The following is a 67,473-nucleotide window of genomic DNA, read 5'->3' on the forward strand; positions in this document are numbered from 1 at the left end:
GTCTCTGATATTGTACGTGAGTGTGGGATTCATTCTGTATCTGTCAGTCTCTGATACTGTGTGTGAGTGTGGGATTCATTCTGTATCTGTCAATCTCAGATACTGCATGTGAGTGTGGGATTCATTCTGCGTCTGTCAGTCTCTGGTACTGTGTATGTGTGGGATTCATTCTGTATCTGTCAGTCTCTGATACTGTGTGTGAGTGTGGCATTCATTCTGTATCTGTCAGTCTCTGGTACTGTGTGCATGTGGGATTCATTTTTTTGTGTCAATCTCTGATACTGTGTGTGAGTTTGGGATTCATTCTGCATCTGTCAGTCTCTGATACTGTGTGTGAGTTTGGGATTCCTTCTGTATCTGTCAGTCTCTGGTACTGTGTGTGAGTGTGGGATTCATTCTGTATCTGTCAGTCTCTGGTACTGTGTGTGAGTGTGGGATTCATTCTGTATCTGTCAGTCTCTGATACTGTGTGTGAGTGTGGGATTCATTCTGCATCTGTCAGTCTCTGGTACAGTGTGTGTGTGGGATTCATTCTGTATCTGTCAGTCTCTGATTCTGTGTGTGAGTGTGGGATTTATTCTGTATCTGTCAGTCTCTGATACTGTATGTGAATGTGGGATTCATTCTGTATCTGTCAGTCTCTGATACTGTATGTGAGTGTGGGATTCATTCTGCATCTGTCACTTTCTGATAATGTATGTGAGTGTGGGATTTATTCTGTATCTGTCAGTCTCTGATACTGTATGTGAATGTGGGATTCATTCTGTATATGTCAGTCTCTGGCACTGTATGTGAGTGTGGGATTCATTCTGCATCAGTCAGTCTCTGGTACTGTGTGTGAGTGTGGGATTAATTCTGTATCTGTCAGTCTCTGGTACTGTGTGTGAGTTTGGGATTCATTCTGCATCTGTCAGTCTCCGATACAGTGTGTGAGTGTGGGATTCATTCAATATCTGTCAGTCTCTGGTACTGTGTGTGAGTGTGGGATTCATTCTGTGTCTGTAAGTCTCTGATACTGCATGTGAGTGTGGGATTCATTTAATATCTGTCAGTCTCTATGAATGTGTGTGAGTGTGGGATTCATTCTGTATCTGTCAGTCTGAGGTACAGTGTGTGAGTGTGGGATTCATTCTGCATCTGACAGTCTCTGATACTGCGTGTGAGTGTGGGATTCATTCTGTATCTGTCAGTCTCTGGTACTGTGTGTGAGTGTGGGATTCATTCTGCATCTGTCAGTCTATGATACAGTGTGTGAGTGTGGGATTCTTTCTGTATCTGTCAGTCTCTGGTACTGCATGTGAGTGTGGGATTCATTCTGTATTTGTCAGTCTCTGGTACTGTGTGTGACTGTGGGATTCATTCTGTATCTGTCAATCTCTGGTACTGTGTGAGCGTGCAATTCATTCTGTTTCTGTCAGTCTCTGATACTGTGTGAGAGTGTGGGATTCATTCTGCATCTGTCAGTCTCTGATACTGTATGTGAGTGTGGGATTCATTCTGTATCTGTCAGTCTCTGGTACTGTGTGTGAGTGTGGGATTCATTCAGTATCTGTCAGTCTCTGATACTGTATGTGAGTGTGGGATTCATTCTGCATCTGTCAGTCTCTGATACTGTATGTGAATGTGGGATTCATTCTGCATCTGTCACTTTCTGATAATGTATGTGAGTGTGGGATTCATTCTGTATCTGTCAGTCTCTGGCACTGTATGTGAGTGTGGGATTAATTCTGTATCTGTCAGTCTCTGGTACTGTGTGTGAGTGTGGGATTAATTCTGTATCTGTCAGTCTCTGAAACTGTGTGTGAGTGTGGGATTCATTCTGTATCTGTCAGTCTCTGGCACTGTATGTGAGTGTGGGATTCATTCTGTATCTGTCAGTCTCTGGTACTGTGTGTGAGTGTGGGATTAATTCTGTATCTGTCAGTCTCTGGCACTGTATGTGAGTGTGGGATTCATTCTGTAGCTGTCAGTCTCTGGTACTGTGTGTGAGTGTGGGATTAATTCTGTATCTGTCTGTCTCTGATACTGTGTGTGAGTGTGGGATTCATTCTGTATCTGTCAGTCTCTGATTATGTATGTGAGTGTGGGATTCATTCTGTATCTGTCAGTCTCTGATACTGCATGTGAGTGTGGGATTCATCCTGCATCTGTCAGTCTCTGATACTGTGTGTGAGGGTGGGATTCATTCTGTATATGTCAGTCTCTGGTATTGTGTGTGAGTGTGGGATTCATTCTGTCTCTGTCAGTCTCTGATACTGTGTGTGAGTGTGGGATTCATTCTGTATTTGTCAGTCTCTGATACTGTGTGTGAGTGTGGGATTCCATCTGTATCTGTCAGTCTCTGGTACTGTGTGTGAGTGTGGGATTCATTCTGCATCTGTCAGTCTCTGATAATGTATGTGAGTGTGGGATTCATTCTGTATCTGTCAGTCTCTGGTACTGTACGTGAGTGTGGGATTCATTCAGTGTCTGTCACTGGTATTGTGTGTGAGTGTGGGATTCATTCTGTACCTGTCAGTCTCTGGTACTGTACGTGAGTGTGGGATTCATTCAGTGTCTGTCAGTCTCTGGTACTGTGTGTGAGTGTGGGATTCATTCTGTACCTGTCAGTCTCTGGTACTGTGTGTGAGTGTGGGATTCATTCTGTATCTGTCAGTCTCTGATACTGTGTGTGAGTGTGGGATTCATTCTGCATCTGTCAGTCTCAGATACTGTATGTGAGTGTGGGATTCATTCTGCATCTGTCAGTCTCTGGTACTGTGTGTGAGTGTGCTTCATTCTGTATCTGTCAGTCTCTGATACTGTGTGTGAGTGTGGGATTCAATCTGTATCTGTCAGTCTCTGATACTGTGTGTGAGTTTGGGATTCATTCTGTATCTGTCAGTCTCTGGTACTGTATGTGAGTGTGGGATTCATTCTGTATCTGTCAGTCTCTGATACTGTGTGTGAGTGTGGGATTCATTCTGTATCTGTCAGTCTCTGGTACTGTGTGCACGTGGGATTCATTCTTCATGTGTCAATCTCTGATACTGTGTGTGAGTGTGCAATTCATTCTGTTTCTGTCAGTCTCTGGCACAGTGTGAAAGTTTGGGATTCATTCTGCATCTGTCAGTCTCTGATACTGTGTGTGAGTGTGGGATTCATTCTGTATCTGTCAGTCTCTGGTACTGTGTGTGAGTTTGGGATTCATTCTGTGTCTGTCAGTCGCTGGTACTGTGTGTGAGTGTGGGATACATTCCGTATCTGTCAGACTCTGACATTGCCTGTGAGTGTGGGATTCATTCTGCATCTGTCAGTCTCTGGTACTGTATGTGAGTGTGGGATTCATTCTGTGTCTGTCAGTCTCTGGTACTGTGTGTGAGTGTGGGATTCATTCTGTATCTGTCAGTCTCTGATACTGTGTGTGAGTGTGGGATTCATTCTGTATCTGTCAGTCTCTGATTATGTATGTGAGTGTGGGATTCATTCTGTATCTGTCAGTCTCTGGTACTGTGTGTGAGTGTGGGATTCATTCTGCATCTGTCAGTCTCTGGTATTGTGTGTGAGTGTGGGATTCATTCTGTATCTGTCAGTCTCTGATACTGTGTGTGAGTGTGGGATTCATTCTGTATCTGTCAGTCTCTGGTACTGTCTGTGAGTGTGGGATTCATTCTGTATCTGTCAGTGTCCGGTACTGTGTGTGAGTGTGGGATTCATTCTGTATCTGTCAGTCTCTGATACTGCATGTGAGTGTGGGATTCATTCTGTATCTGTCAGTCTCTGGTACTGTGTGTGAGTGTGGGATTAATTCTGCATCTGTCAGTCTCTGATACTGTGTGTGAGTGTGGGATTCATTCTGTATCTGTCAGTCTCTGGTACTCTGTGTGAGTGTGGGATTCATTCTGCATCTGTCAGTCTCAGATACTGTATGTGAGTGTGGGATTCATTCTGCTTCTATCAGTCTCTGGTACTGTGTGTGAGTGTGGGATTCATTCTGTATCTGTCAGTCTCCGATACTGTGTGTGAGTGTGGGATTCATTCTGTATCTGTCAGTCTCTGGTACTGTGTGTGAGTGTGGGATTCATTCTGTATCTGTCAGTCTCTGGTACTCTGTGTGAGTGTGGGATTCATTCTGCATCTGTCAGTCTCAGATACTGTATGTGAGTGTGGGATTCATTCTGCTTCTGTCAGTCTCTGGTACTGTGTGTGAGTGTGGGATTCATTCTGTATCTGTCAGTCTCTGATATTGTACGTGAGTGTGGGATTCATTCTGTATCTGTCAATCTCAGATACTGCATGTGAGTGTGGGATTCATTCTGCGTCTGTCAGTCTCTCGTACTGTGTGTGCGTGGGATTCATTCTGTATCTGTCAGTCTCTGATTCTGTGTGTGAGTTTGGGATTCATTCTGTATCTGTCAGTCTCTGATACTGTGTGTGAGTTTGGGATTCCTTCTGTATCTGTCAGTCTCTGGTACTGTGTGTGAGTGTGGGATTCATTCTGTATCTGTCAGTCTCTGGTACTGTATGTGAGTGTGGGATTCATTCTGTATCTGTCAGTCTCTGATACTGTGTGTGAGTGTGGGATTTATTCTGTATCTGTCAGTCTCTGGTACTGTGTGCATGTGGGATTCATTTTTTTGTGTCAATCTCTGATACTGTGTGTGAGTGTGCAATTCATTCTGTGTCTGTCAGTCTCTGATTTTGTACGTGAGTGTGGGATTCATTCTGCATCTGTGAATCTCAGATACTGGATGTGAGTGTGGGGTTCATTCTGCGTCTGTCAGTCTCTGGTACTGTGTGTGTGTGGGATTCATTCTGTGTCTGTCAGTCTCTGTTACTGTGTGTGAGTGTGGGATTTATTCTGTAGCTGTCAGTCTCTGGTACTGTGTGTGAGTGTGGGATACATTCCCGATCTGTCAGTCTCTGACATTGTCTGTGAGTGTGGGATTCATTCTGCATCTGTCAGTCTCTGATACTGTGTGTGAGTGTGGGATTCATTCTGTATCTGTCAGTTTCTGATAATGTATGTGAGTGTGGGATTCATTCTGTATCTGTCAGTCTCTGACATTGTCTGTGTGTGTGGGATTCATTCTGTGTCTGTCAGTCTCTGGTACTGTCTGTGAGTGTGGGATTCATTCTGTATCTGTCAGTCTCCGGTACCGTGTGTGAGTGTGGGATTCATTCTGTGTCGGTCAGTCTCTGATACTGCATGTGAGTGTGGGATTCATTCTGCATCTGTCAGTCTCTGGTATTGTGTGTGAGTGTGGGATTCATTCTGTATCTGTCAGTCTCTGATTCTGTATTTGAAGTGTGGGATTCATTCTGTATCTGTCAGTCTCTGGTACTGTGTGTGAGTTTGGGATTCATTCTGTATCTGTCAGTCTCTGATACTGTGTGTGAGTGTGGGATTCATTCTGCATCTGTCAGTCTCTGGTACTGTGTGTGAGTGTGGGATTCATTCTGCATCTGTCAGTCTCTGATACAGTGTGTGAGTGTGGGATTCATTCTGTATCTGTCAGTCTCTGATACTATGTGTGAGTGTGGGATTCATTCTGTATCTGTCAGTCTCTGCTACTGCATGTGAGTGTGGGATTCATTCTGCATCTGTCAGTCTCTGGTATTGTGTGTGAGTGTGGGATTCATTCTGTATCTGTCAGTCTCTGATTCTGTATGTGAGTGTGGGATTCATTCTGTATCTGTCAGTCTCTGGTACTGTGTGTGAGTGTGGGATTCATTCTGTATCTGTCAGTCTCTGCTTCTGTGTGTGAGTGTGGGATTCATTCTGTATCTGTCAGTCTCTGATAATGTGTGTGAGTGTGGGATTCATCCTGTATCTGTCAGTCTCTGATAATGTGTGTGAGTGTGGGATTCCATCTGTGTCTGTCAGTCTCTGGTCCTGTGTGTGAGTGTGGGATTAATTCTGTATCTGTCAGTCTCTGATACTGTGTGTGAGTGTGCGATTCATTCTGTATCTGTCAGTCTCTGATGATGTATGTGAGTGTGGGATTCATTCTGTATCTGTCAGTCTCTGGTACTGTGTGTGAGTGTGGGATTCATTCTGCATCTGTCAGTCTCTGATACTGTGTGTGAGTGTGGGATTCATTCTGTATATGTCAGTCTCTGGTATTGTGTGTGAGTGTGGGATTCATTCTGTATCTGTCAGTCTCCGATACTGTGTGTGAGTGTGGGATTCATTCTGTATCTGTCAGTCTCTGGTACTGTGTGTGAGTGTGGGATTCATTCTGTATCTGTCAGTCTCTGATACTGTGTGTGAGTGTGCGATTCATTCTGTATCTGTCAGTCTCAGATACTGTGTGTGAGAGTGGGATTCATTCTGTATCTGTCAGTCTCTGATACTGTGTGTGAGTGTGGGATTCATTCTGCATCTGTCAGTCTCAGATACTGTATGTGAGTGTGGGACTCATTCTGCATCTGTCAGTCTCTGGTACTGGGTGTGAGTGTGGGATTCATTCTGTATCTGTCAGTCTCTGATATTGTACGTGAGTGTGGGATTCATTCTGTATCTGTCAGTCTCTGATACTGTGTGTGAGTGTGGGATTCATTCTGTATCTGTCAATCTCAGATACTGCATGTGAGTGTGGGATTCATTCTGCGTCTGTCAGTCTCTGGTACTGTGTATGTGTGGGATTCATTCTGTATCTGTCAGTCTCTGATACTGTGTGTGAGTGTGGCATTCATTCTGTATCTGTCAGTCTCTGGTACTGTGTGCATGTGGGATTCATTTTTTTGTGTCAATCTCTGATACTGTGTGTGAGTGTGGGATTCATCCTGTATCTGTCAGTCTCTGATACTGTGTGCATGTGGGATTCATTTTTTTGTGTCAATCTCTGATACTGTGTGTGAGTGTGCAATTCATTCTGTGTCTGTCAGTCTCTGATATTGTACGTGAGTGTGGGATTCATTCTGCATCTGTCAATCTCAGATCCTGGATGTGAGTGTGGGGTTCATTCTGCGTCTGTCAGTCTCTGGTACTGTGTGTGTGTGGGATTCATTCTGTATCTGTCAGTCTCTGTTACTGTGTGTGAGTGTGGGATTTATTCTGTATCTGTCAGTCTCTGGTACTGTGTGTGAGTGTGGGATACATTCCCTATCTGTCAGTCTCTGACATTGTCTGTGAGTGTGGGATTCATTCTGTATCTGTCAGTCTCCGGTACTGTGTGTGAGTGTGGGATTCATTCTGTGTCTGTCAGTCTCTGATACTGCATGTGAGTGTGGGATTCATTCTGTATCTGTCAGTCTCTGGTATTGTGTGTGAGTGTGGGATTCATTCTGTATCTGTCAGTCTCTGTTACTGTGTGCATGTGGGATTCATTTTTTTGTGTCAATCTCTGATACTGTGTGTGAGTGTGGGATTCATCCTGTATCTGTCAGTCTCTGATACTGTGTGCATGTGGGATTCATTTCTTTGTGTCAATCTCTGATACTGTGTGTGAGTGTGGGATTCATTCTGTATCTGTCAGTCTCTGGTACTGTGTGCATGTGGGATTCATTTTTTTGTGTCAATCTCTGATACTGTGTGTGAGTGTGCAATTCATTCTGTGTCTGTCAGTCTCTGATATTGTACGTGAGTGTGGGATTCATTCTGCATCTGTCAATCTCAGATCCTGGATGTGAGTGTGGGGTTCATTCTGCGTCTGTCAGTCTCTGGTACTGTGTGTGTGTGGGATTCATTCTGCATCTGTCAGTCTCTGTTACTGTGTGTGAGTGTGGGATTTATTCGGTATCTGTCAGTCTCTGGTACTGTGTGTGAGTGTGGGATACATTCCCTATCTGTCAGTCTCTGACATTGTCTGTGAGTGTGGGATTCATTCTGTATCTGTCAGTCTCCGGTACTGTGTGTGAGTGTGGGATTCATTCTGTATCTGTCAGTCTCTGATACTGTGTGTGAGTGTGGGATTCATTCTGTATCTGTCAGTCTCGGATTATGTATGTGAGTGTGGGATTCATTCTGTATCTGTCAGTCTCTGGTACTGTGTGTGAGTGTGGGATTCATTCTGCATCTGTCAGTCTCTGGTATTGTGTGTGAGTGTGGGATTCATTCTGTATCTGTCAGTCTCTGGTATTGTGTGTGAGTTTGGGATTCATTCTGTATCTGTCAGTCTCTGATACTGTGTGTGAGTGTGGGATTCATTCTGCATCTGTCAGTCTCTGGGACTGTGTGTGAGTGTGGGATTCATTCTGTATCTGTCAGTCTCTGATACTATGTGTGAGTGTGGGATTCATTCTGCATCTGTCAGTCTCTGATGCTGTGTGTGAGTGTGGGATTCATTCTGTATCTGTCAGTCTCTGATAATGTATGTGAGTGTGGGATTCCATCTGTGTCTGTCAGTCTCTGGTACTGTGTGTGAGTGTGGGATTCATTCTGTATCTGTCAGTCTCTGGTACTGTATGTGAGTGTGGGATTCATACAGTGTCTGTCAGTCTCTGGTACTGTGTGTGAGTGTGGGATTCATTCTGTATCTGTCAGTCTCTGGCACTGTGTGTGAGTGTGGGATTCATTCTGTATCTGTCAGTCTCTGATACTGTGTGTGAGTTTGGGATTCATTCTGCATCTGTCAGTCTCAGATACTGCATGTGAGTGTGGGATTCATTCTGCATCTGTCAGTGTCTGGTACTGTGTGTGAGTGTGGGATTCATTCTGTATCTGTCAGTCTCTGATATTGTACGTGAGTGTGGGATTCATTCTGTATCTGTCAATCTCAGATACCGTATGTGAGTGTGGGATTCATTCTGCGTCTGTCAGTCTCTGATATTGTACGTGAGTGTGGGATTCATTCTGTATCTGTCAATCTCAGATACTGGATGTGAGTGTGGGATTCATTCTGCGTCTGTCAGTCTCTGGTACTGTGTGTGTGTAGGATTCATTCTGTAACTGTCAGTCTCTGGTACTCTGTGTGAGTGTGGGATTCATTCTGCATCTGTCAGTCTCTGGTACAGTGTGTGTGTGGGATTCATTCTGTATCTGTCAGTCTCTGATTCTGTGTGTGAGTGTGGGATTCAATCTGTATCTGTCAGTCTCTGATACTGTGTGTGAGTTTGGGATTCCTTCTGTATCTGTCAGTCTCTGGTACTGTGTGTGAGTGTGGGATTCATTCTGTATCTGTCAGTCTCTGGTACTGTATGTGAGTGTGGGATTCATTCTCTATCTGTCAGTCTCTGATACTGTGTGTGAGTGTGGGATTCATTCTGTATCTGTCAGTCTCTGGTACTGTGTGCATGTGGGATTCATTTTTTTGTGTCAATCTCTGATACTGTGTGAATGTGGGATTCATTCTGTATCTGTCAGTCTCTGATACTGTGTGCATGTGGGATTCATTTTTTTGTGTCAATCTCTGATACTGTGTGTGAGTGTGGGATTCATTCTGTATCTGTCAGTCTCTGGTACTGTGTGTGAGTGTGGGATTCATTTTTTTGTGTCAATCTCTGATACTGTGTGTGAGTGTGCAATTCATTCTGTATCTGTCAGTCTCTGGCGCAGTGTGAAAGTTTGGGATTCATTCTGTATCTGTCAGTCTCTGATACTGTGTGCATGTGGGATTCATTCTGCATGTGTCAATCTCTGATCCTGTGTGTGAGTGTGCAATTCATTCTGTGTCTGTCAGTCTCTGATATTGTACGTGAGTGTGGGATTCATTCTGCATCTGTCAATCTCAGATACTGGATGTGAGTGTGGGGTTCATTCTGCGTCTGTCAGTCTCTGGTACTGTGTGTGTGTGGGATTCATTCTGTATCTGTCAGTCTCTGTTACTGTGTGTGAGTGTGGGATTTATTCTGTATCTGTCAGTCTCTGGTACTTTGTGTGAGTGTGGGATACATTCCCTATCTGTCAGTCTCTGACATTGTCTGTGAGTGTGGGATTCATTCTGCATCTGTCAGTCTCTGATACTGTGTGTGAGTGTGGGATTCATTCTGTATCTGTCAGTCTCTGATACTGTGTGTGAGTGTGGGATTCATTCTGTATCTGTCAGTCTCTGATACTGTGTGTGAGTGTGGGATTCATTCTGTATCTGTCAGTCTCGGATTATGTATGTGAGTGTGGGATTCATTCTGTATCTGTCAGTCTCTGGTACTGTGTGTGAGTGTGGGATTCATTCTGCATCTGTCAGTCTCTGGTATTGTGTGTGAGTGTGGGATTCATTCTGTATCTGTCAGTCTCTGGTATTGTGTGTGAGTTTGGGATTCATTCTGTATCTGTCAGTCTCTGATACTGTGTGTGAGTGTGGGATTCATTCTGCATCTGTCAGTCTCTGGGACTGTGTGTGAGTGTGGGATTCATTCTGTATCTGTCAGTCTCTGATACTATGTGTGAGTGTGGGATTCATTCTGCGTCTGTCAGTCTCTGGTACTGTGTATGTGTGGGATTCATTCTGTATCTGTCAGTCTCTGATACTGTGTGTGAGTGTGGCATTCATTCTGTATCTGTCAGTCTCTGGTACTGTGTGCATGTGGGATTCATTTTTTTGTGTCAATCTCTGATACTGTGTGTGAGTGTGGGATTCATCCTGTATCTGTCAGTCTCTGATACTGTGTGCATGTGGGATTCATTTTTTTGTGTCAATCTCTGATACTGTGTGTGAGTGTGGGATTCATTCTGTATCTGTCAGTCTCTGGTACTGTGTGCATGTGGGATTCATTTTTTTGTGTCAATCTCTGATACTGTGTGTGAGTGTGCAATTCATTCTGTGTCTGTCAGTCTCTGATATTGTACGTGAGTGTGGGATTCATTCTGCATCTGTCAATCTCAGATCCTGGATGTGAGTGTGGGGTTCATTCTGCGTCTGTCAGTCTCTGGTACTGTGTGTGTGTGGGATTCATTCTGTATCTGTCAGTCTCTGTTACTGTGTGTGAGTGTGGGATTTATTCTGTATCTGTCAGTCTCTGGTACTGTGTGTGAGTGTGGGATACATTCCCTATCTGTCAGTCTCTGACATTGTCTGTGAGTGTGGGATTCATTCTGTATCTGTCAGTCTCCGGTACTGTGTGTGAGTGTGGGATTCATTCTGTGTCTGTCAGTCTCTGATACTGCATGTGAGTGTGGGATTCATTCTGTATCTGTCAGTCTCTGGTATTGTGTGTGAGTGTGGGATTCATTCTGTATCTGTCAGTCTCTGTTACTGTGTGCATGTGGGATTCATTTTTTTGTGTCAATCTCTGATACTGTGTGTGAGTGTGGGATTCATCCTGTATCTGTCAGTCTCTGATACTGTGTGCATGTGGGATTCATTTCTTTGTGTCAATCTCTGATACTGTGTGTGAGTGTGGGATTCATTCTGTATCTGTCAGTCTCTGGTACTGTGTGCATGTGGGATTCATTTTTTTGTGTCAATCTCTGATACTGTGTGTGAGTGTGCAATTCATTCTGTGTCTGTCAGTCTCTGATATTGTACGTGAGTGTGGGATTCATTCTGCATCTGTCAATCTCAGATCCTGGATGTGAGTGTGGGGTTCATTCTGCGTCTGTCAGTCTCTGGTACTGTGTGTGTGTGGGATTCATTCTGCATCTGTCAGTCTCTGTTACTGTGTGTGAGTGTGGGATTTATTCGGTATCTGTCAGTCTCTGGTACTGTGTGTGAGTGTGGGATACATTCCCTATCTGTCAGTCTCTGACATTGTCTGTGAGTGTGGGATTCATTCTGTATCTGTCAGTCTCCGGTAGTGTGTGTGAGTGTGGGATTCATTCTGTATCTGTCAGTCTCTGATACTGTGTGTGAGTGTGGGATTCATTCTGTATCTGTCAGTCTCGGATTATGTATGTGAGTGTGGGATTCATTCTGTATCTGTCAGTCTCTGGTACTGTGTGTGAGTGTGGGATTCATTCTGCATCTGTCAGTCTCTGGTATTGTGTGTGAGTGTGGGATTCATTCTGTATCTGTCAGTCTCTGGTATTGTGTGTGAGTTTGGGATTCATTCTGTATCTGTCAGTCTCTGATACTGTGTGTGAGTGTGGGATTCATTCTGCATCTGTCAGTCTCTGGTACTGTGTGTGAGTGTGGGATTCATTCTGTATCTGTCAGTCTCTGGTACTGTATGTGAGTGTGGGATTCATACAGTGTCTGTCAGTCTCTGGTACTGTGTGTGAGTGTGGGATTCATTCTGTATCTGTCAGTCTCTGGCACTGTGTGTGAGTGTGGGATTCATTCTGTATCTGTCAGTCTCTGATACTGTGTGTGAGTTTGGGATTCATTCTGCATCTGTCAGTCTCAGATACTGCATGTGAGTGTGGGATTCATTCTGCATCTGTCAGTGTCTGGTACTGTGTGTGAGTGTGGGATTCATTCTGTATCTGTCAGTCTCTGATATTGTACGTGAGTGTGGGATTCATTCTGTATCTGTCAATCTCAGATACCGTATGTGAGTGTGGGATTCATTCTGCGTCTGTCAGTCTCTGATATTGTACGTGAGTGTGGGATTCATTCTGTATCTGTCAATCTCAGATACTGGATGTGAGTGTGGGATTCATTCTGCGTCTGTCAGTCTCTGGTACTGTGTGTGTGTAGGATTCATTCTGTAACTGTCAGTCTCTGGTACTCTGTGTGAGTGTGGGATTCATTCTGCATCTGTCAGTCTCTGGTACAGTGTGTGTGTGGGATTCATTCTGTATCTGTCAGTCTCTGATTCTGTGTGTGAGTGTGGGATTCAATCTGTATCTGTCAGTCTCTGATACTGTGTGTGAGTTTGGGATTCCTTCTGTATCTGTCAGTCTCTGGTACTGTGTGTGAGTGTGGGATTCATTCTGTATCTGTCAGTCTCTGGTACTGTATGTGAGTGTGGGATTCATTCTCTATCTGTCAGTCTCTGATACTGTGTGTGAGTGTGGGATTCATTCTGTATCTGTCAGTCTCTGGTACTGTGTGCATGTGGGATTCATTTTTTTGTGTCAATCTCTGATACTGTGTGAATGTGGGATTCATTCTGTATCTGTCAGTCTCTGATACTGTGTGCATGTGGGATTCATTTTTTTGTGTCAATCTCTGATACTGTGTGTGAGTGTGGGATTCATTCTGTATCTGTCAGTCTCTGGTACTGTGTGTGAGTGTGGGATTCATTTTTTTGTGTCAATCTCTGATACTGTGTGTGAGTGTGCAATTCATTCTGTATCTGTCAGTCTCTGGCGCAGTGTGAAAGTTTGGGATTCATTCTGTATCTGTCAGTCTCTGATACTGTGTGCATGTGGGATTCATTCTGCATGTGTCAATCTCTGATCCTGTGTGTGAGTGTGCAATTCATTCTGTGTCTGTCAGTCTCTGATATTGTACGTGAGTGTGGGATTCATTCTGCATCTGTCAATCTCAGATACTGGATGTGAGTGTGGGGTTCATTCTGCGTCTGTCAGTCTCTGGTACTGTGTGTGTGTGGGATTCATTCTGTATCTGTCAGTCTCTGTTACTGTGTGTGAGTGTGGGATTTATTCTGTATCTGTCAGTCTCTGGTACTTTGTGTGAGTGTGGGATACATTCCCTATCTGTCAGTCTCTGACATTGTCTGTGAGTGTGGGATTCATTCTGCATCTGTCAGTCTCTGATACTGTGTGTGAGTGTGGGATTCATTCTGTATCTGTCAGTCTCTGATACTGTGTGTGAGTGTGGGATTCATTCTGTATCTGTCAGTCTCTGATACTGTGTGTGAGTGTGGGATTCATTCTGTATCTGTCAGTCTCGGATTATGTATGTGAGTGTGGGATTCATTCTGTATCTGTCAGTCTCTGGTACTGTGTGTGAGTGTGGGATTCATTCTGCATCTGTCAGTCTCTGGTATTGTGTGTGAGTGTGGGATTCATTCTGTATCTGTCAGTCTCTGGTATTGTGTGTGAGTTTGGGATTCATTCTGTATCTGTCAGTCTCTGATACTGTGTGTGAGTGTGGGATTCATTCTGCATCTGTCAGTCTCTGGGACTGTGTGTGAGTGTGGGATTCATTCTGTATCTGTCAGTCTCTGATACTATGTGTGAGTGTGGGATTCATTCTGCATCTGTCAGTCTCTGATGCTGTGTGTGAGTGTGGGATTCATTCTGTATCTGTCAGTCTCTGATAATGTATGTGAGTGTGGGATTCCATCTGTGTCTGTCAGTCTCTGGTACTGTGTGTGAGTGTGGGATTCATTCTGTATCTGTCAGTCTCTGGTACTGTATGTGAGTGTGGGATTCATACAGTGTCTGTCAGTCTCTGGTACTGTGTGTGAGTGTGGGATTCATTCTGTATCTGTCAGTCTCTGGCACTGTGTGTGAGTGTGGGATTCATTCTGTATCTGTCAGTCTCTGATACTGTGTGTGAGTTTGGGATTCATTCTGCATCTGTCAGTCTCAGATACTGCATGTGAGTGTGGGATTCATTCTGCATCTGTCAGTGTCTGGTACTGTGTGTGAGTGTGGGATTCATTCTGTATCTGTCAGTCTCTGATATTGTACGTGAGTGTGGGATTCATTCTGTATCTGTCAATCTCAGATACCGTATGTGAGTGTGGGATTCATTCTGCGTCTGTCAGTCTCTGATATTGTACGTGAGTGTGGGATTCATTCTGTATCTGTCAATCTCAGATACTGGATGTGAGTGTGGGATTCATTCTGCGTCTGTCAGTCTCTGGTACTGTGTGTGTGTAGGATTCATTCTGTAACTGTCAGTCTCTGGTACTCTGTGTGAGTGTGGGATTCATTCTGCATCTGTCAGTCTCTGGTACAGTGTGTGTGTGGGATTCATTCTGTATCTGTCAGTCTCTGATTCTGTGTGTGAGTGTGGGATTCAATCTGTATCTGTCAGTCTCTGATACTGTGTGTGAGTTTGGGATTCCTTCTGTATCTGTCAGTCTCTGGTACTGTGTGTGAGTGTGGGATTCATTCTGTATCTGTCAGTCTCTGGTACTGTATGTGAGTGTGGGATTCATTCTCTATCTGTCAGTCTCTGATACTGTGTGTGAGTGTGGGATTCATTCTGTATCTGTCAGTCTCTGGTACTGTGTGCATGTGGGATTCATTTTTTTGTGTCAATCTCTGATACTGTGTGAATGTGGGATTCATTCTGTATCTGTCAGTCTCTGATACTGTGTGCATGTGGGATTCATTTTTTTGTGTCAATCTCTGATACTGTGTGTGAGTGTGGGATTCATTCTGTATCTGTCAGTCTCTGGTACTGTGTGTGAGTGTGGGATTCATTTTTTTGTGTCAATCTCTGATACTGTGTGTGAGTGTGCAATTCATTCTGTATCTGTCAGTCTCTGGCGCAGTGTGAAAGTTTGGGATTCATTCTGTATCTGTCAGTCTCTGATACTGTGTGCATGTGGGATTCATTCTGCATGTGTCAATCTCTGATCCTGTGTGTGAGTGTGCAATTCATTCTGTGTCTGTCAGTCTCTGATATTGTACGTGAGTGTGGGATTCATTCTGCATCTGTCAATCTCAGATACTGGATGTGAGTGTGGGGTTCATTCTGCGTCTGTCAGTCTCTGGTACTGTGTGTGTGTGGGATTCATTCTGTATCTGTCAGTCTCTGTTACTGTGTGTGAGTGTGGGATTTATTCTGTATCTGTCAGTCTCTGGTACTTTGTGTGAGTGTGGGATACATTCCCTATCTGTCAGTCTCTGACATTGTCTGTGAGTGTGGGATTCATTCTGCATCTGTCAGTCTCTGATACTGTGTGTGAGTGTGGGATTCATTCTGTATCTGTCAGTCTCTGATACTGTGTGTGAGTGTGGGATTCATTCTGTATCTGTCAGTCTCTGACATTGTCTGTGAGTGTGGGATTCATTCTGTATCTGTCAGTCTCCGGTACTGTGTGTGAGTGTGGGATTCATTCTGTGTCTGTCAGTCTCTGATACTGCATGTGAGTGTGGGATTCATTCTGTATCTGTCAGTCTCTGGTATTGTGTGTGAGTGTGGGATTCATTCTGTATCTGTCAGTCTCCGGTAGTGTGTGTGAGTGTGGGATTAATTCTGTATCTGTCAGTCTCTGATACTGTGTGTGAGTGTGGGATTAATTCTGTATCTGTCAGTCTCTGATACTGTGTGTGAGTTTGGGATTCATTCTGTATCTGTCAGTCTCTGACATTGTCTGTGAGTGTGGGATTCATTCTGTATCTGTCAGTCTCCGGTACTGTGTGTGAGTGTGGGATTCATTCTGTGTCTGTCAGTCTCTGATACTGCATGTGAGTGTGGGATTCATTCTGTATCTGTCAGTCTCTGGTATTGTGTGTGAGTGTGGGATTCATTCAATATCTGTCAGTCTCTGGTACTGTGTGTGAGTGTGGGATTCATTCTGTATCTGTCAGTCACTGGTGCTGTGTGTGAGTGTGGGATTCATTCTGTATCTGTCAGTCTCTGGTACTGTGTGTGAGTGTGGGATTCATTCTGCATCTGTCAGTCTCTGGTATTGTGTGAGTGTGGGATTCATTCTATATTTGTCAGTCTCTGGTATTGTGTGTGAGTTTGGGATTCATTCTGTATCTGTCAGTCTCTGATACTGTGTGTGAGTGTGGGATTCATTCTGTATCTGTCAGTCTCTGGTACTGTGTGTGAGTGTGGGATTCATTCTGTATCTGTCAGTCTCTGATACTATGTGTGAGTGTGGGATTCATTCTGTATCTGTCAGTCTCTGATACTGTGTGTGAGAGTGCGATTCATTCTGTATCTGTCAGTCTCTGATAATGTATGTGAGTGTGGGATTCATTCTGGATCTGTCAGTCTCTGGTGCTGTGTGTGAGTGTGGGATTCATTCTGTCTCTGTCAGTCTTTGGTACTGTGTGTGAGTGTGGGATTCATTCTGTTGCTGTCAGTCTTTGGGACTGTGTGTGAGTGTGGGATTCATTCTGTATCTGTCAGTCTATGGTGCTGTGTGTGAGTGTGGGATTCATTCTGCACCTGTCAGTCTCTGGTACTGTACGTGAGAGTGGGATTCATTCTGTTTCTGTCAGTATCTGGTACTTTGTGTGAGTGTGGGATTCATTCTGTATCTGTCAGTCTATGGTACTGTGTATGAGTGTGGGATTCATTCTGTATCTGTCAGTCTCTGATACTGTGTGTGAGTGTGGGATTCATTCTGTTGCTGTCAGTCTTTGGGACTGTGTGTGAGTGTGGGATTCATTCTGTATCTGTCAGTCTATGGTGCTGTGTGTGAGTGTGGGATTCATTCTGCACCTGTCAGTCTCTGGTACTGTACGTGAGAGTGGGATTCATTCTGTTTCTGTCAGTATCTGGTACTGTGTGTGAGTGTGGGATTCATTCTGTATCTGTCATTCTCTGGTACTGTGTGTGAGTGTGGGATTCATTCCATGTGTGAGTATGCGATTCTTTCTTTACCTCTCAGTCTCTAGTGCTTTATGAGAGTGTGGGATGAACTAGGTATCAGTCAGTCCTTGGTGCTGTATGCCTGTGTGGGATTCATTCTCGATCTATCATCTCTGGTACCATACTTGTGTGTGGGATTCATTCTCTGTCTGGCAACCTCTCATGCTGGATGTGAGTTTGGGATTCCTTCTGCTTCTGTCAGTCTCTGGTGTGGTATTTGAGTGTGGGATTCATTCTGTGTCTGTGTGTCTCTGTACTGTATCTGTGTGTGAGATTCATTCTGTATCTGTATATAATTATTCGCTCAGATTACGTTATGGTGTTCAATACTGTAACTTTAATACCTTAATGTTGAAATATTTTTTTCTCATTTTGCAGTTGGTAAATATGGATACACTTTAGGATTTGATGCTGGAGGTTTTAGTCAGATAATTTGTGTGCTTTTTGGACTCCTATTAAATCTGTATCTCTGTGAGTAATATTGTGAATGATAATGTATCTTTAAAACTGATATTTTTGAATTGGTATATAATGTGTGGATGAGTCTGTACTAAATTAATTGATACTGCATCTTTAAATTTATTTTATAACATTTTTCGACTCATGTGTAATGTGTATATCAGTCTGTGCAAATAGAATTGATGCTGTATCTTTAAATCTCATACAATGAGTGTATTATAAACTGGTTTCTAATTTGTTTCTCAGGTTACACTGTCACAGCATTTCTCAATCTGATACTGTACATGAGTTTTGGACTTGCAATTTGTATCTCTTCATATGCTATTCGAATGGATACTGCATGAATTAAACTCAAGTGTGTGTGAGAGTTCTGGGCGAGTATTCAATTTGAATCTCGGGGTATCTGGTATTTAATTCATGGCCAATGTTGCCCTTTTGTGAAATGGACAACCTGAAAGCGTGACTTTGGACTGGGATTTTTGTATCTTCCTGTCAGCGGGACTGAGTTCGGGGGAAATGGAAACAGCGTCTGCCTCACCTGCTCTGTTTGACTGTTGGATTGAAAATGTGTCTCTGGAATCTGGGATCAGTGTGGGACTGACTGCTTCTGCTCTCTGAAACTATGGAACTGATGACCTGTCTGTGTCTCTGTGCTCTGTGAATGATAATATACCTACTGTGTGTGAGAAGGAGCTGGCTGCACTGTTCCTTTGCCTCGGGTGGAGGAAACTTCACATTCATTCTGGATCCTTCAATGGTTTGCCTGTGGAAAGAAACGTATCTCTTGTAACTCAAGAACAGGTGAGGTAGAAAATACAAAAGTGATCAGTTTAATATCTCTGTTCATAATTATTTTGAATATCCACAAATGAAAACCAGTGATACAAAGAGTGTCAGTGTCTGACTCCACTGCAGTACTGCAGCTCTCAGCTTCTGTATACCAGGTGTGTTGGGCGATTTTAAAACAATTTAGTGATATCCAGACACAACCCAACCACTGCACTGATCCATGAATGGGACTACCCGATGGGGAGGGGCCTTTGTACCGTTCAGGTTTCTCATCCCCTCTCCCATGGGATTAACCGTTCAACTGAAAGCAAACAGCCTCTTTTTAAAATGTGTCCTTCACACTTCTCACCTGGTGCCTGCAATAGATGCTCTTTGTATAACTCCCCACGTCCTGACTGTCCGGCTCTGTTTCCACTGTTCACTGTCCAATAACAATAAACAGAGTGAGACTGGAACTAAACCAGCACCATTCACTCCTGGTTTGGGGAGAGAAAGCAGCAATGATTTTAATAGCAGGTTCTTCCCATTCTCTCTCCCTTCCCCTGGACACACCCTGTACACACACAGCCCGAGAATGACCTCTCCCTTCCCCCGCTCACTCCATGTTCCGGGACCAGTTCCTGATCCACTCCGCATGTTACAAACAGCCCCCGGACTCCCCCTGACCTTCCCCCGGACTCAATGCCGATCTCTGAGCCCATCTGCGGACACGGTCCCGAAGCGATGAGCTGCTGTAACGAGGCTGCTCTTTGCTCCCTTCCCCCGGGGGCCGTGATCTCTCCATTCCCGGCTGTTTTTAACCATCTTCTTCCGCTCACTGAGGGAATGTCGCCCACAGGCCGAGCTGGGGGGGGGGGGGAGCGCGCATGCGCTCTTCTGCTCACCAGCAAGCAGCGCTGGGGGCGGGGCTGAGTCACGCATGCGCAGATATCTGGTTTAATTCCCAATACCAAAATCGATGGAAACTTTCCCCAATTGGAATTTTTCAGAGTCTGAGCAAAGGAAGTGGGGGAAAGGTCAGAGGGAATGGGGTCCACAGGCAGTGCAGGAACAGGCACCAGAATGGGAAACAGATGGGATTCCACCAGTGCCTGACGCTGGAATCCAGACTGACTTTACAATCTCCAACTATTAAACTGGATGTTTCCATCCCTGCTGTTTCTCTCGGTATCTTTTGATGGTAAATAGACTTTCAGAGATAAAGTGGGACGTTTTGAAATGAGCCAATGGGTTCTGTTCATTCTTTGCCCCTTTACCGATTAAGTAACGTGTGACTCCGAAACTGAAGGCAGGATTTCTCAAACCAATCCTGGAGAAACATGGGAGAAACGTTGGAGTCGGTGTATTTGCTGGTACTGTGCAGGATTAATACCTGACAGCAACAGTCCCAGGTTAATATAATCAGAGTGAGACTCTCGGTCACTGAGAGTCATCGCGAACGGATCTGATTTGCAAAACCGAATATGGTACAACAGGCAAGACAGTGTTAAATTCGGCCCACATTGATTTTCTCACTCACTGCACTGTCGCTGAGTGTGGGATTAATAGTGTGTCCGTCTTTGGTATATCAGTGAGAGATAAGAATGCATCTTCTGTCTCTCCAACGGGATTTTCTGCATAAAACGCAACTTTACAGGTCAGACTGGAACTGATACTGTGGCGCTGTGCCTCTCCGCTCGCTCTGTGATCGTATCTCTCTCTCTTTCTCTCCCGCTCTGATGCTGCATATGAAGGTTGGATGCAGCTATTGGGGTTGATATGAACACAATGAAGTGTAAGATTGAAAGTGTGTTTGTGTGTCTCTCTCTCTCTCTGGTGCTGGACATGAAGGTGGGATACTGTCTAATATAAACAGAGAGAATGGGGTGTTCGGGCCTCACTGTAACTGGGGGTGTGTTCGGCTCCAGTCCAGTTCATGGTCATTTTCTTTTCACAGATTCAGGGCGAGAGTCTCTGTGAGACGGTAACACTGGCGGAGAAACTCCGCGTCACAACTCAACCCCAACACATGAGATTCTCCAAATCAGCTGGAATAAGGTGTTTGTGAAATGCTGAACCCGTCTGGGAGGGGATGTGTGGGGAGATAGAATCGGGTGTGGGACTGAAATGGAAGCAGGCGGGTTGACTAGTTATAGAAGGGACTGTATTTCGGCAGGAATATTACTGTCTGTTAATTGTAACGGGGCTTATTTAAAAGCTCCGGGTTCCTGGGAATCCTTGACTATGAAGCCCGAATCTGTAAGGGTTTGTGCGGAGCGCTGTCTTTCGGTTCTAATATCGATAAACGGTTCGAAATTGGCGGGTGGAGAAAGCTGGAGGTGGAGCTGGAAGATCAGAGGCCGCTCTCCGCCCTGTCCATCACTCTGTCTCCTCCCCTCCCGCCCTCTCTATTTGATCCCCATGTGGAACCAACGCGGGTAGGTGGACTCGAAACACGGTGTGTTAGTCAATAAGGCGAAAGGCGAATCATATTTCTGATCTCCTGGGCACCAGGCCGTTCACTGTCATTTGTTTCTGTGCAGAGTTACATTTCAGTGATTCCCCAGTGAGTTTGATGCGTTATGTAAATAATCCAACAAAATGGAACAGAAACGGAGCGAAGCGCTGAATCCCACAGATGTTGAAAGGTTAGTCGAGCAGTTCTGGTGATGCTTTACGAGCCCAGCTTGGCAAGTAGTTGAAATAAATACAAGAAATCTGGTGATGTGTGGACTGGGGTCCATAAGTTACCGTTTAAAGTACCGGAATGTGGTCGGTGCCCCGACTCCAGTCCCATTAATACCTCATCTCGTCCACAACGAGACAAAAGCAGCTCAAAGCAGCACTGGTAGCATGATATCAGCGTCTCCCTTCAGACAGTAACCAGCCCTTTCACAGATACAGTGGGTGGCTCTGAAAAGAGCCTTTACATCGAGTTACATCGAAATTACGTCACAGAAACAGGCCATTCGGCCCAATTGCTCTGATGCCGGCGTTTCTGCTGCTCACGCGCCTCCTCCTTCCTTACTTCATCTAACCCTATCGGCATATCCTTCTATTCCTTTCTCTCTCATGTGCTGATCTATCTTCCCCTTAAATGCATCAATACTATTGGCCTCAGCTATCCTGAGAAACCCTATCATTATCTTAAAAATTTTTATCAGGTCAACCGTCAGCCTTCACTTTTCTACTGAAACGAGACCCAGTCTGCTCAGCCTTTCCTGATAAGAATATCCTTTCATTTCTGGTATCATCCTTGTGAATCTTATTTGCATCTTCTCCAATGCCCCTATGTCTATAATATGGAGACCAGAACTGTTCGCACTATTCCAAATGTGGTCGAACCAAGATTCCATACTCGTTTAACATAACTTCTTAGCTTTTCAATACTATCCCTCTCGAAATGAATCCTAGTGTTTGATTTGCCTTTTTATGACCAATGTCGCTACTTTCAGTAATTTGTTCATCTGCACCACGAGATCCCTTTGCTCCTCTATCCCGTTTAGACTCTTATTATCCAAACAGTATGTGATCTCCTTATTCTTCATTCTGCAAGTTTATTAATGTCCTCTTGAATTTTGACACATTCTTCCTTTGTATTAAAGACATCGCCCAATTTGATGTCATCGGCAAATTTTGAAATTGTACATCCGATTCCGGAATCCAAATCATTATTGTAAATTGTGAAGAACAGTGTTCCCAGCACCGATTCCTGTGGAACTCCACTTCCCAACTATTGCCAGTCTGAGTACCGACCCTGGACCTCTATTCTCGGTTTTCTGTTTTGTAGCCAGCTTCCTATCCATTCTAAAACCTGTCCACGTGCTCTGAACTTAGCCATGAGTCTACAATGCGGTACATTATCGAAGGCCTTCGGAAAATCCAAATATATCACATCTACAACATGAACCTCGTCGATCTGTTCCTTCTTCAAATGATTTAATAAGTTTGGTCCTGTCCTTGCCCTGTTATTAGATTAAATCTTTGTTTTATGTGTTCATGGGATGTGGGCGTCGCTGGTGAGGCCGGCATTTCATCTCCATCCCTAATTGCCCTTGAGAAGGTGGTGGTGAGCCGCCTTCTTGAACCGCTGCAGTCTGTGTGGTGACGGTTCTCCCACAGTGCTGTTAGGAAGGGAGTTCCAGGATTTTAACCCAGCGACGATGAAGGAACGGCGATATATTTACAAGTCGAGATGGTGTTTGACTTGGAGCAGAACGTGCAGGTGGTGTTGTTGCCATGTACCTGCTGCTCTTGTCCTTCTAGGTGGTAGAGGTCGCGGGTTTGGGAGGTGTTGTCGAAGAAGCCTTGGCGAGTTGCTGCAGTGCATCCTGTGGATGGTACACACTGCAGCCACAGTGTGCCGGTGGTGAAGGGAGTGAAGGTTTAGGGTGGGAATGGGGTGCCAATCAAGCGGGCTGCTTTGTCCTGGATGTTGTCGAGCTTCTTCAGTGTTGTTGGAGCTGCACTCATCCAGGCAAGTGGAGATTATTCCATCACACTCCTGACTTGTGCCTTGTCGATGGTGGAAAGGCTTTGGGGAGTCAAGAGGTGAGTCACTCGCCGCAGAATACCCAGCCTCTGACCTGCTCTTGTAGCCACAGTATTTATATGGCTGGTCCAGTTAAGTTTCTGGTCAATGGTGACCCCCAGGATGCTGATGGTGGCGATGGTAATGCCGTTGAATGTCAAGGGGAGGTGGTTAGACTCTCTCTTTTTGGAGATGGTCATTGCCTGGCATTTGTCTGGCGCGAATTTTACTTGCCACTTATGAGCCCAAGCTTGGATGTTGTTCAGGTCTTGCTGCATGCGTGCTCAGACTGCGAATGGAACTGAACACTGTGCAATCATCAGCGAACATCCCCATTGCTGACCTTATGATGGAGGGAAGGTAATTGATGGAGCAGCTGAAGATGGTTGGGCCTCGGACACTGCCTTGAGGAATTCCTGCAGCAATGTCCTGGGGCTGAGATGATTGGCCGCCAACAACCACTACGATCTTCCTTTTTGCTAGGTATGACTCCAGCCACTGGAGAGTTTTCCCCCTGATTCCCATTGACTTCAATTTTACGAGGGCTCCTTGCTGCCACACTCGGTCAAATGCTGCCTTGATGTCAAGGGCAGTCACTCTCACCTCACCTCTGGAATTCAGCTCTTTTGTCCATGTTTGGACCAAGGCTGTAATGAGGTCTGGAGCCGAGAGATCCTGGCGGAACCCAAACTGAGCATCGGTGATCAGGTTATTGGTGAGTAAGTGCCACTTGATAGCACTGTCGAAGACACCTTCCATCACTTTGCTGATGATTGAGAGTAGACTGATGGGGCGGTAATTGGCCGGATTGGATTTGTCCTGCTTTTTGTGAACAGGACATACCTGGGCAATTTTCCACATTGTCGGGTAGATGCCAGTGTTGTCGCTGGACTGGAACAGCTTGGCTGGAGGCGCAACTAGTTCTGGAGCACAATTCATCAGCACTACAGCCGGGTTGTTGTCGTGGCCCAGAGCCTTTGCTGTATTCAGTGCACTCAGCCGTTTCTTGATATCACGTGGAGTGAATCGAATTAGCTGAAGACTCGCTTTTCTGATGGTGGGGATATCGGGAGGAGGCCGAGATGGATCATCCATTCAGCACTTCTGGCTGAAGATGGTTGCAAACGCTTCAGCCTTGTCTTTTGCACTCACGTGCTGGACTCCGCCATCGTTAAGGATGGGGATGTTTACAGAGCCTCCAACTCCCGTTATGTGTTTAATTATCCACCACCATTCACGACTGGATGTGACAGGACTTCAGAGTTCAGCATAGTTCCCCTTTCGCAGGACCTGTGAACACGGCGCACATGGAACTGCAGTCCTGCCCAGGATGAGCGAAACTTGGTCTTGGCCCGATCTTTACCGCCGGATTTTCCTCTTCCAGGCTTTTCCACAATCTCACAAACACTTTCACAAAGAATGAAGAAATCTTCCCTAACTCGCCCTTCTTATACCTTCTGGAGGAATACAGTGGAGCCACTTTTGATGGGTCTCTCTCAGAGTGTTTACACTGCCCCCTCACCCTCCCTGATACTCTATCTTTCAACTGCTGTAATATTGTCCTTTAGCAATATTGCTACTCCTCCTCCTTTCCCTACTTCTCTGTCCTTTCTAAAGATCTTATAAACTTGAATATTAAGCTGCCATTTGTGCCCAGTTGGCAGTCAGGTCTCCGTAATAATTTAATGAAATTATTTAACTTTACTCAATGGCTGATGTGAATTGCGGCAAAGTGTATTTCCACTGGTCAAGTATTGCAGGGATCGACGATCTCTTCAGTCCGATATCAGGTGAAGAATTACTGGCTGTTGTGTAATTTCCATTGATTGGGGCTTGGCGTCATCTACTGGGCGGAAATGGGAACTGCAACAGAGCGAGAAAGGATCCGTCAGAAACCAGTTTAAATGAAGTACAAAATGCAACAGCCTGCAGTGCCTGTTCAGGATCTGATGGTTGGGAACTATTTTGTTGATGGCTATTTTTAGCGATGGTGGTATCGTGGTGAGTATAGCTGCCCCGGGTTCGATCCCCGGCGATTGCAATTAATCTACTTTCTTCAGAACCTCCAAATTTGTTGCCGTTCAGCTGGATTTTGTTCCCCAATCACAAACGGGTATAATTAGAGAGAAATGTTTTCAACGATGATTTATTTTCCCTATAGAATGAATGGAGGAAAAACATACTGGAAATCGTGAGTTACCAAGGGTCTAATGAGAGTGAGGAAGGCAAATGAAATGTTAGTCTTTATTGCAAGGGTGTTGGAATATAAGAATAAGGAGGACTTGCTGCAATTTTACTGTGAGGAGATAGTGTGTAAAATTGGCCGACATTCGCTGGAGTTTAGAAGAAAGAGAGGTGATCACATTGCAATGTATAAAATTCTTAGCCGGCTTGACAGTGTCGATGCTGAGAGGCTTATTCCCCTGGCTGGAGAGTCAAGAACTAGAGGTCATATTCTCAAGATAAGGGGTCGGCCATTTAGGACCGACATGAGGAAAAAATTCTTCACTCAAAGGGTTGTGAATCCTCGGACTTCTCTCACCCACAGGACTTTGGACGCTCAGTCGTTGAGTATATTCAAGTCTGAGATCGATCGAGTTTTGGATTTTAGGGGAATCAAGGGATATGGGGATGGCGGGAAAGTGGAGTTGAGGTCGAAGATCAGCCATGGTCTGATTGAATGGCGGAACATGCTCGAGGGGCCGTCGGGCCGACTCCTGCTTCTATCTGTTCTATTCTTATGTAGAGAACCTTCTATCCCAGTGTGCTGACGAAACTAAGTTAGGTGGCACAGTAAGCTTTATGGATGGGAGCAGAAAGTTGCAAAGGGACATTGATAGAATAAGTGAGTGGGCAAAACAGTGGCAGATGGAGTTCAACGTGGGAAAGTGTGAGGTCATCCACTTGGGACCTTAAAAAGATAGATCCGAGTATTTTCTAAATGGCAAGAAGATAGGAACTGTGGGGGAGGAGAGAGATTTAGGGGTCCAAGTAAAGAATTCACTAAAAATATAAGGTGAAATGGAGATTAAATTTTGATCTTTATCTCAAGGGAACTGGAATAAAAAGGAGTGGAAGTTATGTCACAGTTATACAGAGCTCTGGTTGGACCTCATTTCGAGAACTGTGTTCAGTTCTGGGCACCGCACTCTCGATAATGGCTTGGAATGAGAAGGGGTTTTTCTCTTTGTGATTCTCTGTGATGGAAGGGAATAGGAAAGGGTTTGGTCTGTTTGGATTTTTTTCCAGTGGCAGTGAATGAGAAGGGGTTTGGTCCATTGGGATTCCTTCTGCGTGCTCTTGCATTGATACGGAGACCTGCATGTTGCCAAATTGCTTTGTGTTTAACTTTGTGCCCCCTCGTTTGAACCCTAAAAAGAAAAGCATAAATGTAATGGAACATGGAAAGGAAATTCGTCAGATATCAGGTTATCAGCGGAGCTTATGTGTAAGGAGTAAGGATGGGTGATACGAGAACTAGGGGGCATAATCTTAGAATAAGGGGCTGCTCTTTCAAAACTGAGATGAGGAGAAACTTCTTCACTCAGAGGATAGTAGGTCTGTGGAATTTGCTGCCCCAGGAAGCTGTGGAAGCTACATCATTAAATAAATTTAAAACAGAAATAGACAGTTTCCTTGAAGTAAAGGGAATTAGGGGTTCCGGGGAGCGGGCAGGAAATTGGACATGAATTTAGATTTGAGGTTCGGATCAGATCAGCCATGATCTTATTGAATGGCGGAGCAGGCTCGAGGGTCCGATTGGCCTACTTCTGCTCCTATTTCTTCTGTTCTTATGTTCTTATAGGGCAGGTAACTGCTCGCCAGAGAATGCCGAGCCGGATTGGCAATATCAGCTCACTGCCATTAAATGGGTACGGTCACAATACAAACCCAAGAAATTCAAATGAACCATAACTGGACATTAAATAAGAAAGTGGCAAATATTTATTTCATAAAGAGATAAAATGTCACGGGCAGTTTTGTGGTCAGAAGTCGTGATTGCGTGACGTTGATTGGTTGAATGTTGGACTGAAGTTTACATTCACATTTTTATTCGGTAATTCCCGTTGGGCGGATGACAGGCAGTCATTTCATTCTGTGGAGCGATGACTTGTTCCGGTGATATGGTCATTCTGTTCCGTTTAGTGTTTCTCAGCATCACCCAGGACGCGCTCTTCCTCGCCACCAAAGCCACGGTGAGTGGTGCTGGTCTGGGCCCAGTATCACGGGGAAAGGAGTCAGGGGCGGCTTAATCACCAAACCTTAATTCCTAAAATTCATAATTTTGTAATAAAACAAAGAAGTTCGAAAACACAGTTCTCAAGCCCATCAACATCCGACAATAAAACCAACATGTGTGAGTACGTCGTCTGCAACAGGAAGTTCGAGAAATGAGGGACAAACTTCTGGCCTGAACCGTCCACTAAGAAGAAAACCAAATCGTAGACGAGGCAGTATAGTGAGGCTTTTTTGAAATGTGGTTTCATCAATTGTGCAAATGCAAACCATGATCCAAAGCCCCAGTGTGTTATTTGTAGCGAGGTGCTTGTAAACGAGAGTTTAAAACCGTCAAAATTAAAAAGACATTTTGAAACAAAACATGGGGATCTCGTTGATCACCCGCTTGAATATTTTCAAAGGAAGCAACGGGGATTAAAGTTATCAGCACCAGTTCTTAATCGGTCAACTGCTCTGAATGATAAGGCACAACTGGTGTCATATTTGGTCGCAAACCGTGTGGCAAAAGAGAAAATGGCCCTTACAGTTGCCGAAAAACTTATTTTTCCAGCATCTCTGGATATTGTGCGCACAATCTTCGACGAGAAGCCGACTGAAAAATTGAGAAGCATTTCTCGCAGTTATCTGTCTCGGCGAATATGTTCCATTGCTGAGCATTTAGAATCCAAGCTTATTACTCGGTTACAGTCAGCCGGGGATTTTACTATCCAACTTCACGATAGTGCTGATATTTCAAATTGTGCAACACTGTGAGTTTATGTGAGATAGGTCGGAAGGTTGGCTGTATTGTCTAACTTTACCAACAAATACAGGAGCACAATATTGGAATCACTGCATGACTGTGTAGATGGAAAATACAAATTGGACTGGGCTAATTGCAAAGGAATTCCAAGTGATGGAGCAGCAAATATGACAGGTAGAAATAGTAGAGTCATGAGAAGAATATCTGAGGCAGCTGATCATGATGTTTGGAATCACTGTTTCATTCACCACGAAGCTTTGCCGTCCAAGTGTATTCTCCCTGAACTTATGGCAATACTGAAGGAAGTAGTGAAAATTGTTAATTTTTAAAAATTAAGCACACTGAACTGCAGGCTTTTTGAAGTGTTATGCTCAGAAATCAGGAGCTGAGCTTACTCATTTACTGTTTCACATTGAAGTATGATGGCTGTCACGGGGCAGAGTGCTTAGATCTGTGTACGACCTCAGGAAGAGATTCACATTTTTTCCTGGTAGAGAAAGAGTCTAATATGACAAATTTGTTTTACGATGGCAGCTGGTTAATGAAGTTGTCATACCTGGCTGACATGTTCTCAATTTTAAACGAACTAAATTTGAAGTTACAAGGAAGAGGCAATGATTTGTTTCGACCTTGTGAACAGATACAAGCATTCAAAAAGTCATTAGAACTGTGGCAAGCCTGACTGAAAATTAATCACCCGAGCTATTCCATGTTCCCAACACTGTTACAACACATTGAGGAGAACAGCATCAAAGAAGAAAAAGGAAATGAAATGAAATGTTTCATACCTTTTTTTAAAAAAAGGTAATGCAATAATCATGGGCGATTTTAACTTTCATATAGATTGGACAAATCAAATTGGCAAAAATAACCTTGAAGAGGAGTTCATAGAGTGTATTAGGGAATATTTCTTAGAACAATACGTCGGGGAACCAACCGGAACAGGCCATCTTGGATTTGGTAATGGGTAACGAAACAGGATTAATTAATGATCTCAAAGTGAAGGATCCCTTGGGAAGCTGTGATCATAACATGATAGAATTTCACATCCAGTTTGACAACGAGAATCTTGGGATTGAAACTACTGTATAAAAGTTAAATAAGGGCAATTATAAAGGAATGAGGGCGGAATTGGCTAAAGTGGATTGGTAAACAGATTAGATGGTCTGATGATGGATAAGTAGTGGCAAACATTTCAAAATATATTTTATGACTCGCAACAAAAATGTATCCCTGTGAGGAGGAAAGACCCCACAAAAAGGGTGAACCAACCATGGCTAACTAAGGAAGTCAAGGATGGTATCAGGTTAAAAGAAAAAGCATACAACATGGCAAAGATTACTGGTAAGCCCGAAGATTGGGCACTGTTTCACATCCGGCCAACCTGTAACATGCAATATTAATGCACACTGGACCTCATCTGGTCAATGAGAAACATTTAATAATAATGAACAATTGACATTGGGCCACATTTGGTCCATCTGAAACATTTACTAATAATTCACATTGGAGACTTGCGCATAACTGGCCTCAGTGAAACATTTAGTAATAATGCACGCTGGTCACTGGGGCATATCTGGTCAACGCAAACATTTAATAATAATGCACATTGGACACTGGGTCTGATATGGAAAACCTATAACATTTAATAATAATGCACACTGGGCACTGGGTTACATCTGGTTGACCTGTAACATTTAGTAATATTGTACACTGGACACTGGGTCACATCTTGTCAATGTGAAACATTTAATAATAATGCACAGTGGACAATGGGCCATATCTGGTCAATGAGAAACGTTTATTAATAATCTGCACTTGACTCTGGTCTACATCTGGACAATCTGATGCACTCTGGAGACTGGGGCATATATCGCCATTGTAATACACTTAATAATAATGCACACTAGACACTGGGGTACAACGGGTCAATGTGAAACATGCAATTCTAATGTACACTGGAAATTGGCTCACATCTGGCCAATTTGAAACATTTAATAACAGTGCACACGGGACTCTCAACCACATCTGGTCAATGAGAAACATGTAATAATAATGCACACTGGCCGCTCGGTCACATCTGGTCACTGTCAATCATTTAACAACAATGTACAATGTACACTAGCCCACATCTGGTCAATGTGAAACATTCATTAATAATGCAGTTTGGACACTGCCACATCTCGTCAACGTGTAACATTTAATAATAATGCACACTGGACCCTGGACCACATCTGGTCAATGAGATACATTTATTAATAATGATACACTAGAACTAGGGGGCATAATCTTAGAATAAGGGGCTGCTCTTTCAAAACTGAGATGAGGAGAAACTTCTTCACTCAGAGGGTGGTAGGTCTGTGGAATTTGCTGCCCCAGGAAGCTGTGGAAGCTACATCATTAGATAAATTTAAAACAGAAATAGACAGTTTCCTAGAAGTAAAGGGAATTAGGGGTTATGGGGAGCGGGCAGGAAATTGGACATGAAGCTGAGTTCGGATCGGTCAATGCCCTGTGGGTGGCGGAGAGGGCCCAGGGGATATGTGGCCGGGTCCTGCTCCGACTTCTTGTGTTCTTTAGATTTGTGGTTGGGATCAGATCAGCCATGATCTTATTGAATGGCGGAGCAGGCTCGAGGGGCCGATTGGCCTACTCCTGCTCCAATTTCTTATGTTCTTATGTTCTTATGTACACATTGGACACTGCAATGTCAATATGAAGCATTTAGTAATAATGCACATTAAACACTGGGCCAACTATGGTCAATGTGAAACATCGAATCTTAATGCACACCGGACACTGCATCACATCGTGTAACATTTAATAATGCACACTGGATACTGGGTCACATCTGAACAATGTGAAGCACTTAGGAGTAATGCACAATGGACAATGGGGCACATCATCGCAGACACGGACCAGCTTTCAGATGTACGCTGACAAAACCACCGCCTCTCTTGATCCTTCCAGGTCTTTGTTTTATCAGACCGACATCGTGTTTCAGATGAGCCACAATTTCCTCTGGTTACAATTGGAGAGTCTTTGGTCCCACAACTTCCACATCATTGCCACTGATTCCAACCCCATGCCTGGCTTTCGTCTGAGGCTGATCCTGACTGATGATAACTGCGAAGCTTCTGACCCCATACCCGCTCCATACCAAAGACCGCCTACTTCTACATCCGTAACGTCCCACCTGCCGAGCCCATCTGCAACTAAAACCCTCAGCCATGGGTTTGAAACGTCTCTGGCCTTTGTTCTCCTCTCCGGCCTCTCCACAAACTTCAGCTCATCCAAAACTCTGCTGTCCGTATCCTATCCCGCACTAAGTCCCTCACCAATCACCCAAGTCCTCATTGACCTGCAATGGCTTCCTGTCTCCTGAGCCTGCAGTTTAATTTTTCTTTCTTGTATAAGAACACAAGTAATAGGAGCAGGAAGAGGCCATGAAGCCCCTCGAGCTGCTCCCGTATTCAATAAGATCATGGCTTATCGTCGTCCTTACCCTCCCTATCTCTGTAATCTCCTCCTGCTCCACAGCCCTTCCCTCTGCTCCTCCGCCTTTGGCCGCTGTTTGACCAATGTTTCCTTTAGCTGCCCTCTTCCTTTTTATATACTTGTGGAAGCTTTTACTGTCAGTTTTTATATTTCTTGCTAGTTTACTCTCATAATTTATTGTGTCTCTCTTTATTATTCTTTTAGTCATTCTATGCTGGTTTTTAAAGTTTTCCCAATCTTCGGGCTGACAGAGCTGAACTGCAACAAATTCGGCTGCAAACTTAGAGTTTCTGAAGAAAGCAGATGAATGTAAACATTGAATTGCGATGGCCGGGGATCAAACCCGGGTCAACTGCTTAGAAGGCAGCTATACTCACCACTATACCACCATCGCTGGAAATAATCATCAATAAAATAGTTTTTACCCATTAGATCCTGAACACACATTTTGTTCTCACTTTAAACTGGTTTCTGACGGATCCTTTCTCGCTCTGTTGCAGTTCCCATTTCCGCCCAGTCGATGACGCCAAGCCCCAATCAATGGAAATTACACAACAGCCAGTAATTGTTCACCTGATATCGGACTGAAGAGATCGTCGATCCCTGCAATACTTGACCAGTGGAAATACACTTTGCCGCAACACATATCAGCCATCGAGTAAAGTTAAATAATTCATGAAATCATTACTGAGACCTGACTACCAACTGGGCACAAATGTCAGCTTAATATTCAAGTCTATAAGATCTTTAGAAAGGACAGAGAAGCACGGAAAGGAGGAGGAGTAGCAATATTGCTAAAGGACAATATTACAGCAGTTGAAAGATAGAATATCAGTGAGGGTGGGGCGGCAGTGTAAACACTCTGAGAGAGACCCATCAAAAGTGGCCCTCACTGCAATCCTCCAGAAGGTAGAAGAAGGGCGAGCTCTGGAGGATTTCTTCATTCTTTGTGACAGTGTTTGTGAGATTGTGGAAATGTCTGGAAGAGGAAAATCCGGTGGTAAAACTCGGGCCAAGGCCAAGTCTCGCTCATCCCGGACCGGACTGCAGTTACCTGTGGGCCGTGTTCACAGGTCCTGAGAAAGGGGAACTCTGCTGAACGTGTGGGTTCCGGAGCTCCGGTCTGTCAGGCTGCTGTGCTCAAGTATCTGACGGCTGAAATCCTCGAACTGGTCGGTAATGCGGCCCGCGACAACAAGAAGACCCGCATCATTCCCAGACACCTGCAACTAGCCGTCCGCAACGACGAGGAGCTCAACAAACTGCTGGGAGGGGTGACCATCGCTCAGGGCGGGGTGCTGCCTAATATCCAGGCCGTGCTGCTCCCGAAGAAAAGCGCTGGGAGCATCAAGAACAAGTGAAGCGGCCAAGATTTAATCTAATAACAGGGCAAGGACACGAACAAACTTATTAAATCATTTGAGGTAGGAACAGAAAGACAAGGTTCATGTTGTAGATGTGATAGATTTGGATTTTCCGAAGGCCTTCGATAATGTACCACATTGTAGACGCATGGCTGAGTTCAGAGCACGTGGAGTCAGTGGACAGGTGGTGGAATGGATCGGAAGCTGGCGACAAAACAGAAAACCGAGAATAGAGGTCCAGGGTCGGTACTCAGATTGGCAAAAGTTGGGAAGTGGAATTCCACAGGGATCGGTGCTGGGACCACTGTTTTTCACAATTTACAATAATGATTTGGATTCCGGAATCGGATGTACAATTTCAAAATTTGCTGATGACATCAAATTGGGGGGTGTATTTAATACAAAGGAAGAATGTGTCAAAATTCAAGAGGACATTAATAAACTTGCAGAATGAAGAATAAGGAGATCACATACTGTTTGGATAATAAGAGTCTAAACGGGATAGAGGAGCAAAGGGATCTCGTGGTGCAGATGAACAAATTACTGAAAGTAGCGACGCTGGTGATAAAAAGGCAAATCAAACACTGGGATTAATTTCTGGAGGGATAGAATTGAAAAGCTAAGAAGTTATGTTAAACTAGTATGGGATCTTGGTGAGACCACATTTGGAATAATGCGAACATTTCTGGTCACCATATTACAGACATAGGGGCATTGGAGAAGATGCAAAAAAAGATTCACAAGGATGATACCAGAAATGAGAGGATATTCTTATCAGGAAAGGCTGAGCAGACTGGGTCTCGTTTCATTAGAAAAGACAAGGCTGATTTTCATTAATGATAGGGTTTCTTAGGATAGCTGAGGCCAATAGCATAGATGCATTTAAGGGGAAGATAGATCAGCACATGAGGGCGAAAGGAATGGAAGGATATGCCGATAGGGTTAGATGAAGTAAGGAAGGAGGAGGCGCGTGAGCAGGATAAAGGCCGGCATCAGACCAATTGGGCCGAATGGCCTGTTTCTGTGACGTAATTTCGATGTAACTCGATGTAAAGGCTCTTTTCAGAGCCACCCACGGTATCTGTGAAAGGGCTGGTTACTGTCTGAAGGGAGACGCTGATATCATGCTACCAGTGCTGCTTTGAGCTGCTTTTGTCTCGGTGTGGACGAGATGAGGTATTAATGGGACTGGATTCGGGGCACCGACCACAGTCCGGTACTTTAAACGGTAACTTCTGGACCCCATGCTGGTCTCGTAAAGCATCACCAGACCTGCTCGACTTACCTTTCTACATCTGCGGGATTCAGCGCTTCACTCCGTTTCTGTTCTATTTTGTTGGATTATTTACATAACGCATCAAACTCACTGGGGAATCACTGAAATGTAACTCTGTACAGAAACAAATAACAGTGAACGGCCTGGTGCCCAGGAGATCAGAAATATTACTCGCCATTCGCCTTGTTGACTAGTAAACCGTGTTTCGAGTCCTCCTACCCGCGTTGGTTCCATATGGGGATCATGTCCAGCACTGGAGAGAGAGACAGAGCCTGTCAGTCTTACACTTCCTATCAGTGTGTTCATATCACGCTCAATATCTGTATCCAACCTTCATATCGAGCATCAGAGAGTGAGAGAGAAAGGAAGACAAATACGGTGAGAGAGCGAGCGGAGAGGCACAGTGCCACAGTATCAGTTCCAGACTGACCTGTGAGGTTGCGTTTTATCCAGAAAATCCCGTTGGAGAGACAGAAGATGCATTCTTATCTCTCACTGATGTACCAGAGACGGACACACTATTAATCCCACACTCAGGGACAGTGCAGAGAGTGACAAAAACAATGTGGGCCGAATTTAACCCTCTCTTGCCTGTTGTACTATATTCGGTTTTGCAGACCAGTTCCGTTCGCTATTACTCTCAGTGTCCGTGAGTTTCACTCTGATTACATTAATCTGGGACTGTTGCAGTCTGATGTTAATCCCACACGGTCCCAGCAAATACACCGACTCCCATTTTTCTCCCATGTTTCTCCAGGATTGGTTTGAGAAATCCTGCCTTCAGTTTCGGAGTCACACGTTACTTAATTAGTAAAGGGGCCAAGAATGAACAGAACCCATTGGCTCATTTCAAAACGTCCCACTTTATCTCTGAAAGGCTCTTTACCATCAAAAGATACCGAGAGAAACAGCAGGGATGGAAACATCTAGTTTAACAGTTGGAGATTGTAAAGTCAGTCTGGATTCCAGCGTTCGGCACTGGTGGAATCCCATCTGTTTCCCATTCTGGTGCCTGTTCCTGCACTGCCTGTGGACCCCATTCCCTCTGACCTTTCCCCCACTTCCTTTGCTCAGACTCTGAAAAATTCCAATTGGGGAAAGTTTCCATCGATTTTTGTATCGGGAATTAAACCAGATATCTGCGCATGCGTAACTCAGCCCCGCCCCCAGCGCTGTTTGCTGGTGAGCAGAAGAGCGCATGCGCGCTCCCCTCCCCCAGCTCGGCCTGTGGGCGACATTCCCTCAGTGAGCGGAAGAAGATGGTTAAAAACAGCCGGGAATGGAGAGATCACGGCCCCCGGGGGAAGGGAGCAAAGAGCAGCCTCGTTACAGCAGCTCATCGCTTCGGGACCGTGTCCGCAGATGGGCTCAGAGATCGGCATTGAGTCCGGGGGAAGGTCAGGGGGAGTCCGGGGGCTCTTTGTAAGAGGCGGAGTGGATCAGGAACTGGTCCCGGAACATGGAGTGAGAGGGGGAAGGGAGAGGTCATTCTCGGGCTGTGTGTGTGCAGGGTGTGGGAGACAGAATGGGAAGAACCTGATATTAAAATCATTGCTGCTTTCTCTCCCCAAACCAGGAGTGAATGGTGCTGGTTTAGTTCCAGTCTCACTCTGTTTATTATTATTGGACAGTGAACAGTGGAAACAGATGTGGGGAGTGAAACAAAGAGCATCAATTGCAGGCAACAGGTGAGAAGTGTGAAGGACACATTTTGAACAGCGGCTGTTTGCTTTCAGTTGAACGGTTAGTCCCATGGGAGAGGGGATTAGAAACCTGACCTGCACAAAGCTCCCTGCCCCATCGGGTAATCCCATTCATGCATCAGTGCAGGGGTTGGGTTGTGTCTGGATGTTACTAAATTATTTTAAAACCGCCCAACACACCTGGTGTACAGAAGCTGAGTGCTGCAGTACTGCAGTGGAGTTAGACACTGACACTCTTTGTATCACTGGAAATCATTTGTGAACAATAAAAATAATTATTAACAGATATTAAACTGATCACGTTTGCATTTTCTACCTCACTTGTTCTTGAGTTACAAGAGATACGTTTCTTTCTACAGGCAAATATTTGAAGGATCCAGAATGAATGTGAAGTTTCCTCCACCCGAGGCAAAGGAACAGTGCAGCCAGCTCCTTCTCACACACAGTAGGTATATTGTCACTCACAGAGCACAGAGACACAGACAGTAATCAGGTCCACAGTCTCAGACAGCAGAAGCGGTCAGTCCCACACTGATCCCAGGTTCCAGAGACACATTTTCAATCCAACAGTCAAACAGAGCAGGTGAGGCAGACGCTGTTTCCATTTCCCCCGAACTCAGTCCTGCTGACAGGAAGATACAAAAATCCCAGTCCAAAGTCACGCTTTCAGGATTTCAATTTCACAAAAGGGCAACATTAGCCATGGATTAAATACCAGATACCCCGAGATTATCATAGAAGTTACAACATGGAAACAGGCCCTTCGGCCCAACATGTCCATGTCGCCCAGTTTATACCACTAAGCTAGACCCAATTGCCTGCACTTGGCCCATATCCCTCTATACCCATCTTACCCATGTAACTGTCCAAATGCTTTTTAAAAGACAAAATTGTACCCGCCTCTACTACTGCCTCTGGCAGCTCGTTCCAGACAATCACCACCCTTTGAGTGAAAAAATTGCCCCTCTGGACCCTTTTGTATCTCTCCCCTCTCACCTTAAATCTATGTCCCCTCGTTATAGACTCCCCTACCTTTGGGAAAAGATTTTGACTATCTAACTTATCTATGCCCCTCATTATTTTATGGACTTCTATAAGATCACCCCTAGAACTCCTACTCTCCAGGGAAAAAAGTCTCAGTCTATCCAACCTCTCCCGATAAGTCAAACCATCAAGTCCCGGTAGCATCCCAGTAAATCTTTTCTGCACTCTTTCTAGTTTAATAATATCCTTTCTATAATAGGGTGACCAGAACTGTACACAGTATTCCAAGTGTGGCCTTACTAATGTCTTGTACAACTTCAACAAGACATCCCAACTCCTGTATTCAATGTTCTGACCAATGAAACCAAGCATGCTGAATGCCTTCTTCACCACCCCATCCACCTGTGACTCCACTTTCAAGGAGCTATGAACCTGTACTCCTAGATCTCTTTGTTCTATAACTCTCCCCAACGCCCTACCATTAACGGAGTAGGTCCTGGCCCGATTCGATCTACCAAAATGCATCACCTCACATTTATCTAAATTAAACTCTATCTGCCTTTCATCGGTCCACTGGCCCAATTTATCAAGATCCCGTTGCAATCCCAGATAACCTTCTTCACTGTCCACAATGCCACCAATCTTGGTGTCATCTGCAAACTTACTAACCATGCCTCCTAAATTCTCATCCAAATCATTAATATACATAACAAATAACAGCGGACGCAGCACCGATCCCTGAGGCACACCGCTGGTCACAGGCCTCCAGTTTGAAAAACAACCCTCCACAACCACCCTCTGTCTTCTGTCGCCAAGCCAATTTTTTTATCCAATTGGCTACCTCACCTTGGATCCCGTGAAATTTAACTTTATATAACAACCGACCAAATTGAATACCAGCCCAGAACTCTCACAAACACGTGAGTTTAATTAATGCAGTATCCATTTGAATAGCGTATCAAGAGATACAAATTGCAAGTCAAAACTCATGTACAGTATCAGATTGAGAAATGCTGTGACAGTGTAACCTGAGAAACAACTTAGATACCAGTTTATAATAAACTCATAGTATGAGATTTAAAGATACAGTATCAATTCTATGAGCACAGACTGAGATACACATTACACATGAGTCCAAAAATATTCTCAAATAAAATTTAGAGATGCAGTATCAATTCCTTATGTGCAGACAGATCTACACATTATAGACCAATTCCAAAATGTCACCATATCATTTTGAAAGATACATTATCATTCACAATATTACTCACAGAGATACAGGTTTAATAGTAGTTCAAAAAGCACACAAATTATCAGATTAAAAGCTCCAGCATCAAATTCTAAAGTGTGTCCATATTTACCAATTAAATAATGAGAAAAACTATTTAAGCATTAAGGTACTAATCCTACAATATTGAACATGATAATGTAATCTGAGAGAATAACTATGTACAGATACAGAATGAATCTCTCACACAGATACAGTACAGAGACACACAGACACAGAATGAATCCCACACTCACATACAGTACGAGAGACAGACAGACACAGAGTAAGTACCACACTCAAATATGGTACCAGACATGATAGATACAGAATGAATCCCACACAGGCATACAGCACCAAGGACTGACAGGTACTGAGTTCATCCCACAATCTCATAAAGCACTAGGGACTGAGAGGTAAAGTATGAATCCCACACTCACACACTGTACCAGAGACTGACAGATACAGAATGAATCCCACACTCACACACAGCACCAGAGACAGACAAATACAGAATGAATCCCACACTCACACACAGCACCAGAGACAGACAAATACAGAATGAATCCCACACTCACAAACAGTACCAGAGACTGACAGATACAGAATGAATCCCACACTCACTCACATCACCAGAGACAGACAGATACAGAATGAATCCCACACTCACAAACAGTACCAGAGACTGACAGATACAGAATGAATCCCACGCTCACACACAGCACCAGAGACAGACAGATACAGAATGAATCCCACGCTCACACACAGCACCAGAGACTGACAGATACTGAATGAATCCCACACTCACACACAGTACCTGAGAATGGCAGATACTGAATGAATCCCATACTAACATACATTATGAGAAACTGCATATATGGATGTAATTCAACACCCACACACAGTACTAGAGAATGTATATACTGAATGAATCCCACAGTTAAATTGAGTACCAGGGAGTGACAGATGCAGCATGAATCCCACACTCACACGCAGTACCAAGAGACTGAGAGATACAAAGTGAATCTCATAGTCACCTACATTAGTGCAGGCTGAGTTACAAATTACGTACCAGAGCAAAAATCTCATTGTGTCAGATTGAAAGATACAGTATCAAATCCACTAGTGCAGACTGAGCTACATATTAGATATATTGGTAAATACTCAGAGTATTATACTGAAATAAACAGTATCAATACCATTGATACAGACTGAGCTACACATTACATACTCGTTCAAAAACCTCAAATGTTCAGACTGGAAGATACTGAATTAAAGAATGAATCCCACACTGAGATAAAGTACCAGAGACTGACAGACACAGAATGAATCCCACACTCACACACAGTATCAGAGACTGACAGATACAGAATGAATCCATCACTGATATATAGTACCCCTGAGACTGAGAGATGCAGAATATACCCCATGCTCACAGCCAGTACCAGAGACTGACAGATATAGAATGAATCCTACACTCACATACAGTACCAGGAACAGAATGAATCTCACTCATGCACAGTACCAGAGTCTGACATTTGTAGAATGAATCTCACACTCACACACAGCACCAGAGACAGACAGATACAGAATGAATCCCACACTCGCACACAGCATCAGAGACTGACAGATACAGAATGAATCCCACACTCACACACAGTTCCAGAGTCTGACAGTTGTAGAATGAATCTCACACTCACGCAAAGTACCAGAGTCTGACAGATACAGAATGAATCTCACACTCGCATTACTGCGGACTGAGCTACACATTACATACCAGTCCAAAAATCTCATAGGGTCAGATTGAAAGATACAGTATCAATTCCATTGGTGCAGACTGAGCTACATATTCGATATATTGGTAAATACTCGTGTTATACTGAAATAAACATTATCAATACCATTGGTACAGACTGAGCTACACATTGCATACGAGTCCAAAAATCAAATAGATGATCAGACTGGAAGATATCGTTTAAATTCTATTAGCTTAACATTATATAACAGTCCAACAATCTCATACACTTTTAGACTGAAAGATACCGTATCGATTCTATTCGTGCAGACTGAGCCACACATTATAGAGCAGTCCAACAATCTCATACAATATCAGACTCAAAGATACAATATCGATTCCATTAGCACAGACTGAGCTATATGTTACTCACCAGTCCAAATATCTCATACAGTGTTAGACTCAGATGCAGAATTAATCCCATTATTGCAGTTTGAACGACACATTATATACCAGTCCAGTAATTTCAACGTGAACAGATTGAAAGGTACATTATCATTCACAATAGAGTTCAGAGATTAAGATGTAACACTGAGCCAAAACTCACACATGGTGCTTGATTAAAGAAAATCGAAAAGTGTATCTATATTAACAAATCAAATACTCGACGAAGAACTGTATCTACTTTGAAGTGGTAAAGATACAGTTTCAAATACGATACTGTAAACTGAAATAAGAACCCAAAATGAATCCAGACTTGCACATTGTCTCAGAGACTGAATTACAGAATGAATCCCTCACTGAGATAAAGTAGCAGAGAATGGCAGATACAGAATGTATCCCCCCCACACACAGACAGTACCAGAGACTGACAGATACAGAATTATTCCCAAACTCACATAAAGCACTTGAGACTGACAGATACAGAACGAATCCTTCACTTATATATAGTACCTGAGAGTGACAGATGCAGAATATACCCCATGCTCACACTCAGCACCAGAGACTGACAGATACAGAAAGAATCCCAAACTCACGCACAGTACCAGAGACAGACAGATACACAATAAACCCCACTCTCATATACAGTACCTGAGACTGACCTCTAATGGACGTAAGCGAGAACTGTAAAAGAGCGGAACAAATTCACATTATCTGTCGTGGTGAGAGAAACAGGACAATGTGCATTGTGAGGAAAGTTTCTGTCTGTAACTTTTACTCTCGAATTTTTGCACTTTTTGACAGTGAAAAATGAAGACAATTTATTCATAATAAAGTTTTTGTTCCACTCGTTCAATAGTTGTGAATTTGCCACATTGCGCAGTATTTCTCTCTGATTTCTCAGGACACGATTTACATTGTTCCTCTATCCCATTTAGACTGTAATTTTTCAAGCAGTATGTGGCCTCCTTATTCCCTCCAGCGAAATGCAGCACCGCAAACCTTTCGATATTGAAATTCACTGGCCATTTACACAGCCGTTCTGCAAGTTTATTTTGCCGCTGTCTTCCTCAGTGTTGACAATACCTCCTAAATCAATTACAAGAATTTAACACTGCGTTACAACTAATGTTTGGTCTAACAAAATGTACTTGCAGCTCGCCTCCATTCCCAGTTTATCTAAATCCCACTCGTGCAATATAATGTGAAGAATTAGTTTCTGTTCTGTCCCTCTCTCATCTTCAAACTTCAAAGTCCCGGTGTTTGGGGACATCTACTGGCCGGAAGCAGAACTGGTCGGAACAAATTGCTGAAACCGGACAATGTGCAGTGTGAGCGTGTTTATGATTGGTGGCAGGTACTAAATCTGATTTTTTAAACCTGCCCATTAACCTGTAGTGTTTGTTTCTGAAAAGTAAACAGAGCCGGACAGTAAGGATATGGGGAGTGAAACAAAGAGCATCTATGGCAGACATCAGGTGAGAAGGTTGAAGGACACATTTTAAACAGCGTCTGTTTTGTTTCAGTTCAATGGTTTGTCCCAAGGGAGTGGGAAACAGAAATCTGATATGATCAAAGGTCCCCGCCCCATCGGGTAGTCCCATTCATGGATCAGTGCAGGGGTTGGGTTGTGTCTGGATGTCACTAAATTGTTGCAAAACAGCCCAACACACCTGGTGTGCAGAAGCTGAGAGCTGCAGTACTGCAGTGGAGTCAGACACTGACACTGTTTGTATCGCTGGTTTTCATTTGTGGTTATTACAATGATTATTAACGGAGAGATTCAATTGATCACTTTTGTATTTTCTATTTCACCTGTTCTTGAATTACAAGAGAATCTTTTTCTTCCGACAGTCAAATCCTTGAAGGACCCAGAATCAGTGTGATGTTTACTCCACCCGAGGCACAAGGAGCAGTCAGTGCAGCCAGCTCCTTCTCACACACAGTAAGTACATTATCACTCACAGAGCACAGAGACACAGACAGGTCATCAGTCCCACAGTCTCAGACAGCGGAAATAGTCAGTCCCACACTGATCCCAATCCAACAGTGAAACAGAGCAGGAGAGACAGATGTAATTTCCATTTCACAACGATTCATTACAGCTGACCGGCAGATAAATAATTTCCAGTCTAAAATCACACCCAGTATCAGATTGAAAGGCACTCTGTCAATCTCACATTAGTTCAGCCTTAGCTACAAATTAAATACCAGATAGAACTGACACATTGGACTGATTGATAGGTACAGAATGAATCACAATCATGCACCCCAAGATTCAAATTAAATACCAGCCCACAACTCACACACATTATAAGTTTAAAGATGCAGTATTCATGCCACTATTGTACACTGAGATACAAATTAGATACCAGTTCAGATGTTACCCATATTTGACTCACATATATGTCCAAAAACCTCATAGTGTCAGAATGAAATGTACAGTTTCAATTCATTCACTGCAGACTGAGGTACACATTAGATACCAGTCCAAAATTCTCATACAGTATAAGACTGAAAGACACAGTATCAACCCCAATTGTGCAGACTGAGCAACACATCACATACCAGTCCAAAAATCACAGTGCCAAGTTGAATGATACAGTATAACTTCCATAAGTGCAGATTGAGCTACACATTATATACAAGACCAATATTCACATGAATTATTGTACTGGAAGATACAGTATCATTCCCATTCGTGCAGACTGAGGTACACATTAGTTACCTGTTCAAAAATCACATTGTGTCAAACTGAAAGTACAGTATCAATTCCTTTACTGCATACAGACGTTCACATCAGATACCTGTCCAAAAATCGGGTACAATATCAAACTGAAAGATATGGTATCGATGTGATTAGTACAGACTGACCTACATGTTACATACCAGTATAGAAATCTCACACAGTATCAGACTGTATGATACAGTATCAATCCCATTAGTGCAGACTGAGGTATACATTAGATACCAGTCCAAAAGTCACATTCAGTAACAAATTGAAAGATACAGTATCAATTCCATTAGTGCAGACTGAACTACACCTTACTGTGTAATATATTTAGGCTGGTTTGTATCAGATTGAAAGGTACAGTATAAATTCCATTAGTGCAGACTGAGCTACACATTATATACCGTCCAAAAATCTGATACTTTATCAAACTGAAACATACAGCATGAATCCTATTAATGTAGGCTAAGCTACACATTACAAACGAGACCAAAAATCTCTTGCAGTGTCTGACTGAAAGTTGGAATGTCAATTCCATTCGTGCAGACTGAACCACACATTACACACCAGTCCAAAAATCTCATACAGTGTCAGACTGAAAGAAAGAGTGTCAATTCCATGAGTACAGAGTGAGCTGCACCTTACACACGAGTCCAAATATCTCATACCGTATCAGACTGAAAGAAAGAGTGTCAATTCCATTAGTAATGACTGAGCTACACCATAAATACCAGTCCAATAATTTCACAGTAAAAGACTGAAGTGTACATTATCTTCACAGAGATTAAGATATAATCCGACAAAAAAACTCCCACACGTTGTTTGATTGAAACAAAATCCAAAAGTGTATCCATATTTACAAATTAATGCTACACAAAAGATTTGCATAAATTAGTGAATTAAAGATACAGTTTCAAGCACCATACTGCAGCCTGAAATAAGAATACAGAACGAATCCAGACTTGTACTTTTCCCAGAGACTGAGGTACAGAATGAATCCTACACTGAGATAAAATACCACAGATTGACAGATACAGAATGAATCCCACACTCACACACATTCCCACAGATTGACAGATACAGAATGAATCCCACACTCACACACATTCCCACAGATTGACAGAGACAGAATGAATCCCACACTCACAGACTGAACTGGAGACTGACGGATACAGAATTAATCCCACGCTCACACACAGTACCAGAAACTGACAGACAGAGAATTACTCTCACACTCACATACAATCTGACACCTACTGGCCATAAGTGAGAACTGTAACAGAGCGGAAGAAATTCACATCATCTGTCGTTGTTTCAGATTCAGGACAATGTGCAATGTGAGGAAATAGTTTCTCTCTGTAACTTCTACTCTCAGATTTTTTCATGTTTTTCAGTGAAAAATTAGACAATTGATTCATAATAAAGTTTTTGTTTTGCTCATTCGAAAGTTGCCCCATTATATTTCACTCTCCATTGCACAATATTTCTGTCTGATTTCTCAGGACACGATTTATATTAATTCAAATAAACCGAACTGAAGCACAAATAAAAACTGAGCGCAAATCTGGAAGGTTCAACGGCGACCGTCAAAAGTGAAAGGGACAAAATACAGAAAAAATTAAAACCGAAAATGCTGGAAAGACTCAGCAGGTCCGGCAGCATCTGTGGAGAAGGGAGGCTCGGGTTAACGGTTCAGGACTATGACCCTTCAATAGATCAGAAAGGTTAATCCGATATAATTTAAATAAGGAAAAGGAATCATCAGAGGAAAAACTTCCGAAAATCAATTAATTTCACTGAATCCGAGCAATTGTGTCTCGTATCCACCGTACAGATCAGGGCAAATAATAATACAAAGGAACAGAGTTAAATTCAACATTATGCGGGAAATAAATGAATTTTAAAAGTATTTTTAATATAAATTAAACCCGTTTGTGTTTTGGAAACACTGTCCCTCTGAACATCATCAAATTCAGTTCCAGTCTTGGTGTTTCTGAATTCAGCGTGCTGGGATTCAAACCTGTTGGAATTAACTGCTTGGAAGGCAGCTATACTCACCATTCTAGCGCCTTATTTCACCAGGAGGGAGAAGTGGAGTGTTTCTGTGGAGTTTCGGACTGAATTGCTCCCTTTGGGTTTCTGGCACTTTAATCATAGACAATAAATAGTTCCCAAACATCAGCCCCTGAACAGACACAACAAGCTGGTGGAATTTCTCATTCATAGATATTAAATAAGAGGATGGCAAAAACGAATAGGAAGAGGCTCGGAAGAAGTCACAAAACAATTCGGGAAGCAAACAGGAGCCAGGAAATCAAATTATCAAGGAATATAAAAAGAAATAGTAAATTATTCCACTGACACAAAAATAACAAAAGGAAAATCAGAATTGATTGAGTGCCACTAAGTGATGCACAAGATAAACTCACAGGTAACGTCAGCGAAATGGCAGAAATGTTGAATTGTTACTTTGCCTCAGTATTTACCCGGGAGATTAACAGGGTGAATGTATTGGAGGAAGAGGTCAATAAAGATATCAAGGCATTTATGTTCGAAAGTGTGGTTAAACTCCTGGTCCAGATAGATTGCATCTGTGCATATTAAATGAAGCAAGGGAAGAGATAGCAGAGGCATTGTTACATGCATCGGAAAAAATCATCAAAAAAGGAATAGTGCCAGAGGACTGGATGACAGCTAATTTGATTCTTATATTTTAAAACAGGATGTAGAACAAGTCCAGGGAACATAAGACCAGTTAACGAAAGGTCGGTGGTAGGATTGATCATGGAATCCTTTACCCAATGAAGCAACAGAAAAACATCTAGAAACCGAAAATATAACAAAGAATACTCAGCACAGATTTCAGAAAAGGAAAGCTTAACAGTTTGGCCAAAGGTTTGACAGTTTAAATTACAGTTCGACAGAACTTACCTGCTTTACAATTCTATTCCTCTGGAAATAAACCTCTGTGTTTGCTTTTTTATGGCCTTATCATCCTGTGCTGCTACTTTTAATCATTTATCAATCTGTACCCCGAAATCCCTTTGTTCTTCCACCCCATTTAGACTCTTAATTTCCAAGCAGTATGTGGCCTCCTTATTTCTCCGAGCAAAATGCACCACCTCACACCTTTTTATATGGAAATTCAATGGCCATTTCGACCGCCTTTCAGCAAGCTTATAAAAGTCTTCATGTATTTTGTTGCATTCTTCCTCAGTATCGGCTATAACCCCGAAATTAATTACAAGCATTTAATACAACATTACAACTAATGATTTGTCTGACAAAATGTTCTCCATTCCCAGTTTATCGAAATCCCAATCGTGCAATATAATGTGAAGAATTAGTTTCTGTTCTGTCCCTCTCTCATCTGCAAACTTCACTGTCCCGGGGTTTGGGGACATCTACTGGCCGGAAGCAGAACTGCAACAGTTCGGAACAAATTGCTGAAACCGGACAATGTGCAGTGTGAGCGTGTTTGTGATTGGTGGCAGATACTAAATCTGATTGGTTTCTTCAGATATCCAATCAGAGAATGAAAATAATAGACGACGTTGCATCACTCCCAATGACCCAATCACAATCATTACCTTCACCCATCCTTCATTAGCATAGGGCTGTGGGGCTGCCGATTTAATCCGAGCTCGGAGCGCATTTGGGTCATTTCTGGGTCTGAAATTGAGTTTGAAAATGCCTGAGGACAAGAAAGCAGCTCCCAAGAAGGGCGCCAAGAAAACCTTGAATAAAGCACCGGGCAAGGGCGGCAAGAAGCGGAGAAAGTCGAGGAAGGAGAGTTACTCCATCTACATCTACAAAGTGATGAGGCAGGTTCACCCCGACACCGGCATCTCCTCCAAGGCCATGGGCATCATGAACTCCTTTGTGAACGATATTTTCGAGCGCATCGCAGGTGAGGCTTCCCGCCTGGCCCATTACAACAAGCGGGCGACCATCAGCTCCCGGGAGATCCAGACCGCCGTGCGCCTGCTGCTGCCCGGGGAACTGGCCAAGCACGCCGTGTCAGAAGGGACAAAGGCAGTGACCAAATACACCAGCTCCAAGTAATACTCCACAATGAACTGAAAAAATTTTAAACACAAAGGCTCTTTTAAGAGCCACCCACAGTCTCTCTGAAGACGCTGTACCGACACCTCTGTATGGAATCATTTTACTGTAGATAATTTGACACTAACGTTCTCTCTAACGGCAATTGATACCAGCTCAAATGATAAATTTAAATCAGATAGATAGCTTTTTGGCAACGAAAGGTATGAAGGGATATGGGCCAATGGCAGGTGTATGGAGTTAGATCACAGATCAGCCATGATCTTATCAAATGGCGGAGCAGGAAAGAGGGGCTGAATGGCCGACTCCCTGTTCCTATGTTCTTGTGCTTTTGAAATTTCTCTTGAAATCTGTAAGATTCTCTCAATCACTGCCCGGTATAATCAGTGGATCGCTTTTTTATTCAGTCCCAATAACTAAAAACGTGTCCTTGATCCTCTCATTCCCGCTCATATTCCGCCCCTTCCCCCGCATCTGCCCCATCAGAGCCGTTTTAAGGCGGTGGATTACACTTCAGTCATTTCTTTCTCCTTGTCACCTTTGTTTGCTCATTATTCGGGAATATCACTTTCAGAACCGCAATCCTTTGTGAAGCAGCAATCCCGAAAGGGTGTTCACACCGAGGACAGAACAGTCTAAAGACTCTGTCACTGTTCGACTTCTTGCACCAGGAGTCTCGGCTGCGGTTTCGATCGCGCTGCAGCTCCTGTGAACAGGGATCAATCCACAATCTGTGGTTTGTTACTTTTACAAAGATTGAGCTGGAATCTGTCCCGTTAAAAAATGGGGCTTTATTCCCGCCCGATTGAAAGCGAAAGGTGAATGAAGGCGGATTTTAACCGGATTGTAAAAGATTCTAGAAGTTGTGACGGGAAATGTGGAATAACAGAGTAAAAGGAGAGAGATTTTTAAATCTTTGTCTTTACGCGACATTATTTACTAAATCCGCTTCTTGTGTTGGAAATATATTGGCGGGCTTTTCAAATTTCATCAACTGTTCAGTTCGGTGTTTTCCGCCCTTTTCTCATTGCCGGCTATTGATTGGTGAATAAAGCAGCTCTCTGATTGGTTCAACGAACAGCCCAATGAGATTGCGAACAGTTGGACCAATCACAAGTGCCCCCACTGTATTCCTCCAGAAGGTATAAAAAGGGCGAGTTCGGGAGGATTTCTTCATTCTTTGTGAAAGTGTTTGTGATTGTGGAAATGTCTGGAAGAGGAAAAACCGGCGGTAAAGCTCGGGCCAAGGCCAAGTCTCGCTCATCCCGGGCCGGACTGCAGTTCCCTGTGGGCCGTGTTCACAGGCACCTGCGAAAGGGGAACTACGCTGAACGTGTGGGTGCCGGAGCCCCGGTCTATCTGGCTGCTGTGCTCGAGTATCTGACGGCTGAAATCCTCGAGTTGGCCGGCAACGCGGCCCGGGACAACAAGAAGACCCGCATCATCCCCAGACACCTGCAACTCGCCATCCGCAACGACGAGGAGCTCAACAAGCTCCTGGGACGGGTGACCATCGCTCAGGGCGGGGTGCTGCCTAATATCCAGGCCGTGCTGCTGCCGAAGAAAACCAGCCATGTGAGCACCAAGAGCAAGTAAAGCGGCCAAGATTTAATCTGATAACCCAAAGGCACTTTTAAGAGCCACCCACTGTATCTTTGAAAGGGCTGGTTACTGACTGAAGAGAGTCAGGAATCAATTTAATAAGGACTTGATTCCGATCCTAGAACGAACAATAACTTGTTGATTACAAATGATCCAGATCGGTCTGTTGAAGTACTCGCTTCCGGACAGCAGATGTCGCCAACCTCCAATAGATTGATATTTGCAGTTTGTGTGGTGAATGAGACAAAATATCAAAATTGTCATTAAACTGGGCGGGTGTGATACAGAAATACCAGGGACGTTTGATCATCGGCGTCAAGAGGCATTCTGTTGTGTTCCACCCAATATTATTTACAGTCTTATCCTCCGACAACACTTGCACGCTCTGTATTATTTTACCCAGATTTGTATAGCAGAAGCTGACTGATGTGTTGATTATTGTGTCAGCGATTACTGAATCAGTGAATGACATTTGTCTGTTATTGGATGTGAGCGAGGGAATTATTCTGTTCCTGTGTCAGTTACGACTTCTTGCCGCCGTTGGCTGGTGCTTTCCTGAAGGATTTCTTGGTGCCTTTCTTGGGAGCTGTTTTCTTGTCCTCAGGCATGTTCAAACTCAATTTCTGACCCAGAAATGACCCAAATCCGCTCCGAGCTCGGATGAAATAGGAAGCCCCACAGCCCTATGCTAATGAGGGATGGGTGAAGGCAATGATTGTGATTGGACGGATGGGAGTGATGCCACCTGACATCGAAAATATGAGTAAGAGTCGGCCATTCCGGCCTTCGGGTCTGCTCCGCCATTCAAAATGATCATGGCTGATCGTCGAACTCAGTACCCTGTTCCCGCTTTTTCCCCATATAAAAACATAGGAACAGGAGTAGGCCATTCAGCCCCTCCTGCCTGCTCTGCCATTTGATAAGATCATGGCTGATCTGTGTTCTAACTCCATGTACTCGCCTTTGGCCCATATCCCTTAATACCTTTGGTTGCCAAAAAGCTATCCATCTCAGATTTAAATTTAGCAATTGAGCCGTTTGCGGAAGAGAGTTCCAAACTTTTACCACCCTTTGTGTGGAGAAATGTTTTCTAATCTCTCTCCTGAAAGGTCTGGCTCTAATATCCCTTGATCCCTTTAGCAGTATGAAATATATCTATCTCCTTCTTGAACACATCTAATGACTTGGCCTCCACTGCCTTCTGTGGTAGAGAATTCCACAGGTTCACCACCCTCTGAGTGAAGAATTTTCTCCTCATCTCGGTTCCAAATTGCATACCCCGTATCCTGAGACTCTGACCCCTGGTTCTGGACTCCCCAGCCATCGGGAACATCCTCCCTGCATTTGGTCTGTCTAGTCCTGTTAGAATTTGATATGTTTTGAAGAGATCACCTCTCATTCTTTTAACTCGAGTGAATACTGGCCGAGTCGACCCAATCTCTCCTCATACGTCAGTTCTACCATCCCAGGAATCAGTCTGGTAAACCTTCGTTGCACTCCCTCCATGGCAAGGACATCTTTCCTCAGATAAGGAGACCAAAACTGCACACAATACTCCAGATGTGGTCTCACCAAGGCCCTGTCTCACAGCAGTAAGACATCCCCAAAGACATCCCTGTTTCTTTCACTCTCTGATTGATTTCTTCAGATATCCAATCAGATTTAGTACCTGCCACCAATCACAAACACGCTCACACTGCACATTATCCGGTTTCAGCAATTTGTTCCGAACTGTTGCAGTTCTGCTTCCGGCCAGTAGATGTCCCCAAACCCCGGGACAGTGAAGTTTGCAGATGAGAGAGGGACAGAACAGAAACTAATTCTTCACATTATATTGCACGGGTGGGATTTAGATAAACTGGGAATGGAGACGAGCTGCAAGTACATTTTGTTAGACCAAACATTAGTTGTAATGCTGTGTTACATTCTTATAATTGATTTAGGGGGTTATAGTCAATCCTGAGGAAGAATGCAACAAAGTAAGTTTGCAGAACGGCCGTGTTAATGACCATTGAATTTCAATATAGAAAGTGTGAGCTGGTGCATTTTGCCAGGGGAACAAGTTGGCCACATCCTGCTTGGAAAATAAGAGCCTAAACGGGGTAGAGGAGTAATGTAAATCGAACTGAGAAATCAGAGAGAAATACTGCGCAATGTACAGTGAAATATAATGGGGAAAATTCACAACTATTGAATGAGTAAAACAAAACTTTAATGAATAAATTGTCCTCATTTTTCACTATCAAAATGTGCAAAAATACGAGAGTAGAAGTTACAGACAGAAACTTTCCTCACATTGCACATTGTCCTGTTTCTGCAACCACGACAGACAAAGTGAATTTGTTCCACTCGGATACAGTTCTCGCTTACGTCCATTGGAGGCCAGTCTCTGGTACTGAATATGAGAGTGGGGTTTATTCTGTATCTGTCTGTCTCCGATACTGTACATGAGTTTGGGGTTTATTCTGTATCTGTCTGTCTCTTTTACTGTGTGTGAGTGTGGGTTTATTCTGTATCTGTCTGTCTCTGATACTGTACATGAGCGTGGGCTTTATTCAGTATCTGTCTGTCTCCGATACTGTACATGAGTTTGGGGTTTATTCTGTATCTGTCTGTCTCCGATACTGTACATGAGTTTGGGGTTTATTCTGTATTTGTTGTTATCTGGTACTGTACATGAGTGTGGGATTTATTCTGTATCTGTCTGTTTCTTTTACTGTGTGTGAGTGTGGGTTTTATAATGTATCTGTCTGTCTCAGATACTGTACATGGGTTTGGGGTTTATTCTGTATCTGTCTGTCTCTGGCACTTAACATGATTGTGGGGTGTACTCTCTATCTGTCTGCCTCTGGTACTGTGTGTGAGTGTGGGGTTTACTCTGTATCTGTCTGTCTCGGGTACTGCATATGAGTGTGGGGTTTATTCTGTCTCTCTCAGTCTCTAGTACTGTGTGTGAGTGTGGGATTCATTCTGTATCTGTCAGTCTCTGGTACTGTGTGTGAGTGTGGGATTCATTCTGTGCCTGTCAGTCTCTGGTACTGAAGATAAGTGTGGGGTTTATACTGTATCTGTCTGTCTCTGGTACTGTGTGTGATTGTGGGATTTATTCTGTATCTCCCTGTCTCTGGTACTGTATATGAGTGTGGGGTTTATTCTGTATCTGTCTGTCTCTGGTGCTGTGTGTGATTTATTCTGTATCTCCTGTCTCTTGTACTGTATATGAGCGTGGGGTTTATTCTGTATTTGTCTGTCTCTGGTACTTTACATGAGTGTGGGATTTATTCTGTATCTGTCAGTCTCTGGTGCTGTATATGAATGTGGGGTTTATTCTGTATCTGACAGTCTCTGGTGCTGCATGCGAGTGTGAGGTTTATTCTGTGCCTGTCAGTCTCTGATACTATAAATGTGTGTGGGGTTTATTCTGTATCTGTCAGTCTCGGGTACTCTATGCGAATGTGGGATTTATTCTGTATCTATCTGTCTCTGGTACTGTGTGTGCGTGTGGGGTTTATTCTGTATCTCCCTGTCTCTGGTACTGTATATGAATGTGGGGTTTATTCTGTATCTGTCTGTCTCTGGTACTGTGTGTGAGTGTGGGATTCATTCTGTGCCTGTCAGTCTCTCGTACTGTACATGTTTGTGGGGTTTATTCTGTATCTTTCACTCTCTGGTACTGTAAGCCAGTGTGGGCTTTATTCTGAATCTGTCTGTCTCCGGTGCTGTGTTCGAGTGTGGGGTTTATTCTGTATTTGTCACTCTCTGATACTGTATATGAGTGTGGGTTTTATTCTGTATCTGTCAGTCTCTGATACTATATATGAGTGTGGGACTAATTCTGTAACTGACATTCTCTGGTACTGTCTGTGAGTATGGGATTCATTCTGTATCTGTCATTCTCTGGTTCTGGCTGTGAGTGTGGAATTCATTCTGTATCAGCCATTCTCTGCTGCTTTATCTCAGTGTGGCATTATTTCTGCAATTCAGTCTCTGAGGCAATGTGCAAGTCTGGATTCACTCTGTATTCTTATTTCAGTTTACATTATTGTATTTGAAACTATATCTTTAATACTTTAAAGTACATGCTTTTTTGTCGAGTGTTTAATTTGTAAATATTGATACACTTATGGATTTTCTGCAATCAAACAATGTGTGAGAGTTTTGGAGTAGTGTTACATCTTAATCTCTGAACTTTATTGTGAATGACAATGTACCTTTCAATCTGTTCACGGTAAAATTATTGGACTGGAATATAATGTGTAACTCAGTCTATAATAATGGAATTAATTCAGTATCTCAGTCTGATACTGTATGAGATTTTTGGACTGGTGCGTAACATATAGCTCAGTGCATGCTAATGGAATTGATGTTGTATCTTTGAGTCTGATATGGTATGAAATTGTTCGACTGCTATGTAACGTTTTGCTCAGTCTGCACGAATCGAATTCAAACATTATCTTTCGATATGACACTGTAAGATTTTTGGACTGGCTTGTTATGTGTAACTCAGTCTGCAATAATGTGACTGTGCGATTCATTCTGTATCTGTCAACCTGTGGTAATGTGTGTGCGTGTGGGATTCATTCCATTTCGGTCAGTCCCTGGTACTGTATGCAAGTGAGATTCATTCTGTATCTGTCTGACTGTGGTACTTGTGATTCTCTCTGTTCCTGTCAGTCTCTGGCACTGTGTGTGAATTTGGGATTCATTCCATATCTGTCAGTCTCTGATGCTGTATGTGATTGAGACATTCATTCCGTTTCCATCAATCTCTGATACTCCCTGACCAGTCACTATTTATCCTTCATTTGAAGATTCACCCTGACCTGTCACTATTTCTCCTTCATTTACAGACACTCCCTGATGAGTCACTATTTCTCATTCAGTTACAAACATTACCTGACCCGTCACCATTTCTCCTTCATTTAAGGACTCTCCCTGACCCGTCACCATTTCTCCTTCATTTAAGGACTCTCCCTGACCCGTCACCATTTCTCCTTCATTTAAAGACACTGTCTGACCAGTCACCATTTCTCCTTCATTTGCAGTCGCAACCTGACACGCCAACATATTTCCTTCATTTACAGACACTCCCTAACCAGTTACTTCCTCTCTCCGCATCTCCCTCCAGATGTCCGTTCACTTGTGAACAAGGCCCTTGTCATCCACAACCTTATTGCGGGTGGCTGCATCTGGAAACATAGGAACAGGAGCAGGCCACTCCGCTCCACGAGACTGTTCCGTCATTCAATTAGACCATGGCTGATCTGTATCTTAACTCTATCTGCCTGGCTTGGTATCATAAATCATAATACCCTGGCCAAACAAAAATCTATCAATCTCAATTTTCAAATTTTCAATTGACCCCCAGCCTTAACAGCATTTTGGAGTGAGGAGAGTTCCAGATTTCCACTACCCTTTGTGTGAAGAATTCCTTCTGACATCACCCCTCAACGGCCGAGCTCTAATTTTACGGTGATAACCCCTTGTTCCAGACTCTCCCAACACAGAAAATAGTTTCTCTGTATCTACCCTATCAAATCCTTTAATCACCTGAAACACCACAATTCGATCACCCATTAATCTTGTATATTCAAGTGAAGACAAGCCGAGTCTATGCATCGATTCTCATAATTTACATAAGTGGTCACTGTAAGTACAGGATAGAAATTCAGAACAGACAGTTTCAGTTTGTGTGGAACATTATTTTCTCCATAGCCCGAAGAAGATGCAAATCCACCGTCCCACACTCTCCCACCTTCCTCCTATTAAGCTGTATCTGGAATTGAAGGAAAATGGTGACGGGTTTGGGAGAATCTGCAAATGAAGTAGAATAGTGACAGATTAGGGCCCGTCTTTAAATGAACGAGAAAAGGTTACTGGTCAAAGAGAGTCCGTCGCCAAAAGTGGGAGATACCACAGATGGACAGCTTACCGGCAGCAATAGGGTGGGACGTAATGTCGAAATGAGGGGGAGAGCATATATACCCAGCCAGTCTCAGCATCTTCAGGAGAGGAGAGGAAGGGGAACCACTGAGTGTGGAACTGAACCCGGTCAGAGCCAGCACCTTCAGGGGAGGAGAGAGAGGGAGAGGGGAACCAGTGAGTGTAGAACTGAACCCAGTCAGAGTCAGAACCTTCAGGGGAGGAGAGGGAGTGGAACCAGTAAGTGCAGAACTGAAACCAGCCAGAGTCAGCACCTTCAGGGGAGGAGAGAGAGAGAGAGATGGGAACCTTCACCGTGTCGAGCTTCTTGAATGTTGTTGGAGCTGCACTCATCCAGGCAAGTGGAGAGTATTCCATCACACTCCTGACTTGTGCCTTGTCGATGGTGGAAAGGCTTTGGGGAGTCAGGAGGTGAGTCACCCGCGAATAATGAATAAAATTAAAACTAAAGAAAAAGGCGTACGCTGAGTACATAGACAATACCGGAGAGGATGAGAAAAGGGAACGTGAGAAGATTGGGAACGAAGTAAAAAGAACAATTCGGAAAGCAAAGAGGAACGACGAGGTTGAATTAAATTATCAAGCAGTATAAAAATAGTTAATGATTCGACAGACACATAAATAACAGAAGAAAAATCAGGATAGGGATCGGGCCACTGATGGATACATATAATAAACTCACAGGTAATGACAGGGAAATGGCGGGAATATTCAATAATTACTTTGCCGCAGTATTTGTGAGGTTATCCACTTTGGTTGTAAAAACAGAAAAGCAGATTATTATCTGAATGATGATGGATTGGGAAAAGGGGAGGTGCAACGTGATCTGGGTGTCCTTGTACACCAGTCGCTGAAAGCGAGCATTCAGGAGCAGCAAGCCGTTCGGAAGGCGAACGGTATGTTAGCCTTCGTTGCAAGAGGATTTGAGTACAGGAGCAGGGATGTCTTACTGCAGTTGTACAGGGCCTTGGTGAGACCACATCTGGAGTATTGTGTGCAGTTTTGGTCTCCTTATCTGAGGAAGGATGTCCTTGCCATGGAGGGAGTGCAACGAAGGTTTACCAGACTGATTCCTGGGATGGCAGCACTGACGTATGAGGAGAGATTGGGTCGACTAGGCCAGTATTCACTAAAGTTTAGAAGAATGAGAGGTGATCTCATCGAAACATATAAAATTCTAACAGGACCAGACAGACTGGATGCAGGGAGGATGCTCCCGATGGCTGGGGAGTCCAGAACCAGGGGTCACAGTCTCAGGATACGGGGTATGCCATTTAGAACCGAGACGAGGAGAAATTTCTTCACTCAGAGGGTGGTGAACCTGTGGATTTCTCTCGCACAGAAGGCAGTTAGGCCAAGCCATTAGATGTATTCAAGAAGGAGATATATATATTTCTCAATGCTAAAGGGATCAAGGGATATGGGGAAAAAGCGGGAACAGGTTACTGAGTTAGACGATCAGCCATGATCATTTTGAATGGTGGAGCAGACCCGAAGGGCCGAATGGCCTACTATTGCTCCTATTTTCGATGTTTCTATTTACCACAGAGACCAGCAAGGTGGGCAGGACATTGGAAGGAGAGATCCAAGAAGATATAAAGACATTTAAGACAGGAAGTGAATTCAGGAGAAACTTCTTCACCCAGAGAGTGGTGAGAATGTGGAACTCACTCCCACAAGGAGTGGTTGGGGCGAACAGCAGATAAAGACATGAGGGAGAAAGGAATAGAAGAATAGGGTGAGATGAAGTCGGGAGGGAGGAGGCTCGTGTGGAGCATAAACACCGGCATGGCCTTGATGGGCCGTCCCTGTTCTGTGCTCTCAAAGTGATTCAATGTAATTCACCTTCACTGCTCTCGGGGGAACAACCCCAGCTTCTTCAGTCTTTCCCCGGAACTGGAGTCCCTCATCTCTGGCACCATTCTAATCAATTTCCTCGTCACCCACTCCTCAGTTTGAAGTGCTGCCTGGCACACTCTCCTCCTCACATGTTGTCCCCGCAAACCCCCAACCCCCAACCAAGCCCGAGGGCACTGAGCCCAAGTCCAGCCGAGGTCAAACCTCAGCAGCAGGCCCGAGCTCGAGCCTGGGACTTTTGTAATCTCTGGGGCTCAGCGCTGGACGGTGCATTAGCCCAGCCGTCTGAGGGAGCTGTCCCTGGCTCTCTGAGTGGGGACCCAGGGGAAAATATTGACGTCTTTTTCTTAACCTGTGATTGGTGTCTGACTCGTCTCACCCAAAGAGTCGGGGATATTGGCTTAACGCTATGATTCCGTCAGCATGGCTATGTTAGGCTGTTATTTGACTAGTTTGTGGTACAACTCGGCCCAATTCTTTGCACAAACCCCCAGATGTTATTGTAGAGAATTTTGTGAAATGTATTGCTGGTATTTGAACCCAAGATATTCAGTTTATAGAACAGGTGTTTTAACCACTGAGCCACGGCGCCCACATGTTTCGAATTATTTCCTAACGTTATGGTATTGATACATTTGCCAAGCCACTTTGTTGCGCCTTCTCCCTCAGTACGTCTGCGCAATAACATCAATCTTTTGTTCATCAGTCTCTGCATGGGAAACCATGGGTATCAGTCATGATCTTCTCTTCCTTATCCCATGTCAGTACATCTTATATCGAGCTCTATTCATCCTGTTGTATTCCCACACTCTCTCCAGACTATCTGGTCTTATCCAATTACATTTCTCATCTCTTCCCACAAAATGTTGGTGAGTAATGTCTGTGATACACCAGGCCCTGACCTCCTCCTGTGGGTGACCTCCTACAAATACTGCACAATAGTTTAATGTGTGTGTGTTTTATATTCGGAAATGTGTATTAGCGCTAGTCTACCTGGTGTATATATTCTCACACAAACGGCAATATAGCTGTAGAGCATTTAAATTTTAGAAAGTCTTAATTGATAAGACAAATATAAGGAATCTTACAACACCAGGTTATAGTCCAACAGTTTTATTTGAAAATAAAACTGTTGGACTATAACCTGGTGTTGTAAGATTCCTTACATTTGTCCACCCCAGTCCATCACCGGCATCTCCACATCATGGTTGATAAGACAAGTTGTCCCTCTCCATTTCAACAAAATATCCCGGGATACAGACTTAAAACATCGGTGTCGGATTGGTATTAATTGCTTTCAAGCCCATTTTGATTGCACAAAACTTACGCAGGGCCGTAACAAAAGTTCAATACAATAACGACACGGATGGGATTCGGACCCATACCGACAGAGCACAATGGATTCGCCGACCATTTCTGAATCCAAACAGTAGAAATAAAGTCACTTTGACACTATGTCCTGCCCGTGCACCCAGATCGACAATATTGAAAATGTGGAGTCAATTTCTGAAAGCAAAGGAATTTAGGGATTTCTGTTCCATCCGACTGTTCGAAACGGTCGGGTGCAAAACAGTTCGGGCGCACGTTGGACAACTTTTCACCCAGCGAGTAAAACGACCGCGACAGGACTCGAACCTGCAATCTTCTGATAACAACTTAACTAAACATCGAAATCAGAAGCCAAATCCATTCGGCCACGCGGCCGATGACAAATTGTTTCACCAAATGATCCTAAACGCTGGGCAGGGCTGGTTAAGACTCTGCTTGTATCTTTCTCTTCCTTTCACTTTGTTGATGTTGTTCATTTATTGTTTTCTCTCTTGCAGCAAGTTGGCTCTACTGTTTCCGACTGATCCGGAAACTGACAACTGAACTCCCGCCGGGTCTCCGAGAAACCGACAATCAGAATAAACAATGTTCAAATCTTTGATCAAAATGTTTCGCCTCCAATGCGAATCGCTTTCGCACTCAGTCTGCAAAATAGAGTGAGGGGAAATGAAACAAAAGACAAATCGGTTCATTAAAAATGTACACGGAGAACAACACCGAGCGGAGAATGTGAACAGAATTTACTATCCAAGCCCGACGGGCCGAGTGGCCTCATCCTGTCCTGTAAAATACGAACAATCCCCAATTCTGCTGGGTGAGATTATTATTTTCTGATTTTTTTTTCTAAATATAAACGCGGACGGGGTCCCGCACCATGGGGTAAAGCGCTCAGTGTTAATGTTAATATTGAGCACGGTATTCGATCCGTGTAATAATAAAATCGCCGATTTCTTGCGAGATATTCGACACAGTCCCTTGCTGTGTGTTTAATCAGGGCAGGGAATGTTTTGCTGGTTTCGTGATATTCATTTTTCAGGAAATTAGTGAACTCGTCTCGAAACATGAGTTTTCCAGTTTCTGTTTCGCTAAATAGAGTTGAGGTGCAGATCAGCGATGAGCTGCTGTGACTGCGCCGCGCCGGTTTAACCGGAATTAGACGTTTCAGTGAAGTGAAGTGAACCGTCTCAATCCGGTTTATTTCTTTATTTCTAACATTGTTTATTTTGAGTGGTAGATTTATCGAAATTTCATTCAGAGTTCAGTTGTCAGTTTTCTGATCAGTTGGAATCTGAAGAAGATAAAAATAAGGAAAGAAAAACATTACAAAGGTCCAAACTCGAACTGATACAATCACCTTGTCTTCACCTTGAAGAGTAATTCGTTCTCCCTGCTACCCTGATCAATATTTATCCCTCCAGTAACATAACTAGCACACATTATCTGGTCATTGTCACTTCGCTGTGTTTGGGATCTTGCTGTGTGCAAATTGGCTGCCTCGTTTCCTACATGTCAGCAGTGACTACACTTCAAAGAGTGGTTCGTTGTCTGTAAAGCGCTTTGGGACGTCCGAGGTGGTGAAGAGCGCAATCGAAATGCAATCTTTCTTCCTGTGGCCCCATGTGCCAGGTACCATATCCGAATCCTGTCGACTGGCGCACACAGGAAACGTTGGGGGAAAAATTGGATAAGGGCCGTTTTGGGCGCAAGTCGCGTGATGCGCTGTTACTCCGCGCCCAGGTCGGTGAATGGCTGGCGAGTCTTCGGTTTTTTCCTCTGATTTGGGGAATTGGGTAAAATTGAATTAAAAGCTTGAAGTATCAAACTCCTGGAAGCTCATTAAAATTAAAGCTTAAACTACTTAACTAGAGTAAAATAAACAAAAATAACCGTAATTTGTTTTTGCTTTGTTTAAGTTAATCGAATATATTAAGGCATGGCAGGGTAGCTCAAACCTGTCGAATGCACGACCTGTGCCATGAGGGAACTCCAGGACTCATCCCGTGTCCTGGACAAGACTGTAGTGGGAGTTGTGCATGGGCCCCCTTGTCGAAGCTGTGAAGTTGCAGAATGTATAAATGCGGAGATGAGACAAGCATGCAGCCAGGGCAGAGTGGTTTTAATGGGGAATAGATTTAAACTTTCATGTAGATTGGGATAAACAGACGAGCTCATGTCAGAAAGGTAATGAATTTTTTGCGTGTGTTCAGGAAAGCTTTCTGCAACAATGAGTCCGAGGGCGAACAAGGGGGCAGGCCATATTAGATTTAACAATGGGTAATGAGCCAGATTTAGTTCATATCCTAACGGTGTATGAACATTGATCTAAATTGGAAAATTGCACATGTCACTCCACTATTTAAGAAAGGTGACAGAAGGAAAATAGGGAATTATAGACCAATTAGCCAAACATCTGGTTTCGAGAAATTACCAGAGTCTATAATTAAGGATAGTGACTGAACACCTTGAACATTTTCAGCTGATCAGTAAGAGCCAGCATGGATTTGTTTTGAGGAGGTGAATAAAATGGTGGAGAGGGGACTGTCTATGGGTGTTGTTAGTATGGACTTCCGAAAGGCATTCGATAAAGTCCCTCAGAAGAGGCTGTTAGCTAAAGTTGAAGCTCTTGGAACTAAGGGGGATTTATTGATCTGGTTTGCAAGTTGCAGAGCGGCAGAAGACATTGGGCCAGAAATCGCTGCGAGCGGCGAGGCAACGCTCACCACAGCTCCTGCGAATTAAATTAACAAAAATACTTACTGTCGGCTCTGTGGCGATGAATTGCTAGAATTTGAACTTTACAAAAATTGGGCACAATCAACCCAGCCTCTGAGCAGCGTGATTTGCTGCGCAGCTGGAAAGGTGTGTGAGAAAAAGACACGACCACAAAATCGGTAAGGACGAGAGTCCCGCCCACAGAATCAGGCTGCATTGCTCAAACAAGCAAGCAGACTTCATTCCTTTAAAGTTCGCATTCTGTATGTCATTGCAAATAAAAACAATAATAATAAAAAGCCAAAGAAATCATTGAATTACATTAAAGAGACAGAAGGGAAAAGTTTTTAAAAATAATATTGTAATTTTAATTATTTTTCAACAACCAAAAACTAATATAATAAGGAATAATATGAGAGACCCCATTTTTAAACGTTAATCTTTACTTGTATGGCAGTCATTAAAAAATACCGAGCTGTTAAAATTCAGTTTGGACCTTTTATTTAGTAGAATGATACCTGGACTTCAAGGGTTAAATTATGACGAGAGATTACACAAACTAGGGTTGTATTCTCTGGAATTTAGAAGACGAAGGGGTGATTTCATCGAAGTTTTCAAAATATTAACGGGAACTGATAGGGGAGATGGAGAGAAACTACGTCCACTGGTTGGGGAATCTCGGACTCGGGGTCAGAGCCGAACAAATAGAGCCAGAAGTTTCAGGAGTGAAGTTAGGAAACACTTCCACACGCAAAAAGTGGTCGATGTTCGGAATTCACTTCCGCAAACAGCAGTTGATGCGAGATCAATTGTTAATTTTAAATCTGAGGTTGATATATTTTTGTTAACCCTGTGTTCAGGGATTATGGGATTAAGGTGGGTATGTGAAATTAGGTCAGAGATCCGCCATGATCCCATTGAATGGCGGAACAGGCTCGAGGGGCTGAATGGCCTCCTCCTGTTCCTGTGTTCCTGGTCAATGTCATCACCTACCACAACCACCAGCAGGGGCCGCTGCTGACCAGCAGTGACAGAGCAGAGAGACAGAGAAAGAGGCAAGAGAAAGAGACGCATCCAAAAGAAGAGTGAGAAATGGGCAGGGGGAGGGAGAGAGAAAATAAAGACAGATTCATATAGTTGGGGAGAGAGAACGAGACAGACAGACAGGGGACAAAGAGAGAGACAAACAGAGAAGAGAGAGCAAGAGATAGAGATAAATAGGGGAGGCAGAAAGAGAGACAGAGAGAGAGGGGGATAGAGGCAGAGATAATTGAGGGAATGAGAGAGAGAGACGGAGAGAGTTACGGAGAGGAGGACGGAGAGAGAGACGGAGATGGGGGGGGGTGAGAGAAAGAGATGGAGAGGGGGACAGAGAGACAGTGATAGAGAGGCAGATAATCAGTAGGGAGAGAGAGACAGAGAGAGAGGTAGAGACACACAGATGGTAAGGGAGAAAGAATGAAAGACACAAACAGAGGGAGAAACAGACAGACAGACAGAGAGGGCGGTGGGAGGAAGCGAGAGAGAGAGAGAGAGAGACGGGGATCGGTCAGAGAAGGAGAGTGGAGACGGAGACTGAAGAAGGAGAGTATAGAAGGAGAGTGGAAAAGGAGAGACAAATTAGAGGGAGTGAGACAGGGAGAGAGATACATAGAGAGGGAGAATGAGTACATGGAGAGCGACAGAGAGACAGACAGACTGTAAGCGTCAGAATGATTGAGAGAGAGAAAAAGTGGGCGTGAGGGAGAAAGAAATAGACAGACAGAGGGAGAAACAGACTGATAAAGAGAGAGAAACAGGGGAGACAGAGCAACAAGGAAGATAGAGAGGGAGAGAGGGGAATAGATCTAAGAGTGTAGAGGGAAGGAGATAGAGAGACAGAGCGAGTAGAGACATGGAGAGAAGTGTAGAGGCAGAGAGACGGGGAAAGGAAGAGAGAGAGAAAGAGAGTAGAGGGTGAATGACCGGGAATGAAAGATAATCAGAGGATGTCAATGGGAGAGGGTCAGAGGCAGACAAAGTGACAGATTTAGAGAGAATCGGGAGAGTCATAAGGGAATAAAGTTGAGAGCAGCAAGAGAGGGGAAGACCCAGGGGAAATCTACAATACAAATAGTACAAACAGTTGTTCAAGAACAAATGAAAGAGAAAAGCGTAGAGCAGCGGAAAGAAAGTGTACTTTAGGCACGACAGATAAAATAAAAACTAGAAGGCGTAAGGCGATTAACCCAGCATCAAAGCTGTGGCAGGGGGTTGGGAACCTGAGCATGGAGACAGAGGAAAGCGTGTCAGGAAGGGACAGAACGTATGGAGTAAAAGGTAAAGTGTTAAAAAAGGAAAAAGCAGGAACTAAGTGTCACAAAACATAATTGAAAGTTCTTTATCTGAATGCACGTAGCATTCGTAACAAAATGGACGAGTTAACGGCATAAATTACTACGTATGGGTATGATCTTGTGGCCATTACAGAAACATGGCTGCAGGGTGACAACGACTGGGAATTAAATATGCCAGGGTATTTAACAATCAGGAAGGACAGGCAGGAAGGAAGGGGAGGTGGGGTTGCTATTTTAGTAAAGGAAGGAATCACTGTAATACAGAGAAATGATATTGGGACAAAGGATCAGGATAATGAAACAGTGTGGGTAGAGATAAAGAATAATAAGGAGAAAAAAGCACTAGTGGGCATAGTATATATGCCTCCTAATAGTTGCAACTCTGCTGGAAGAAGTATTAATAAGGAAATAGTCGGGGCATGTATAAAGGGAACAGCAGTAATTATGGGGGATTTTAACTATCATATTAACTGGACAAATCAAATTGGGCAGGGCAGCCTTGAGGAAGAGTTTATTGAGTGTATTAGGGATGGATTTCTTGAGCAGTCTGTAACTGATCCTACAAGGGGGCAAGCAACTCATGTCCTAGTTAAGGATCCCCTTGGAATGAGTGACCATAACATGGTTACATTCCATAACCAATTAGAGGGTGAGAAGGTTGGTTCTCAAACAAGCGCACTGAGCTTGAATAAAGGAGATTATGATGGTATGAGAGCGGAATTGATTAACGTGGACTGGGAAAATTGGGTCAGACGGTACATGAGCAGTGGTGTTCATTCAAGGAGTTATTTTACAACTTTCAAAAAATATATATTCCACTGAGGAAAAAAGGGTGTAAAAGAAATGATAGCCATCCATGGCTAAGTAAAGAAATTAAGGATAGTATCCGACTAAAAACAAGGACATATAAGGTAGCCAAACTTAGTGGGAGGATAGAAGATTGGGAAGTCTTCAAAAGATAGCAAAAAGTAACGAAAGGATTGATTAAGAAAGGGAAGATAGATTATGAAAATAAATTCGCAAAACATATAAAAACAGATAGCAAGAGTTTCTTTTGTTATATGAAAATAAAGGGTGACTAAGGCAAACTTAGTTCCCTTGGAGAATGAGACCGGGAAATTAATGGTGGGAAACATGGAGATGGCAAAAATGCTGAACAAATATTTTGTTTCAGTCTTTATGGTAGAGGACACTAAGAATATCGCAACACTGGACAAACAGGGGGCTCTGGGGGGGCGGGGGAGGAGCTAAACACGATTAAAATCACTAAGGAATTGGTACTCAGTAAATTAATGGGACTCGCGGCGGATAAATCACCTGGACCTGATGGCTTACATCCTCGTGTCTTGAGGGAAGTGGCAGTAGGGATTTTGGATGCTTTGGTAATAATTTTCCAAAATTCTCTGGACTCGGCAAAGGTCCCGGCAGATTGGAAAACTGCTAATGTAAAACCCTTCTTTAAAAAGGGTAGTAGGCAGAAGGCTGGAAATTATAGACCAGTTAGCCTAACATCTGTGGTGGGTAAAATTTTGGAGTCTATTATTAAGGAGACAGTAGCGGAACATTTGGATAAACATAATTTAATAGGACAAAGTCAGCATGGCTTTATGAAGGGGAAGTCATGTCTCACAAATTTGCTTGAGTTCTTTGAGGATAGAACGTACAGGGTGGATAAAGGGGAACCAGTGGACGGAGTGTATTTCGACTTCCAGAAGGCATTCGACAAGGTACCACATAAAAGATTATTGCTCAAGATAAAGAATCACTGGATTGGGGGTAATATTCTGGCATGGGTGGAGGATTGGTTATCTGACAGGAAGCAGAGAGTTGGGATAAATGGTTCATTCTTGGACTGGTAACCAGTCGCCAGTGGTGTTCCTATATTAACGATTTGGAGGAGGGGACCGAGTGTAACATATCAAAGTTTGCAGATGATACAAAGATGGGAGGGAAAGTAGAGAGTGAGGAGGACATAAAAAACAACAAGCGGATATAGACAGGCTGGGTGAGTGGGCGGAGATTTGGCAGATGCAATACAATATTGGAAAATGTGAGGTTATGCACTTTGGCAGGAAAAATCAGAGAGCAAGTTATTATTTTAATGGGGAGAAACTGGAAAGTACTGCAGTACAAAGGGATCTGGGGGTCCTCGTGCAAGAAAATCAAAAAATTAGTATGCAGGTGCAGCAGGTGATCAAGAAGGCCAACGGAATGTTTGCTTTTATTGCTAGGGGGATAGAATATAAAAACAGGGAGGTATTGCTGCAGTTATATAAGGTATTGGTGAGACCGCACCTGGAATACTGCATACAGTTTTGGTGTCCATACTTGAGAAAAGACATACTTGCTCTCGAGGCAGTACAAAGAAGGTTCACTCGGTTAATCCCGGGGATGAGGGGGTGGACATATGAGGAGAGGTTGAGTAGATTGGGACTCTACTCATTGGAGTTCAGAAGAATGAGAGGCGATCTTATTGAAACATATAAGATTGTGAAGGGGCTTGATCGGGTGGATGCGGTAAGGATGTTCCCAAGGATGAATGAGACTCGAACGAGGGGGCATAATCTTAGAATAAGGGGCTGCTCTTTCAAAACTGAGATGAGGAGAAACTTCTTCTCTCAGAGGGTAGTAGGTCTGTGGAATTTGCTGCCCCAGGAAGCTGTGGAAGCTACATCATTAAATACATTTAAAACAGAAATGGACAGTTTCCTAAAAGTAACGGGAATTCGGGGTTACGGGGAGCGGGCAGGAAATTGGACATGAATTTAGATTTGAGGTTAGGATCAGATCATCCATGATCTTATTGAATGGCGGAGCAGGCTCGAGGGGCCGATTGGCCTGCTCCTGCTCCTATTTCTTATGTTCTTATGAGAGAGTGAGACGGGGATGGGTCAGAGTGCGAGAGACAGAGACAGAGAAAGAGGGACAGAGAGATGGGGATGGGTCAGAGAATGTAGTCGCAGACATTGTAGTGGCAGAGAGTGTAGTGGTACAGAGTGTAGTGTCAAGGGCCAAGAGAATGAGTAAAGGGGAAGAGTGAAAGTGAAGGTGAGATATAGAGAAAGGGAGAGAGTTCGTGAATGAGAGAGGTGGAGAGTAGAGGTGGAGGTGGGGAAAGATGGAGAATAGAGGGAGAGAGTGAGAGGGAGAGTGAAGAACGAAAGAGGGAGATACAGTGTCGAGGGAGAGAGACACGGAGAGGGTGAATGAGGAGGGGGAGGGTGACAGAGAGACAGAGAGACAGACTGTGAGAGTCTGAATATTACAGACAGAGAAATAGTGGGTGTGAGAGAGAAAGAACGGATGCTCCAACCTGTTGGTAATTTCTGTAATTACCTTTTATATAATTACAGAAATTTTATATAATTTGGAGAGGCAGGGACAGATTAGGAACAGTCAGCATGGTTTTGTGAGTGGAAAATCATGTCTCACGAATTTGATTGAGTTTTTTGAAGGGGTAACCAAGAAGATAGTTGAGGGCTGTGCAGTAGCTGTGGTCTACATGGACTTCAGCAAAGCCTTTGACAAGGTACCGCATGGTAGGTTGTTACATAAGGTTAAATCTCACGGGATCCAAGGTGAGGTAGCCAATTGGATTGACGACAGAAGACAGAGGGTGGTTGTAGAGGGTTGTTTTTCAAACTGGAGGCCTGTGACCAGCGGTGTGCCTCAGGGATCGGTGCTGTGTCCGCTGTTATTTGTTATTTATATTCATGATTTGGATGAGAATTTCGGAGGCATAGTTCGTAAGTTTGCAGATGACACCAAGATTGGTGGCATTGTGGACAGTGAAGAAGGTTATCTAGGATTGCAACGGCATCTTGATAAATTGGGCCAGTGGGCCGATGAATGGCAGGTGGAGTTTCATCCATAAAAATGTGAGGTGATGCATTTTGGTGGATCGAATCGGGCCAGGACCTACTCCGTTAATGGTACGGCGTTGGGGAGAGTTATAGTACAAAGAGATCGAGGAGTACAGGTTCACAGCTCCTTGAAAGTGGAGTCACAGGTGGATAGGGTGGTGAAGAAGGCATTCAGCATGCTTGGTTTCATTGGTCAGAACATTGAATACTGGAGTTGTGATGTCTTGTTGAAGTTGTACAAGACATTAGTAAGGCCACACTTGGAATACTGTGTACAGTTCTGGTCAACCTATTATAGAAAGCATATTATTAAACTAGAAAGAGTGCAGAGAAGATTTACGAGGATGCTACCGGGACATGATGGTTTGACTTTTCGGGAGAGGTTGGATAGACTGAGACTTTTTTCCCTGGAGAGTAGGAGGTTTGGAGGTGATCTTACAGAAGTCTACAAAATAATGAGGGGCATAGATAAGGTCGATCGTCAAAATCTTATCCCAAAGGTAGGGGAGCCTATAACGAGGGGGCATAGATTTAAGGTGAGAGGGGAGAGATACAAAAGGGTCCAGAGGGGCAATCTTTTCACTCAAAGGGTGGTGATTGCCTGGAACGAGCTGCCAGAGGCAGTAGTAGAGGCGGGTACAATTTTGTCTTTTCAAAAGCATTTGGACAGTTACATGGGTAAGATGGGTATACAGGGATCTGGGCCAAGTGCAGGCAATTGGGACGAGCTTCGTGGTATAAACTGGGCGACATGG

General features: G+C 43.7%; 1 long non-coding RNA gene, 1 other non-coding gene and 1 pseudogene across 3 annotated transcripts; 2 read left to right on the plus strand and 1 right to left on the minus strand.

Annotated features, from left to right (window-relative positions):
• Positions 1-31,832: 31,832 nt before the first annotated feature.
• Positions 31,833-31,904, minus strand: trnar-ucu (transfer RNA arginine (anticodon UCU)). Its single transcript has one exon. It is a non-coding gene; the product is annotated as a tRNA-Arg (tRNA).
• A 581-nt stretch (positions 31,905-32,485) lies between these two features.
• Positions 32,486-48,672, plus strand: LOC137307052 (uncharacterized; annotated as a pseudogene).
• On the plus strand, positions 35,708-45,996 carry LOC137307053 (uncharacterized). 2 transcript variants are annotated; one of them, XR_010959008.1, is made up of 5 exons: positions 35,708-35,838; positions 36,213-36,298; positions 41,696-41,758; positions 42,135-42,225; positions 45,734-45,996. It is a non-coding gene; the product is annotated as an uncharacterized lncRNA (long non-coding RNA). The 2 variants fall into 2 exon arrangements; XR_010959007.1 differs by lacking the exon at positions 41,696-41,758.
• Positions 48,673-67,473: the final 18,801 nt, after the last annotated feature.

This window comes from Heptranchias perlo, chromosome X (genome assembly GCF_035084215.1).
Source record: "Heptranchias perlo isolate sHepPer1 chromosome X, sHepPer1.hap1, whole genome shotgun sequence".
Classification (NCBI taxonomy): domain Eukaryota; kingdom Metazoa; phylum Chordata; class Chondrichthyes; order Hexanchiformes; family Hexanchidae; genus Heptranchias; species Heptranchias perlo.